Here is a 72,089-nt window from a genome sequence, read left to right as displayed (position 1 = left end):
ATATTCAAATCTTCACACTAGCTTTAAACATACAGAATAATGTATTATACTGTATATGAGGAGGTGCTAGCATGGCCATATAATAAAGCTACTGTATGTGCCTATGCAGCAACACTGGTTCATTTTTTTCCCCTTTATTTAGGTTGCATCTAAAGCATGAAATGTGTAAAAAAATATTACAAAAAACATTTTTGATAGCCTGATAGATCTGCCTCATTTATTCAAGTCAACCTGACACTTCAGTTAGTTGTTCAGGTATTCTGATGTCTCCCCGTGAGATAATATTTTGTCTCGGCCCTAGGGTTACTAACGGCAGCACTAATGACTGCAATCATTCCAAACAATGAGATATCTTTCCAACAGTGAAACTGTCATTCATTTTATGAACACATCAAACACATTCAAGCCTGGCTAGTGGTCCTAGCAAACAGCATCAACAAGCTCAGTCCTCTTTGAGGAGTCAATAAATTGCATTTGCTGAAGTGATTTATTCCTTTCTTTGGTTTTAAAAGGCTCTGGAAATAGATACAAAAACAGGAGTTAATCAGAAACAGGTGGTACTATCACAAATTAGATCCATTGTATGTTTTGACCTAGTTTGTGTGACAAACTTGCCCACCTTTTATTTTGTACTCTTATTTTATATGTTTAGATCATAAAATTAAGTGTGATAGCACTGAGGCTAATACAACCATACTTTACTGCACCTGACCCTAAACAGCAGGGAGAGTTTCTTCCCAGCAAAAGAGTAAATTAAGTGATTTCAATGTTCCTCTTCTTTGGTTTAATGTGCTCTAATTTGTAAAATAACACACTGTCATCTTTAAATTAAACAAAATAAACCTCATGCTGTTGGCATCTTTTTGTGAATGGTACCCTGTGTCTTTGATAGTTGATAAATTATGGCACTGTAAAAAAAAAAAATAGATTACACACAATAATAGAGCCTGGTTTGTCATGGGTCTGAGTTGCTACTGCTGTCTTGCAAGGTTGATTTGCACCTATACTGCACGATCACATATTTTTAACCTGAACTCCACATCTGTTTAAAAACCTTATGGTACATTTGAAAGGCATTTAAAAAAAAACGTCATGTCAATAGTGCAATGTTTCAATTTCATCAATTCCATATATCATAAACACAAAAGATCCTGTATGTAAAAGTTTGTGATCATTTGAGTCAATCTAGGCCTAAGTGATAATGTCAAACTTTAAACGTACATACAATTTAATTTTGTGCTACATTATTTTGAGTACATATCATGCTTTCTTGTTTTTTAAAGTGCACATCACATTTTTCCAACTTAAGTGAACTCAGGTAAATATGAGGATAAAAGAAAAAATTTCAAAGACTCGTGCCTTTGTGAAGTGCAAAATCCTGGAGTGTGCTATTTATATTTACTCTCCCAGTCAACAGCTGACTTGAAATAAAAGTATATTTACACTATGTTTTGATTTGTTGTAAAGTTATACAGTGGTGCACAGTTCCACTGGACAAAGATGCTTGATCTGATTTTGATTTATTTTGATTACAAGCTAAGGGGGCGTGGTTATCACCCACTTTAAAGCCTACACACTGCTGAAATTTTACTATTGTGCCTATTGTGCCTATTGTCTTTCAACTTTTTTTCTGAAAAACTGCATTCAGCAAGACTCGCTGACATGCAACACGATTAATGGCCCTGTGATAACAACTGTGATATCCACAAAAATAGCAGCTCAAAGTAGAAGGAATAACATTTGACATCTTGGGATGTCAGCTAAATTTTAGTGGAGCATTTGATTGCCAAAAGAAGTGCAACTGCCCGAGTAGTACCACTGTAGGTTTAGTATTAAGGTTTCTTTTTATTGGCTAGTTTTAATTCAATGTATTATATATTTAGTTTTTATTAGATCATTAGACCATTTCATTTGTTGTCGAGGCTACAAAGTTGAACTACATTATTAGACCTGCAGAATCATACTCTCATCTTTCATACTCTCGCTTGTTGCTTTTTTTCTTCAATTCATTAAATAAGCCCTTAACATATGTTCTTTTTCCTATTTTGGTTAATAATTATATGTTTTAAAAGTAAATGTCAGCATAAAATATTAAAAAGTGAGTGTAAAATCAAACATTATCAAGCAAGTTGATTGCGTACATTCAATGGAACCTAAAGGAAGCAATTTAAAAGTCAGTTACGCTGGTGTTTGGCGGTGTTCTGGAAGAATTTACACCAGTGAGCTAATTCCTGTGACGCAACAAACCTGCTAAGGTTACCACCAATGCACATTTCATATGCTGCTACATGTTTCATAACATCTCTACAACCGTTTGTTGGACAAGTCTCTCTGCCTCAAATCACAAGTTGGATAAGAAGCTGCTTAGTGAAGACGCAGTGCTCCCTCAAAACAGACTTTTTGGATAAAGGGTTCTGTGTAGCAAACGCTTTCTTCAAGTCTACGCGAGACCAACTGGGGGCACTCGCTGAGGCCAGGTCTAAGGAGAGAGAGTGAGAGAGAACAGATGATATAAGGTCCCTCTTCCTAATAATTTCAGGAATTTCATTATTTCCTCAGAAAATATGTGTCCAGAGTTTTTGGACCTGCGTGAAGCGGGGAGGGGAAGGGTCAGAGAGGTTTGATGCTGAATGATGAAGTCAGCAATGAATAAGAGCAGGAGTTTTATTGTAGGGTCAGAACCTAACTAAACTGAGTTCAATTATTCTAATGCTCGAAGCAAAAGCAGACAGTCTTAGAATACATACGTGTGTGCATGTTTTTGATTTCAGACTCTGGTAAAGATTTGGTAGAGGTTTAGGTAAGCTGCCAGTGTAGGAAGCCGGTACCCAAAGATCTCATTGTGAGGTTGTTTGTCGTCAGAGCAGTTTGGGTCTCTGTCTTGCTATCTGTCCATCCATCCTTACACAGACCTCCTCGCCAATAATCCTTTACCCCGCCCCCAGTGTTCTTTCTCACTCTTTCTCCATCCCATAGCCCCTGTCCCCCTGTCTTGCCTCCCATCAAACATTTTTTTCAGCCAAGATGAGCCTCTTGGGAAAGACAGGATTTTCCATGCATTTAACCACACCACTTTTCAGACATGTCCCGAGAAAAAAAAAACTTTTAAAGACGTACAAGAGAGGGAAGAGAAGAAGAGAATGAGGGAGAGAGAGGGAGAGAGAGAGAGAGAGAGAGAGAGAGAGAGAGAGAGAGAGAGGTCAGGTGAGTGCAGAAAATCAAGCTTCACTAAATTCAAGCGTCACCACAGGGCATTTGTTGTAGGGAGATCCAGGGGTTCGCCGGGCTGCCGTGTTAATGCTTTTATATCTGATACATATTAAATGGGGATTATGACCTCATCCATTTACACCCATATATAATACATATAAGCCCATAAATTTGCCTTGTATACAGTACATATGTCTTGGGGCAGCATAGTGTGAAAACTGGGGTGAGCTGGCATGGCAATGACGGTCTCACGGCCAAGAACACTTTTAAAATTGGAGGGGGCCCTCAGCTCCTCTGTCATCGAGTCGGTCAACACCACAGCCCCTAAACCCATCATTCATCTCTGCCTTTATTACTATACTTGCACTCTCGTCTTTAACCTTCCAACTTACTCCGCTGAATATTTTTTCCCTTCCAAGGAAGACACATGCATAGAAACTGTGTCAACGCTCAGATTCCAGAGATCCTCCCATTACTGCTCGTTGCTGAGAGAAGAGTTTGAAAAAGCAGGATTTGGAGACATATACAATGGACAATATGACCCAGTTCCTATCTGAAGTAGGGGCTCTTAATAGGCAGTGCCTTCATTGACTTTTGAAGCGCAATGACTCCACCAAGGCACTATCAACTACATTTCCTTTTTTTATAAACCACCTAGAGTATCTGGCTACATATTACCTCATCATAGTCAGATGCAACTACCCTGCCGGCCTGGTCACCCAAGTAAAGACCCTCCTTACTCCACTTTCCCCTCAGTCCCCAAAGAAAGACGTCAATCAGCCCCAAAGCGAGCACAGGTGAAACCTAGGCAACAGGTGCTTTTAAGTGTGCTATGGCTTAAAGGGGAAGTGCAAACTCCTGGTATTTACACCCAAGCACTCCATTATGTTTTATGGGATGGGGGCTTAAGGTTTAGACGACCAACTGTAAAACACCCAAGTCAACGGCCTAGGAGATTAGCTTCCCACTCTCAGCTAGAATACAGCAGGGAGAGAGAAAGAAGGAAAGAGAAAGTGTGGTCCATCCATTAACCTGCCACAGTGAGAGGTATTGATTCAGGAGGGGGAAAGAGGCCAAGGGAAAACAGATGACCTATTAGCCTCTGATAAAGCCAGTCCAGAACTTCATTTCCCAAAAACATATGGTTCTAATATCCACCTTGCAAAGTTTGTGTATCCATCTTGCTTTAGTTTTGGAGGTGTTTCCAAAAAACATTTTAATTTCAGTTGCTCGCAAAAAACTTAGGAATCTGATGAGTGCTGATATAATGGGATTGATCTTCTGCCCAGTTGCCTGTATATTACATTGATCTTTCTTTGACAGTCAAACCCACACATCAGCTTCTCAAACAACCAGGGCCATTTGTTTTTTGCATTTCTGTATACATAATGTAAATTCACAGTGTATAAATTTACAGCCCCAATTTCAGATGTCCCTAGCTCCACACATAAGAATGTTCAGCCTTAAAATAAATGCTGTCAGATAACATCAAATAGCATCAAAACCATAAGAAGTGTCAAAACCAAGGGCTGTGAAAACAATGCAAAATATTTCCCTCAACCAAATGTGGAGGGAGGGAGAGGGGAGGTTATTATCAATGGTATTTTCAGAGGAGAGACTGTTGCAGGACCACAGAGCTGCCTGTGTCCTGTGTTAGCCAGATTTTTGAAAATACTACATGTAAGTGGTAACAGGCGCAAACCCTGCAGGAATAAAATCAGGACCTCACAACCACTGTTCCCCTGCATACGCAGTACATTGTTAATCCAGAATTCCATAATTAAGAAGGAATGTCAAACTGTTTGTAGTGCAGCTCTCTACAAGTCTCTCCAGACATACCATAATCAAGGCAAAATAAGCAACCACTTGGGGAGATAATATCTATTTCTTTAGACTGATAATTCTCTTGTCCTTGTTCTGTCTCTCTTTCTCTCTCTTGCAGCTATCCTTCCTTTCACAAGCCCATCTTTCAAACGCCCCCAGGGAGGTTTGAACATTGCAGTGGCAAGCGTTTTGCCAATGGCTGATGTCTAAATGAAGTAGTTTGCCTGCCACTTGATGAATGAGCTTCTAATGATGACTAAGCTGGAAAGGATGTGATGGGAATTGAGGGATGGAAGCAACGACAAACCCACCTGCTTTTCCCCTCTGATGTTGTTAATTAGATGTCATTATTTAGCTATTTTGCGGTCATTTCAAAACAACAGGATAGTGCCAGACAATGCTTCCAGCTTAACTGTGATTGAAAACAGCCCGGTTTCTTTGATTCATGCTATCAGAAAGACCCAAACAATCCCACACATAAGGTCTGGTAGTTGTTCTCCCTTTCGCTTGTTCCCACATGACAGTGGCAAAAAATCCTGACAAACATCTGAATTTCAGTCATTTTTGTCTCTTTTTCTGGCGTAACCATAAAGACCCCCTGCATTGTCCACAAAAATGTCTCAGTCTACTGTGTTGAGTTTCAGTGTACCAAGAAACAAACAATCCTGCTATTGGAGGTCTGGCACAAACCTTATTACAGCAAATTCCAGAGATTTATTCTGTCCTTGCCAGCTTTTACTCATCATCTACAAGCCACAATGACATTACCACAAAAACAAAAAAATTGCATTTATGAAGGCCTCTGTATTATCCTAAAGTAGCCGCATGAAACCACATAATCTCTTGCTTGACGTACAGTACACCTAGGAGAGTCTGTAAAACTGTTATTCACGTGCAAGTGAAGTCAACTTTCTTCACTGTTTTTCCTGGAAACATTCTTTCAGGCACCCACGTTTAGGGACCCATACCTTTCTCCCCAGGAAACATGTCTTTCAGTGGTTTCCTGGAGAGAGTGGTATGTCTTTAAAATGATTTCCATTGCTACAAGCAAAAAAACATACTGGACTCTCTTTCTGACCTCTAATTGCCCTTCCACTCTGTTTTGAATGTCACTCTTTCCAAACCAACTCCTTTCTCCAATCAACCCAGCTTAATTAGGACCGTTGGGTATAAGAGACAGAGTAGAAAAAGGTGGGGAGAGTTGTTGAAAAATGTATACAAAAATGAGTGGTCTGGCCTGCGCATTTACTACTTGGAAAGTAATCTGGTTGTGTTTGTTTTGCCCTGCTTAAGTGTGGATCACTGATTGAACCAGGCCAAGGCTAGATTGGACTAGCTGCTCCCAGAGGATTTCCCAGGCCACACATGCTGGGAGTTATGTTACACTCAGCCGCAGTCAAAATTGTCAGGAAACAGTAGGACTAGACATTAAAAACCTCTCTTCAGGGACACATGTATGGAAAGATTTGTTGTTTGATTTACTCTAGTCATGGGAGGCCATGGTGTGGAGTTGGTTTCCCAAAATTATTCAATCATATCAACCAAAAAATTTTATAAAATTAAGCAAGGAATGCTGTGGTTGGATACAGCTTTTTAGGGAATTTAAGTATTTTGTTTATTAAACAACTAGCAAGGATTACCAGTGCTACAAACATGGTAACATGCAAAATGTGAAGAGAGTGATCTTACTTGTGTGGAGACGAGCGGTTGAAGCATGTTTTGGTCACATCCGTCACATTGGGGTTGCAGCAGTCACCAAGGTCATAGAAGAAGTTCTCCCAGTTACATTCAGGGTCACATACCCCATTCCCCTGCTTGTGCTCAGGGCAACGGCTCCGATGCCCAGACATGCAGTCACCTGCATCGAACCCTGTCAGTGGATGGTTGCATTCTGGGTCACATGCATCATCGCCAACTTTGCTGATATCACAGTTAGCTAGAATCAAACGGCTTCGAAGGGAAGAATTGGACACGTTGTGAATGCTTAGCTCCCAGGTGATGTTGTAGGGACTAAAGGCATCATTTAGCTGCTGGTGCTGCAGGCTGATCTGGTGGTCTGATACAGTTGGCCTCATCCGTGCATCGTCCCAAACATTTATAACACGATATCGTACTTTCTTGGGCCGACGGAAGGTCCAAAGATTGTTGTAGTTTTTGATGACCTCAACATTGTCACAGACAGTTTGACCACAAGTTGGTGGGTCCAGCGTTGTGTCTAATAATCCCTCAGAAATAACAACTCCACCACCACCCAGAAACCCTAATCGTCCACCTACCCCCTGCTCAGGCTGAGGAAAGCTACCATCTTTTACAGTCAGCCACTTCCGACCTGGGTGCTCGAATGTTTCACGTATGACCAGCTGAGGTAGATCTTGGGGGTCCTCATGGCCCTGCATATCCCTGACAATCTGCCTCTGCCCTCTGGCCTGCCTCCATAAACCCACTCTCTCCACTGCCCCCCTGTAATTATGATTCAGTGCATTCCCCCCAATCATCAGCACTTTGCACTTTTTGGTCAAATGGCTGAAGACATCGCCCGATTGCTCCCGACTGACGCCGACTTGGGCGCCATTGACAAAGAGCTTCATGTACACGCCATCATATGTGACGGCCACATGTGCCCATTGGTTGGGTACATAGCGAGCATTGGAGTGGATGGAGGTCACTTTGTGGGCACGGTCAGTTTTAAGGGAGAAGAAGAAGCGGGGGTCACGATTCCCGTGTTCACTAACCGCCTGGATGCCAAGCAGCCAGCCTCGATCACTGGAGGCGTAGAAACATTTGTCGTACAGACCTGGAGAGAGAATGAAAAAAGTCTATTAATAAGTGCATGCCTTTTTTTCCAGATGTGAATGTGGGTGTGAACTTAAGAGAAAATCAGCAGCAATAATGAAAAGCATTGTTCATCGGTCACCTGTAAGAGAGCTGACACTTTATTGACTTTCAATTCACATCTTCTCTTTTCAATAATATTTTGCAACATCCACAAGCCACGTGCATATGATCCTTAATGCTAATTTATTTCAGTATTTGTTGGTCAATATGCCACATCTATATGAACACTCTATAGATCGTTCTGAAATATACTGAAAAGTGTTATTTCCAAAGAGACTAAAAATGTAGTTTGGGAGCAAATGTATAAATATGATATACATTTTTTATATAAATGCATGTTCCCCTGGAAATTGGGTTGAAGTGCATGTTTAGCTAAGGGAGACCCCATGGAAATGTCTCTGTATAGGCTTCGCATGAACACTGAGTGCATTTAAAGTCATTCGTGTGAATGTCCTTTACCAGTGGGGTAGCCAGAAAAGGCTAGTTTTCCGCTATGGCCTTGTTTTTGTAGAGGCACCAAAACACCTTTTTCCTGTTTCACTTGGACCGTATATGTCAGATTCAGCATGGTAATGTGTTTTCACTTCTTAGGGGATCTGTGAATGTTAACTGTTTGTTTGTTTAGGGCTTGTTGAGGTACGTGTAACACACACACAAGTTCATGTCTGTGCATGTGTGTTTTTTTAATGCATGTTCGTGACTATGTGTTTATATCTATACGGTCCAGTCAAAGTGTGCAAAGATTCCAAAGCACCTTGTAGTGCCTCACAAGGTCCAACTCAGCATGTGAAAGTGTGTTAGCAGGTGATTCTGCGGAGAGAGCAAGACTCCATTCTTGTCACAAGAATACACTCCTGGGAATTGCTAACATCAGGGTAGCACTTCTAACTGGTAATTATATCATAAGAGACAATTAATATGTGACCTGCACACCTAGCCCATATAGGTATTGAGTAATTTGGCAAAATGGTGATTGCACGGACTCCTTGCTAACTTTGACCTGTTTCTAATTAGATGCACACTCCAGTATGCATTCATTAACTTGGTATTTCAATGGACAAATGTTCAAAGAGCAAGGGTTGGGTTCAGCGTCAAGGTCAGTCCTTTGGACCTTTGATGACGTTTTCAGGCTTTCCCCTACACTGGAAGGAAAAAGCCTTCCATCTGTCAGCTAGTGGACTCAAGGCTAAAAGGTGTGCTAAAATGCTTGTAGGGCTTCTAGTGTAAACAGCTGTCATAATTCTGCCATGCTCAATTAATCTAACACACTACACTTTTCCAGACCATGCACTGCGACTCCTCTGGCTCACACAAACACACCTACACACACATATGCATATACTTATACGGACATGCATATATATACAGTACATGCTCATGAAATAAATAGACACACTCCCAGACACACAGGCAAATTGAAAATCACACATTTGTGTATTCTCAGAAACACACACATGAAGGGATTTGCATGTGCACACGCAATGTCAAAAAGCTTTTTCTGTCAGGTTCAAAGGCAACCTTCCTCGCATTTGCCATTTGTCTTTTTCCAGGAAAAACACACTCAGGAAAAAAGAAAAAGTAAAAAAGCACACATACACACTCAAAGGAAAATGTCACAAGGACTTGATAAAAAGCAGGGAGGAAGGGAACAATGAGGACTCCGTTTACTTTTGAGCTGTTCAGGCTCTGAAAGGTGAAAGAAAGGCACTTTTCATGGTCATATGAAAGTGATCGCCAAAGCAATTTCCCCAAAGAGACAATGGAAAATTCCATTAATATTTTAAAAACAAACTCAATGAACATAACAAGGATATTGATTATAAAAATGTCATCACACCACTTGAAAACACTTTTTTAAACATTTGACTTGGCTGTCAAGTTTCCCTCTGAATGAATTCAACTCAATGCTGGGTTTAATGAGTCATTAACAATCTACCAATAGTAAAACATGTTTTTGAACGTCAGATAGCATAAATTAACACCACTTTTTCTGCACTGTTACTTATACTTTGATACTGTCCTCACACAAAACCTTCCCATTAAATTACATTAACATTAATCAAACTGTAATCTTTCCAAACACTCATTATTTCACAGTAAGGCACAGTGCATGACCATGATAATGATTCACACTAATAAGACTGTGAAGATGTTTCTAGTTGAAGTAATGATTGCGGAGTATAAGCGTTGCACTCAGGGCTCAACCCCTCTTCAAACTCTAACTTGCTAGGTTATTAGTTATGATCTCAAAGTTATTCATCTTCCTTAGTCTACCAGTTAGATTTGAGTATGAAAAAACAGGAAGAGGATACAATTTTCAAGTTTCCATGAAATACAGACCAAGTAAAATTTGTTTTTGAACATGTATCATCACACTGTGACTGCACCAAAACATGTCTGTTATTGCAGCGATTATCTGCTAACGTCTGCTTATATAATTGCCCCCAGCAGGTCATGGAAGAGAGCCTCCATTCCTTGTGTGATTTATTTTCCTCTTCCTTTGATGCGGGACAACCCAACGTGACCCGGATACAAGGGCTAATAGGGCACAACAAAGTTTGCATAACATTTGGACACAGAACTTGATGTTCTGATTGTGTAATTGTGTGGTTGTGTGTGTGTGGGTTGTGTGTGTGTGTGTGTGTGTGTGTGTGTGTGTGTGTGTGTGTGTGTGTGTGTGTGTGTGTATGTGTGTGTGTGTGTGTGTGTAATTCAAAGGGCACAAGATAATCCACACCTGTATTTGATGATGGCTTGATCCCTTATCTGTGGAGTATAAAGTAACAGCTAATTGATCCCTGAACTCTATCTCTTCGAGCAATTGTTATAAGAAAATTGGTTAACTCCACTTACATATTTTTTTACACATTGTTTTTTAACATGTACATATACTGTTAAATACAAGCACTGTATGTACTGTATGTACATACAGTACATGTGTCATATCCACCTACCTCATGGATATAAAGCAACCTGTTACATTATTCATTTCATATTTATTCAGCACCATTGCCCTACTGTTTACTAATGTCATTGTTGTTATTATATATAAAGGAAAAGTGAAATCTGGAAGAAAGCAAGAATGAAAAGAGAGAGAGAGAGAGAGAGAGAGAGAGAGAGAGAGAGAGAGAGAGAGAGAGAGAGAGAGAGAGAGAGAGAGAGAGACATGGTCAAAACAACACAGTAAAAAAAACAGCTGCTGCAAACAACACTGTGCTGGGATCAAAACAAGTGGATGGAGCATTTTTAGAGGCACTGGGATTTTTGAGGCCTGAATTGGATTTAAAAGATTAGGCTTTATTGAATTTGTTTGATCATCATATTTGTTCTCTTTAAGGCCCCTCTCACTGATGGGAGCATGATGGGAGCAAATCTTTAAAAAAAAAATGAACATACATGAATGGTAATCCCTACTAGGGAGAAGCCAGTACAAGATGGGGGCGGGGCACAACACTAACACCTGTACAACATAATTTGATCTAATGCCACATCTGTAAAGCCTATATTGTTCATTTTCTGTTATGATTTTGTCTCAGAGGTGTTTATTCAACTATCATTGTGGGGGCTGTTGTTAGTGTTGTTGTTGTACTGGGTTGCATAATACTGTACAGATGTTGCTGTTATTGTGTCCATCCTCTGTAAATCTAGGAGTCACTCAGGTCATAACAGACCCTCTAACTCCCCTCTTCCCCAGTTTGAGACTCTGACAAACGATTGGTTTTGCAGAGCATGTCCCTGCCAACTGGCTAGCACTACCTAAAAGTGTACTGGACTGTATATCCACACACACACACACACACACACACACACACACACACACACACACACACACACACACACACACACACACACACACACACACACACACACACACACACACGTGAGTATTTATGTGTCTGTGTGTGTACAGGAGGAGAGTTGTTTTGAAAGAGCCAGACAGATAGAAAATAAAAAAGAGCATGTATATGAAGTCATATGGTTTAGTTGATTCCTCAAGCGTGCAGACTGGTATAGACTGAGGAGGACTGAGTTCAATTCAGTTCAGTTCAAAGGCAGCCATCTGCACAAGTACTATAGCAGACAATGAGTTGTGAATGCAACGCTCCCTATCGGCAAAGAAAAGCAACAACAAAAACTGTCTTATACTGTAATGCACAAAAACGCTATTGGTCAAAACAGATGATGCAGAACAGTTTTAACACCTTTTTGGTGCTCCTTTACGCATGGCTGCAGGAGAAAAGGAGTGCGCACAAATGACAATTATAAAGTGTCGAGCCTTCCTCTGACAATAAGGATCTACACATGTGCGTGTGTGTGTGTGTGTCCTCTGCGCAGTCAGTGGATATAGATGTATCATCACTATCACATTTTGCCTTACATTAGAGATTCGTCGACGCATGATTTTGCACAATAGTCTGCGTATTGGAGACACTGTAGCCTACATAACACAACCGGTGACCATGAAAGCTCACCGCCACAGCACAAACACACGTAGGACATTTCGATCATGAGGGGAAACCCTGGATCTCTCCTGTCCCGTAACTCCGGTAGCCAATCCAAAGGTGTCGATTTTGGGGGACACTAAAGCTTGCGGTTTACGGCTTGAGCTGCGCGCTTAAAGCGCCTACACATACAGCAGATCTCTCCCGCTTTGTGCCTGACGTGACGTGCTCGCTCACAAAGTTTTGGACATTACATCATAGTTTTAAAATAGCCAAGTCGGTTCAGAGATATTACATTTTACGCACAGTGACATCAGCTGCCGGTCAAATGATGCAGTAGCCTATATCTGCTGCCAGTGCACCTCACTTTTATCACTAAACCCACATAAATCATCATTCTGAAGTAGTACAAATTATAGAAAAAAATCATTTGGAAAATAAAATCATATTGCAGCGATTGTCTCTCTGTAAGCCGGCAAACTTAAATGTAATCAAAATCTTCAGTGACCCTGTGCTTGCACTACCTACAATATCCGCTGTACTTTTCAGAACATTACATCATTGTCTAGTCTGATAGATGAACTCATTTTCAACTCGCTGAAACTGCATGTTGCTTTGTTTCAGACTACATGACACTGGGATAAAATACTTCACATGTTCATGTTTAGTCAACATTTTTAAATGTAAGTTTTGGAGTTACACTTATAAATGGAGTTGGGTTGACAATAGGATGGAGGATGTGTAGACAGTGCTACCTGCAATCACTGTGGGTGATCGTTGACCTCCCTCCGGTTTGATCCACATCTCCAGAGTGAAATTTCCTCTGGGTATCTCCACGCCAGGCTTCAGTCGTAGCTGATCTCCCCTGCCGGTAAAATAGACAGCTTTCCCCCGGTCTGGAGAGTTTTCCTCCGCCTGAGAGGAGCGCCGACGCTGGCGAATCACCCGTCGCTCTAAGCCGGGCAAAGAGCGTTTGCCCCGGGGCAGACGTGTGGCACAAGCCCCTGGGATGGTGGCTTTCGCCTCACTAATGCGCACCAACTCCCTCTTGGATCTCCCCTTTCTCCGGACTGTCCCGCACTCTGATCCGAAACACAAGATGAGAATCACCAGGCAAGACACCCAGGGAGATGTCCAAAGTTTCATTTTTCGGGAGAGGAAATAGCAACAAAAATATTTAAAAGAAGAGAAAAAAATGAAATAAACAACGGAATAACTACAAAAAAATGTTATGTCCACAATGTTCTCCTTTTTGGAAATCCTTTCGAGTTTTTCCTTCTCTCTTTTTACAGCGGTAGAATGTCAAACCGTAGAAACTGTCTAAATAAACCCATAAAGCTATGCTGTTTTCCCCTCTTTATAATGCTAAGCCACGACCCCCTCTCTTAAGCAAAACTACTCTGGAGACATTCAGGGGACACAGGAATATTTGATTCATGTATGTGTTCCACGGTGCCTTTTCAGTTGGTCCCATTTAGCCAAAGGGATGACTAATAAGTAATCAATCAAGAGGGGGGTCCGGCCGATGCCCCCCTCATCCCCTTTGGACGGTAGGAGTTACTCGCAGAAATCCACAGTTGTCCGCCAAGCTCTTGTCACACCTTTTTGTTGTTTCCTTATCCTACCCGTAAAACAGCATAAGAAATGCCACATATTAAATTCCAAATAAAAGTGACAACAAACCGACGTCTCATATTTATTACAGGAAACAACAGGTAAATTGTGATAAAAAAAATGGATCAAAACTTCCCCTTGCCTGTATGCCTGTACAAAAGTTGCAATGCACTATAATATCTGGTAAGGCGAAGGAGAGAAAGAGGGACAGAGAGCTGCAGAAGTAAGCATCGCGGTCCTCATTGATTGCCTGAAGCAGATACACTTGGAGCAGTCGGAGCTCGCCGTCCGCTTTAAAGGCAGTTTCTCTCTAAGTCTTTTTAAGAACAACTCATGTTTCAAATGTTCCGGCGCTGTTTTTTTTCTTCTAGTGTGGGAAGTCACACAGGTAGGCAACTCTCACTGACGGCAATTCTCTCTATGGCACATAGTGATTGGGTGGCGTTTACGGAGTTTGAAAGGCGTATATGTATCCCTCTAGCGGTTACAATTTAAACAATCCAACACTTCCACCAAGTCCACAACACAGGGTCATAACCAAGCAGTCTGAGAACATTAAATAATTACTCCAATCCTTGTTGGTCTTTGTTGAAATACCCCTCTGAAAGCCAGTTGATTTCATTTTGAAAGTCATAGATTTTGGCAATGACATTCCTCAAGATATAGCCTACATGAAAGCCTAGTTGAACGGATGACTACTCCTCTATGTAAATGTTTAAAATGTACTGTAGAATATTATGAAGAAATTATTCACTATATTATTTGGGGATCAAAGCTTTTATTTTGTAATGTTAAGACATAATAGTTGTAATCGATAAGGATGAATATCCAAAGCTTAGAAATTATAAAGTTTTATCCAATAAAAAATACAACTTTTAGGCTACTCACAGGCTCTTTGGAAAGTTATCCATTTAAACTTTGGCAAGGTATGACGTATTGTATAAATGTATACCTAACTGTCGTGTCAAAGTCATGTTTCCCATTAATGTCTTCAAAAAAAAAGTAAGCAGTAGGTCAAAGAAGTAATGGTAGAACGTGGACAAAGTCATAGCAGTTCTTATCCTTTCTTTACTTTTTCCTTTCTTCTTATAGGGTTTAAAAACCAGAGTTTGAGGTGTTTAGCCACAAAATGGCAATAAGTGCACTTATATTTTCTACCTGTGCATGTTTTGTTTTGGCCAACTCGTTTTTTTTTTTTTTCATTCATTTATTCCGTCTCTAACTCCAGTCTAAATTTATCCCAATTCACTATTGCCACACAAGGATTTTTGTCAAAGGGATTTGAAAAAGAAAAATGTAAGGGATTTGTAAGTTTCAGGTTGACTCACACATCCTAATGTTTACTGACCCGTCACTTTAGATGGATGGAACTTTCAAAACCACACTCTCGACTAAAGTTTGTAAGCCTTTGAGACCAGTGACAAAGCCTTCGTAGATCTCAGCTGCTGAGTGAAATGAAAACAATCCTTTGGTCAATGTTACTGTAACTCTGAGGATATTTTGACACAGAGAGGAGAGTGACTTTACCTTTTAATGGCTTTCCATAGAGACAGTCAGCTGGAATGTTGGAGTTTCCTCTCTGTTCTCCCACGGTTGTTTGTTGTGAATGTGTGTTTAGACAGCCAAAACTTGCCAGCTACCATAAAAGGAAGAGAGAACAAACATTAAATATTTGCCTTCTTTTTCATATGGTGTTGCGACTTTGGGCCACATATTTCCTTTTGTGTCTTGAACAGGGGAAATCACATATTGAGAGGTGTTGATCTAGGAAGTCGCTGGGAGCAGAGTTTCACATTGACCACAAATCTAAATCTTGTCAAAGGAGACAGTGGATAACAGTGTGTGTGTGTGTCAAAACCTTCACATGACATGTTAACACACATTCTCCTGTTAGATGTGGTTGTGTGGCAACACTTCCATCTCTTTGAAAGAGTTTTTGTTTGGGTCCTTGTCTCAAAAACTAATGTTTACCATGAGGTTGCTTGCTTTTGATGCACACTTTGTAGTAAGATGCATGCTTCTTTTCCTATATTGTTTCAGTCAGCAAAATAGCACTGGTCACAGACTTTCCATAAAACATACCTGATAACAGAATTTAACACTGAAGGGAATGGAAATTTGAGCTCACTAAGGTACCAAAGTATCGTGACAGAATGTGAAAGACTTCTCCAGTCCTGTTATTACATTCTTTGCTTCTTCACCTTAGATCAGACTATCACTCTCTGTCTCTCTCTCTCTCTATAAAGGAACATGAGGGCTGAAGATAGAAAAGATGACCTAATGCCTTAAGAGTCAGCATCCGTTCAGGTTGGTACACTATGTACAGTTTGAAGGGAGGGGAAACAACCATGAATCATGCTCACATAAAGGTCATTTGCCGTGCCTCCATTATGCAAGGAGATTGAGTTGAATTGTTTTAGTACAGTCTTGCACCCCCCACCTAACCCCTGAGGGTATAAACCAATCAACAATCACTAAATGTGCCTCCTTGGCTCTACCATTTGCCAGCGTCACAATATCTATTTTCAAAAACAGGCTGATTCCCAGTTGTTTCTGGATTTGATGGTCCAGGAAGACAACATCCCATCTTAACCTAATGACCCATGACGGTTCATGTCACAGAACCACTATGCAATTATTTAAATCCCACTGCACATCTGAGTCGGACCATAAAGCAGAATACACTGCATGGTGTTAAGATCAGTCAGAGGTCAACAGTGAATTAAACACCACAGGACAAATTTGACATCAGGAAAAATCAGGGAAAAAAACACATGCAGCAGTGACTAGTACATCTTGAACAAGATAGTTATAATATAATAATGCCTTTTTAACCCAATTGAAAATGCAATAGATTCCCAATTACTTGAGTCACATTATCTGACCTTTTTGTCATGCAATGTCTAAACACAGGCATCTATCTTTGATGGAAAATAAAAGCCATTTGGTATGGACTGATATTTACCCATGTTTATTATAAATGTATTTATGCAGAGTTGTAGGAGTAAGTGATACTGTTAGAGTATCAGTATCTGAATGCATGAAAACTAGTTTTGGCTTTTTTCACTCTTTTTACTCACTGACCCAAGGAGATTACATCTGTGTTTCTAAAAGTAACAGTTAGGTCAGATGGGTAAAACTTGAGCATGTTCTGTGGACATAGAGCTCACTAAATTGATATTGGATAGAGCAAAAATATGTGCATTTTGTTTTCATCAATGATACAGACACTGTATTAACTTTGTCAAATTGTGTCTAGATTACAAGCATCCTTAAACTTTATCTCTAGCTCCACGGTGATGCAGCCATTGCTGTCCTACCACTTCTGTTCAGAGACAAGTGGTTGCAGTATTGTAGAATAATCCCACAACATGACCAGAGTGACTGTGGAGCAGTGCGAGTTAAATAGGAAAAAAAAACATTGTCCTATAATCCATTAATGCACCCAGCTTAATCTGTGACTTTTCTAAAGTGCAAACCTAAATGCTTTTGACTCGTTTTTGTGTGTGTATGATCTGGAGAGTAAAATGATATAATGTAAACAATGTTAACACATTGAAGAATAATACAGATGAGGTTTTAAGTAAACTTAAGGGAATTCTGAATGAGAAATGTCAAAGGAAAATAAAAGCAAAGCTGTAGTGACAATAGCATTTCATAATAGTGGCCAGGACCTTTAAAGGCGGTGGCTCTTTCTAAATATAATGCCTTTACAGAATACCCATTAAAGCCCTTAAGAGTATAATCCTGCACTGCCTAAAAACGCAGGCAGTTTCTGGTAAAAAAGAAAGCACTTCCCAATAAGAGATGTGCTGACTGAGACGGAGGTGTTGTTTGTTACTTTTAAACAGAATATAGCAAAGATTACAGAAAATGTATACATTTGTGTAAATCAGGTTTAATCTTTCCTAATGCTTATGACAGCTGTCATTTATATGCGCTTAGCATGGAAGGGCAGCCAGTTCAGCTGGACAGTGGCATAATATATATATATATATTTATATGAACACTGAAAGTAAAGACTGCTTTTGTGTTACGGTGATAATTGAGTATTGGCAAAATGGTATACGTGAAATACTATTTGTCACAGAAAGTATGGTACTGTAGAGTCTGGTATGAGGCATGAAATCAATGCGCTGTCACACTTTGTTGATGGACACTGAAATGTCAATTATTCCATCTTATTCCACATGAATTAGTGAAGTCTACTGTTTAATTTACATTAATTCATCACAGCAAATTGAATCATCTTATCTTATCTTATCGTCATTCTGGATCGGTAAACGGAGAAGTTAAATCAAGCACATAGTTGTGTATTTGTAATTTAATCATCTCTCCTAAATGCATTTGTATCACTACGCTGATATATTACATTCTAATCTTATTTTTTCTATGTCATCCCTATCCCACCCAATGACTTTCCAGTCTGCCTCTTTATTCTCCCTTATCCAACTGGCTTGGCTACTGATGTCCTAGCTGGTCAGGCTAAATTTTGTTGCTCTGTGATTGTTTATTTTGTGTTTTAGTATAGCTGATCAATCAACATGGGTGTCCATTAGCGTGTCTTGCTTTTGCTGTTGTCAGAATACTGGGCTAGTATGAAGTCAATAAAAGCAGAGTCGGAGGTGGCAGAAAGTTGGTATCTTACTACTACAGTGTTTTCAAAAAAATGAAATTCCCCATCTAAACTACAATGCAGGACTGGCATTTTTAAATTGATCTGCTTTGAAAGGCCAAAACACAAAAAGTGCTTTTGTCAAACCTATCCACATGTACATTTTAAAACAGCTACCTCATAAACCTTTTCTACCTTTCTAACTTTCACACGTATCTCTTCATTATCACTATCAAATATGGGCATAAAATGCAATAAAAAAAAATATATATATATATATATATATATAAATAAAATAGTTTAAAGGATTACTGAGTTTGAATTCCAAATTAAATACTTCAGGAAATACAGAACCATGCTGAACATCACATCATTGTCTACATATGCAATTGTGCATGAGGAGTGTGTTCCTCATCATCTTCACATCCTGGATTTTAGCCGCTGTTGTGAGCTGTGTGGTAAACAATAACCCATTATGGGTCCCCAATGGCAACCAAGGCTTGCCCTTGGTTTAACTCTGCTGCTTGTGGGGAAGAATTATATGTGCAGGGGTGCAGAGTACGGCACAGTCAGCACACCACCGTTTGCCACCACTACTGCCCCTCCGTCTAGACGTTAGAGCACGTCCATATGGAGATGGTTAAAAAGCTCATTAGCCGGCCTACTTGAAATACAGTTGCAGTGACGCTTGTCCATAAAAACACAAAGTAGAGTGGTTTCTGCAGTGGTATTAACCAGGTTGAGGCATCAAACCCCCAGGACTGACAACAATTTGGCGCAGGCCTCCAGTTCACCAAAGGATGGCTGAAACTGCATGCTTTCCAAGAAAGGATTAAGGAAAGAAATTATTTCTTGGAAGATTTCTGGAGATTTAAGCTTGAGGTAGTCTGATCCATCTGGGTGAGGAAGAGTGGAAAAATGTCTGGTAAGGTGAATGGGATATGGCCCTTTGAAAGAAAAATGGCAAAAACATTTAGGGTAACCAATAGATTGCTGTAGGGCAAGGAGATATTTGAGGAAGAGAATGCAAAGAGTAAATGCATGCCATTGCCAGTTTGTCACTAGTAAATTTTCAGCATTACATTCACACATTGAACTCAAACCTTCCTTTCTTTACTTGCAAGATGTTCCTCACAGCTTCAGGTTCACACAATTCTTATGTACAGTATATCAGTAAAACTTTTGGAGGGCTGTGGATTAGAACCTGATACCATGGGAAAATTGTAATTGCAATTGTTTTTACGGCCTGCAAAACTCTGATAAACCCACTGTACGCCAAGTAAGTAAGTAAGTAAAATGTATTTATATAGCTTTTCACAGATAAGAAATCACAAAGTGCTTTACATAAAACATACAATATGAAACATATTAAAACAAAGTACATTTAAAATCACAAGGTAATAAACCTCCCACCACAATGTTAGTGACTAGCATGTAAACTTAGTAGAGCATTAAGCAACTAAAGAGGCAAACTTTTGCCCTCAGGAGTTGGTGGAGACCAAAACAGAGCTAAAAAGGAGAATGAATATTGAACTTATTGTACGTTCTTCAGGTATACCCAATCGGACTCCAATTGAATGCTAATGTTGCTCTATGCGTAAATAAGCTAAAGTTGTGTTTACAACTTGTTGCATTGTCCCAATATAGGCAAAAAACCAAACCAAATGTATTTAACACAGTCTTGCTAAACCAAAAAGGCAGCAATTTTTGTTGTTTTAATAAAATATATTAATAATAATTTTTTTCTTTTTGAACAGAAAAAATAATGGCTTAAACAAAAACCTAGAGTTAATGGTCACAAGTTTTCATATCCAAAATAAATATGACTGCATGAGGCTGCACGAAGGCTGTTAGGGGATGAATCAAATTTGACAGCAGTGACCACAGACTAGCAGTAACACTGTTAAGCAGTACGGAGAGAAAACATCAAACATTGAAAGATATAGATAACAGCTGTAGACTGGTTTAACTGGTTTCAAAGTGGAGATAAGGCTGTTGTAGAGCTTGCCTCAGCACAATTTGTTTCATCTAAACAAAACCTCTGCAGTGTGGAGGTCAGGGTGTCTCCACATCGTACACCATTTTATAAATGTAGTTACAAACTACAGGGAATCATTACAGTGAGAGACCACTGGATGTCCTAGTGTTTTGCTGTGTTTTGCTGCACCCATGAAGGATATCAGTCTGCAATCGTAAGTACAAAAACTAAATACTAAATATAAATATTTACTATATGCTACTGAGCTATATGACTAAAACTAAACCAACGGCTGTCATAAGCTGGACAAGCCCTACACAAGTACAACAAAATCAACATTCTCTCAACCATCCTTTGTGAGCACTTTTCAAAGCTTCACACCTATTAAAGCTTATATTGCTCAATATTGTTGAGGTTTTCTTGTTTCATTGGCATGGCATGTTTACAATCATTTGAACAAACAATAAAAGAAAAACTATGTTCCAAAAGCATCAGATTCACAAAGTGACACCAGCGTCACGGCCCTGTACTGTTAATGTACAAGTGTTTATCTGTACAACTGCATTTAAATGGTTTGCACATTTATTTGTAAGCAGAAACGGATATGGCCACACAGAGTAGGTGGGAGCCTGCATTTGGGTCCATAGTGTGTGTACACACAAATGTAGCCTACTTTACGGTTATTAGCGTGAAATCAGACTGAAATAAGTGAATTTTCTGTGTATAGAGCTTAAAAACTAAGGTACAAATGTTTCACAGCATTCAAAGATGTGTAGTTGTTAGGAGACTATAAGCAAGAGAAAAATGGCAGGAATGTCTAGAATGTGCTTGGTAAACAACATTAACAAAATGCAGTGGACTTTGTAAAGAGCATATATGCTCTTTGGGTCTGTCGTAAATAAGTGCTTTGTGGAACGCAAAAACAAGGTTGTGGTTTTTGTGGACACACTGCGTTGCGTAAGATGTAATGTATATTTTACTCCGGCTGGGAAAGGAAATATAATGCGTTTAGTGTGATGGTAAAGTCAGTAAGCAGAAAAACACATGCTGCAGCATAAGTAAGCAATGCATAATGCTACATTGAGATGAGCAAACAATGGGCACGTGCTGATTTGCAGTCAACAATGCAATACTGCACCTTAATGTGTCTGGGCCAAACAATGCAAAAGCCGATTATGCAAATTGGGGTTATCGAGGCCATTGCAATATAACAATGGCACCAAGTGGATTGAGCCGGTTTGTGTGTGTGTGTGTGTGTGTGTGTGTGTGTGTGTGTGTGTGTGTGTGTGTGTGTGTGTGTGTGTGTGTGTGTGTGTGTGTGTGTGTGTGTGTGTGTGTGTGTGTGTGTGTGTGCGCGCGCTTGGGTTTTCTTGTTTTTCCCACAGCTGCCCTTCCCAAAACCCCCTATAATTTGGTCTCTGTTCCGAGGCCTCATTATAGGGGCTCCTGTCAATCAGAAGGTCAAGGGTCACGGCAGAGGATCAGCTTGATCAATACCCCCCGGCCTGATCAATCAACTTGTCTTTTCGTTTCCACCAATAAGATACCAGCTTCCATCAAAACAAAGGAGTGAGAGGAAAAAGAATGCCAGAAAGAATTAGGAGGAGTAAGAAAAGGGAGAATGTAAACAAGCCTGCCTCACTGAACAGATCCCAGAAGCTTCTTTTTTTCCTCACTTTACAATGACATTGTCAAGGACTAGGACATTGATGAGTGGGTTGCATCATCATGATGCACCTGTAATTCCCTTGGGCCCCTCTGTGTTTGCACCAGATTTGAGACAACTTATGAGAGACTTAAATCTGTGGTATATTTTGGTCTTCTTTAGTGTTGGCAATCATTTAAAATAAGGTTAATATTTGTATGAGTGCACATTCATCTCAGGTCATTACTATGGGGAAAAAACTCTTTATAAAACATAAACAATTAAGCTTTATGATCACAAAAGCATACTTCCATTTAATTATAAATCACCTCATTTCATATATCCAAATAACAAGACACAGTCAGCCTCTCCTCATTTCCTTTTAGCAGCTGCAGAGTTAAGAAAATTGAAACTATCCATCAGCTTTGATTATCAAACAGGCTTAATAAATGGGTCATTTTTCAGTATCCTCTCAAATTAAAATTGCCTAGTGTGTATTTTCAATTGAGTGTCTGCTTCTCTGCCAAGGAGTTATTCTCCCTAAGGAATAATTCCAGCCACCAAGTAGTTACAAATCATGGAAATGAGATGATGGAATATAGAATAGAAAGGCACTCAATGCTAAATCATTAAAAATGTACTTGCTTTACCTCCGCTCCAGAGCAACGCCTCACACAACATTGGTTGGCAACGAGCCAAGCATAAAGAGCGAGCTGGCCTGGAATGTTCTGTGGTAAAAGATAACTCTTTTAAAACTAAAAGGGCAATATCCGAACAACACAGTCATGACATGTAGCAATAAAACAGATTTAAAAGTTTTGTAATACAATTTAAATGCTCTAAAATCAAGCAGAACTGTAGCCTATACTTAAGTGATGACACTTGGACTGCCAGAGGGAGGAAGTCACTCACAAAACTACTTTCTCCTCACTACTGTGTAACCTATTAGATCACATATCTGAAATAGCTCAGTTATAATTCACCAAAACAACAACTGTAAATTAATCTACCAACCCCATCCATCCTTCCCCAGCACCACAAAACATAAAAAACTAGATGGGCACTTGGAGAGCGCAGACCTCCGCAAAGGCATACCCTATTTCATAATGTTCATGCAGTGGTAAGTTTCCAGTCAGGAACTCATTTTTCTGATTATTTCGACACCACATTAATGCAGCACAAACGCCTTATCTCACAATGTTAATGACAGTGAAAAATTATTTTTGTTTCCGCCCTCTGATTTGGATCTGCTCCAATATTTAATGGGTTCTTTCTTGGCCCATGCTATACCCTTCCACCAAGTTTCATGAAAATCGGGCGAGCAGCTTTTCTGTAATCCTGCTAACAGATGGACAAACCAACAAAAAACGGACAAAACGAACCAAATGCATAACCTCCTTGGCCGACGCAAAAAAAAGAAGAAAAAAAAGGAGGAATTGAATTCACTTTTAAACAGAACACTGCTCTTCTTTTAATCTAAGTCTTAACAAGAGTAATAAGCGCATTATGTTGAAATATTCCATTAAAATGTTTTTATAGATTTGAGTGAGCAAATGCTACTTCTTGCAGTCTACAGTCCATGGACCAAAAGAGAGAAGTGATTTATGAAAGAAAAGTAAACCTACAAATATTGCAGAACCAGAACTGTGCAGATAAAAAAAAAATGCAAATGCTCTTTTGCATTACTGTATAACAATTACATGCAATGGGGGACCGATTGCTAAAACAGGGAGGAGTGAGAGGAACTGGATTTAAATTCACTATGTTACAAGTACATGGTATATGTTTTAGCTTAGTGAGCTGTCAACACAGCCCAAGGGACTGTGTCTAACAACTCATTTGCAGGAAAAGAAGTTTGAAAGGTGCAGCAGAAGGTGAACTAAGCAGCTGAAAACTGTGCAGACGCTACAGAGGAGGGACAAACAGGGGAGCAAAAAAAAAAAAGAAAATGGCAACAGAAGGAACAGATTGTATAATGAGCCAAGACAGAGGAGTTGGTTACAGTACTTTCAACTTGTAATAATAATTTCCCGGCAAAATAACTCAATTCTATTGGTATGTGTAATGTTACCTGTTGAGCCTTAGGTGCTCTTGGTGCAAATTCATTGTAGAATAGAGAAATTAAGTTGATGAAAAAAAATACTTAACAAAAGGCAGAGTCATGTCGGGAACCCAGCCAATGACCTAATAACCCTGGCAAGAATAATGCTTGTGAAGACCAGCATCAGCAATCCTGAATATGACAGTTTAACATAATAAGGGCAATGACGTCTTTACACAAAACAAATCTTTGGCACTATGCCCTAAATATATGGGCTTCATTGTTAGGGTCTAAAATTCTGGTTTAGATTTGTCCTCCTCTTGTCATTGTCTTCAGCTGTCTGAAATTGCATGGTGAGGCTGGATGTGCTCCCCAGATCATGATGACAATTAATAAATAATAACGGTGAGATCAGGGGGACATCACTGAAGGGCTATTTATAGCCACAAAGCAAATTTAACCTTGACCTTTTTTTTCACAGTGACGCCACTTGCCTTCCTCAAGCCAAGAGTCAAACATCACATTTTCACACTAGGGCGTCATCTCATAACTCTGACTTAGATATGAAATATTCAAATGCTGCTCTGCCTACTGTAATAGGCAGTGGAAATTCCCTTTCACAAGCTTTACAGACTGTGTGTACTTTTTTTCAGGGACAAAAGTTGCATGCACCTGTGACCTGGTACATGTGAGGAGTGCAAAAACACCTGGACACTCATCATGTGTGTTTGCATCATATTGTATCATATGTGGCTTAGGGCAGAACCCATAGACGTGCATGAGAAGCCACAAACTAAAATCTTTTGGGCCTATGTGGGGAAAAGGCCTGAATCTGAGGGAGTCTGTATGAGGTGCATGCATGTGTATATAAGTGTGTCTGCGCAGGTGTGCAGAGGGAGCAGAGCAGGCAGGCGAACAGACAGGCGCACCGGGTGCCTGTGAGGTCAGGGGCTAGGTGGAGTGTTAGCGGGAACGACACCTGACAGCAACTGGGTGGATGCGCCCTGGCAGTTCTGTACATTCATGTCACTACTGATAAAAGTCAGCACCTGCTGAGCAGGAGAAACTACACTGCCGGTGCCACCGGGTCCTCCATACAGGACGAGGAGAGGAGGATGAGGACACTTCCTTCCGCCTGTCCCTCCAATGCTCACTGAGTAGACAAGTCGGGACAGCTGTGATGGCCATAGGCTGGGAAAGGGGTGAGGGTGCCAACCTTGTCAATGCTAGAGGTGGGAGCAAAGCTACATGGCACTGCCTGATTTGGGCTTGGAAAACGAAACCTGGATCCCTCTCTTTCGATTGTGTAACAGCCAAGGGCAAAGGGAAGTGAACAGAACTTTTTGTGTTACAGTAGATGTAGCTGGACAGCTACATGCGTCTTACTGGGTAAAGCAGAACAATCAGCTTCATGGGCTGAAATAATGAGTCAGTGTGTAGGAGTTTAACATTAACACCGGCAGTAAATGGGTTTAGTAGAGTGCTGCATAGTAGCTCATTGATTAATGGCTATCAACTTGACTCTTTCAGGGGATTTCCTCAGGTTCTCTCGATTCCTCTCACTGTCCAAAAATATACAAATCCTCCAGAATTAAAGCAAAAATAGTTCTGGATTATTGGATGGTCTTCTGGCTGTCTTTGCAGGTCTCAAAACATCTTGGCCTTCCATGTTCTGAAGGAACATAATGACCTGGGGTACCTGGAGCTCAGCAGTACTTCAGTGTTTCCATTTATCAAATTTACACCTGAGAAATAAAACGCAATTGAAAATTGCTCTCAAATCTATATTATCTTCAGAGGCCTTAGTTGGTTCTGGATTGGATTATATCATACCGGTGATGCTTTCATTGTGTCCATTCTATAGCTGATAAAAAGCCAGATACTGCCACCTAGTGTTCACATACTGGTACAGAGGGAACCCCCTTTATATTCAGCTGCTACTGCATTTATCAAACTCCCAATGCAGTCAAAGCCTGATGGCATCCAGCAAAGAAAAAACTTGCATTTGCTGTGTATATGACTTGTGTAGATGTATGCTGATGGAAAACAGCCCCACACACTCCTCCTCACTTTCCTTGAGAAAGAGCTGATCTGCAACTTTTATGATCCTTAACCCAGAACAAAACGGAAGCAATTGTCCAACGGGCGTTTGTTTTCCCCTCATTTTGCTTTTCTAAATGACTGAAAATGAGGGCAAACACTTGGTGCCGTAAGTAAAAACAAACCTAGCATCTCACTGTAGTAATAGCTTGTGGAAAAACGTCACCTTCAGCAGTGTGGTGTGCAGGAAGGGAGGAGGTCTTAGAGTGTGTGTGTGTGTCTGTGTGTGTGTGTGTGTGTTGGGGCAGTGGAGAATGAGTGGGGGGAGGCAAATTTGGACGCATGTGCTGCAAATTAAGCTTTGGTAGGCAGCCCTTGTGTTGGGAGCAGCGGAGGAGACAAGAGTGTGGGTGTTTCTGCATGCCAGCAGACTGATGCACCTTGGGGGCTGACTGACCCGGGTGTAAAAGGAGGAAGAAAGACAGCAGGCTGACGAACACTTGCTCGCTCTTTCCCTCTTCCTGCCTCACTCCCTCGCTCTTTTGCCCTATCCGTGGCCCCTGGGGAACCCTTGCACGCACCTCTAAGCAGCCTCTGTATATTCACTCCCCATGTGTGAGTCTTCAATCGCTCTGCCCTTATATAAGGCCTCTTTCCCCTCTACATGTGTTTGAGGTCCTCCGTCTCTACCACTCAGCCACTGTGGAAATCTCTGCTTCATTTCTCTCTGGGTGGGAGTCCTCATTCATACTGAAAATAAGCAACTAGCCTCATTTTTTACAGGAAGATCGTAACATATCTTCTCAAGTTCTCTTGATTCATAAATACAGAAGTAGGCTTTCTAAACATTTTACTTCATTCCTTGACTGCAAAGGAAACTTCTTTCATCTGAAATGTTGGCAAAGTGAGTTAAAAGCTACACACTGCCACAGTGGTAACACTGGACTTCATGGCATTACAATACTTGACCATCCATCTCCTCTCAACACACACATACAGCTAGCATTCCTCTAATTGCATATACACCACAGTGTTGTTGACACAGATTTGGAGTTTATTCACACATCACATACTACAGTGGGTAATGTATTTAAGAAACATTGAACAGTGCTGCCACATATGACACAGGAAAAAAAAGAAAAAGACACTGAACCCTTTCTTCGCCATTATATAAAAATAGTGTTGCTACAAAAGTATAAATTAGGCTTACTAATAGGACAACTCAGATCTAAAGCTACACAGGAATCTGCTGCCAAAGTGCAATAAAAAAAGACCAAATAATTAGAATCAAACCTATTTTTTTTGCATTTTAGCAGAGTATAAAAGGAAGAAATGCCTGTAAAATAGGATGAAAGCAACACTAGTTTCTTAACCTGAATTGATAATACAGACTGTAATCCATAGTTAAAACAGAAAGGATCTCCATGTTTGCATTCTTACACCATTTACATTATCTGAATAAGTTAAAATCCTGAAACAAAATAAAACTTAGTTGATTTAAATTTTCTAATAACAGTATCTAAGTTGAGTTTTCTATTATATCAAAAACCTTTTAAATGCTACTGTAGAAAATAGAGGTATGTTATTGGTGTTCCCTACTGGATCTCTGAAATGAAGGCTCCCCCTTGTGGCATAAAAACAGCAGTTCTCTCACATTTACATAATACATCCTGTGAAAATGGATGATGTCAAGCCATAAACACCAACCCATGATCAGCATCGCCACTCCCACCTCCAACGGTTAAAATCCTGTTGCTTATCTGACTCCTGATGAGTGTCTTAAGGTAACGTCTAGTCATAAGTCAGTGTTTCTCATCAGATGGAAGTGAATCATGTTGGTTCTAACTTTATATATCAGTACTCTTATTAAAAGCATGCATATCTTAGATATAATTCCCATTTAATCAACAAAATGAATGTTATTTCTAAGTAAAATTAAGTTGACATCATTATGTCAACAATGGCATTTTGTCCCAGAGCATATCCTATTTAAAATACTTAAAAACTAAAAACTGTAAGAAAAATCCCTTCATCAGTTCATTTGAGGAGCACTGCTAAAACCAATGTACAGTATTTTAACTATATCTTAGACCAAAGCTACATTTTTGATTTCCAATCTATACATTTCAATATTACCTTCTGCGTACTGAGGTAAAACATTGGATTGGTAATTAAAAAAATTAAATTGAAAATATAATTTACAGCAATCTTTTTTTTTAACCAAAATATAAATGTGTGACATAAATCAGTTTGAAAACAGCAGTATATTATAACAATGAAGTAATGTTATGTCTTGGTTACACTGAATCAAGTCATACTCTCCCAAGCCTTACAGAAGGGGAAATAGATAAACTGTTAAAATGTGAATGACATCATACTTCCTTTCAAGAATCTTAATGCATGAAAACAATCAATCAATCAGTTAAGAAACCATTATAGAGTGACCTAACACCTGCTGAAAATGTCCTCTTTGCTGACCTCCAGCGGTTTTACTTCTCACCTGGCTGCAATGATGTACATGTGTACTCCCAAGACCCCACGCCATCACGGTTGGATGGGGTTATAGGAGCAACAGAACACGTTTCTGACCACATCCATCTACTACTAATGGTGAAACAGGCTACCTTCAACCAGAGAGGGCAGCAAAACAGTGCTTTTCAGCCTGGTGCTAAGTTACTCTTAAAGTGATGGTTCGGAGTAATTTCACCCTACGGTCCTTTGCACCATGATCTCGAGCCAAACACCCCCCCAGAAGCTTTTTTCACCTGGGTCGAACATTGGGAGAGTTAGCGTAGCGTAGCGTTATCAGCTGAATAGCTTAGCGCAGAGGCTAATGGATCCGAAGTGTCTCTTAACATTACCCCACTAATAATGCCCGAAATGATACCAAAGGTCTACAGTAGTACAAATAGGTTATGCGCTCATAAAACGATGGATTGTAAAGTTTGTAAGTACACCAGAAGTTTATGTAAATAACACTTGCCTGCTGGCTTCTGCCCTCTGCTGCTACTGCTGCTGTTACTACCGGGCAGTAAGAGTGCTTAGGGACATCTACAAATTACAACACCGAAAAGAGATGCAACAAAAATATTTATTAATTTAATGATTAAATAAGGTAATGTCTCCAAACTTACCTCAATTATTACTTGTCTCCTGCTAGTTATACTACAGCACTTACTTTAAAAAATAAGTTAAATTAAAAAATATTTTTGTTGCATCTCTTTTCGGTGTTGTAATTTGTAGATGTCCCTAAGCACTCGTCTTACAGCAGCAACAACAGCAGAGAGCAGAAGCCAGCAGGCAAGTGTTATTTACATAACCTTCTGGTGTACCTACAAACTTTACAATCCAACGCTTTTATGAGTGCATAACCTATATATACTGATAGTAGGCACCTGGCATCATTCGTCGTCATTATTAGTGGGGTAATGTTAAGAGACACCGATCCATAAGCTACTTCATGCTTTAACGCTACTCTCGCTAACTCTCCCAATATCAACCAGGTGAAAAAACTTCTGAAGAGGGTGTTTGGCCGGTTTCATGGTGCTTAAGGGACCAATTACCCGAACAATCACTTTAAAGAAGAGAAAAGCATTTATGAAACACTAAATCAAAGCTGTAAATGGAGGTAAGGAGGGCAACAATCTATCAAAACATTGTAGTTTGCAAGAGCCATTCACCTTTGATTGACAGACATAATTCAAGCATTTTCAACCTTTAATGCATTTGTAATAAAAAGTTGACAAATGTTCTTATATAACTTAAAAATGACACAACTGCATTCAGGTGGACTAAAAAGATTTGCATTTTAGGGAGACCTGTCTGTTCTTGGCTTTACACTTTGCAAACCATTCACTCAAATGCCCTATAATTCCCAATGTGCAGTGTACTGACTTCCTACTTCCTGTGGCCTAGAAACTAAAAGGTACAGTCACATTTAACAAAATTGCCCTGCACTCAGCCTCTAAAAAGGACATGTCACAATTCTAACCATGATTATAAATAAATGTTGATCAGAGCGATCACTAACTGTAAACCGTCTATGAGGGAGATGCAGCAGTTTTTAGTCTGGTGTTGCACAAAAGAAGGTGGCGCCACAGGGCTAGAATAGTGACTCCTCCATTTCCAAGTACAGTTCATCAGTGTTCCTACTGGCCGACCGTGCACATCTGTGAGGTAAACGTTGAACAAAAGTGAACTCTGACCCATGGAGTTCATACGGACACAGGAAATGGATGTTTGAATTTGTCAAATTCAATAGAAAATGAATGGGAGACTAAGTGAATATTCATTGTAGTGTAATGTGACTGTACCTTAAGTTGTACTGTGGCCTAAAGCTGGGAAAAATTGAGAAAAAAATATAGTTAATGTTTATTTTTACAGTTGATATTTTGAGTTATGACCATTTGTGTTTAATATTTAATTTAATGACTGAAAGAGTATGATGTAACTTTTAATTCATGTGGAGGAGCCAAATCAAATAACTGAACTACATCCTTTTGGATTAAAAGACGATATTTAAGCTGCACCACAAATATTAACATGAACAAAATCCAAATGGGAGTCTCATACCACAATATCAGTATTGATACATTTTCCTGCTCTGGTATGAACACAATGAAGAGCTGACCTACTGAGTATAGGTTTTCAGTATAGTTTAATACAATGGATACTTGTGCTTGGCTGTGTTATTGTTGAAATAATTCCTGACCTGTTTATACCCAAGAGGTGACTTGAACTTTGGAATAAAGCACTTGTCAAATACCAGTTGTCCATGATGTTTTAAAAAGTCCACATTTGACCACTAGAGGACACGGTTTCAAACATCATCAGCCAGAGGTCCCTTTGGGTCTACAGGAGTGAAAAACCAAACTACAAGCTTTAGAAAGCATGGTGAAAACAAGGCCATTTAACATCAATAAAAAGGCATGGTGTTGGTTCTGACTGTAGGGTTTAAGGTGGTTGCATGAAAGAAACTTTGACTAAACTTGACTAATTAGTACCAAAGGCAACAAACAAATTTACAGTATAACTGTCATTCATCCAAGTCATTACAGGAGGTATTAGCTTGTGTAAATGTATACTAGAATCCATAAAATAAATAAATAACTTAACTTTATTAGTATGCATTTGTTGACTTTAGTGAATGTACTGGCAGAATTTGCTTTATCCTTGAAGAAAGAAAAAAAAACCTCACCCTGATCCATTTTGTTTGTTGCAAATGGCACTAACTGCATTTGGGGTGGAACGTTTCACAAAAGTCACGGTTCAGTACATACCTCGGTATTGAGGTCAAAGTTTGATGGGTTTTCAGTAGAGTAAGGGGAAAAAGTGGTGGCGCCTGCTTGGGTGCACTCATTCCTGAGAAAATCCCGTTGATTTCACAAACAGAAAATAATTTACCATTAATGATGATTAACTGTAAGAGCGTCATGAGAACAGTCATTTTTAGTAGATAACAATTGAAACTATGCCCTTGAAGCTTATTGCTTCAAAATAGAAATATGTTTAAATTAGAATGATAAATATAAAAATAGAGTAAAGAATAAAAATAGCAATGATAATTTTAGTTGTGTATATATATATTATATATATATATATATATATATATATATATATATATATATACACACACAAATATAATAATAATAATAATAATAAACAACACCCATACACACAGTGGGCAACATCCACACAAGGATTTATGCAAGTATGCATTAAATCCTTGCCAACAAGCTTACCAAACTGATGGCTAATAATATTACTGCTGTTTATCTGAGGGAAATGCACAGGTAAAACACCTCCAATATAAAGAAGTGTATTGACATCTCTTTTCACAGAGCTGACTGATGAGACATTCCTTAAGTACCAGCACTGGAAACTATCATCAAGCCACACAAAATGGCCTCTAGATGTCATTATTGTGTATTTACTGACATACAAGCTGGGTTGTACCATCAGGTATTAAAAGATAATAAAATATTGGTTTATCCAAAATGGCATTTAATTCCCTGTTGGTAAAAGCTGACCGCAAACAAGTTCTAATAGGATTCTGTCCTCTCTGTGCACGGAAAAAAATTCAACAAAAGGTTTGACTTTATTCAAGTTAACTTCATGATATAGGCCCTTCTGTGCTAATCTAGCCTTTTGACCAGCATATCCAGCAGCATAAGGCCTCTTGAGTTAATTTTAGAAAGAAAACAAACCATTGGATGACTTTTCTTTTTGTAACAAAAAACAACAACCGGAAAGCATCATATCCCTATTAATGTTTTTATCAGCTGTGTTTTACCCTTTTGAATGAAAAATGCATACAATGATCCACAACTACATTTTTAGGCCACTGAAGCAACCTTCAAATTAGCTGCAATGATTTAGCTCCTGACCTGATGCTGAAATAAATATTTTCAGTGATACGCAATAGTAAATAATAAACCTAGTACACTTAATCGGCAGAGATGCAATGGCAGTGAAGATTCACCTCTTGATTTTTTTGTTGTACACCAATGAAAATGATCATTCCCCAAATACTGTAGCTATATGCAACATTACTTACTGTTGTGTGTTTTCAGAGGTCTGTGACAGTCGTTCCAAGCAGTGAACGCTGACTTTACCTGAAAATGTTGCCAGTCAGTGAGAATAACAGCATTGCAGCCTTTTACCAGTTTAGTCAGTAGGCTGGAGTAATTCAAGTCACTGGCCATGATAAGACTGATCCTGCTTACGTGTGCATCCCAAACCGAGGGTGGCGTACCAAACGAGACAATCTTTTGAGTTACCGTTCCACCCCTACATTTTGTCCACAGTACTTTACAAACAGTCCTTTCTTATATGGAGTTTGTAAAGTACTGTTTGTATGAAAGGACCATATAAATGTAATAAGTCATATTGTTTTATGGTGTTGCAACCTATACAATGTGAGTTTCCTGTAAATATCTTTCTCGATGAGTATTTAACACATTTAAGTTTACAGTTGTTCTAAACCTACAGTATATAAATAATAGTCTTCAGTCATTGGTTGGGGGTGAAGGTTTGGTTGATAAGGGTTGGTCAAGATTCTCTCCTAGCCCATGTTTGAGCGAAGGAAAATTAGTTTGTTCATCTCCTCAGTGGTTACCTGCTGCCTCCTCTTCATAGCCAGGCTCTGCTCGCACACAGTTGCACACTCATTGCGTATGCCCACAGCAGGCACAGCAAGGAGCCACATTGCCAAGCGAGCAAGCCTGGGAAACTTCTCATTCACTGCTGAGCTCCAGTACTGGAAGAGGTCAGGTGTGCCTTGGAGAAGAGGCTCAGCCAAGTATTGAAAAATCTCTTGTCTAACTTGGCTCTGACTCTCATCATTACCAGACACTGTGCAAGATGAGGAGGTCCCCCTTAAAGTGCCACCGTTGTTTCCCCCTCCCTCTACGCGGCTTATTTTAGGGGTTGGTGGGCCATCATTGTCCCGCTCTTCACCACCTGAACCTCCACCACCAGTCATACCTCCATCCCTGGATTCAGCAGCCATTTCGCATGCACGCGAGATTATATCTTCATGCTGGTATGCTGGCACTGAACGCAGCTTGAGCTGTGGGTCCAGGACCATGGCTACCTGGTGGGCTCGTTCAACCTAAAGACAGAAAACATTTCAATGACTGTCAGTCCTTCCTTAAACCAATAACTCATATGCATTCATCATATATCAAGGCTCTCTTTACTAGGGTTGGGTATTGAACCTCAATACGTTTTTGGAACCAATCATACAGACTGTCAAGTTGGCATCACATGTCTGGTCAGATCTGTAAACTCTAATTTTCAAATAGTTCTTGGTTTTTAATCTAAACTTTAACAGTTTGACTATTTTATTCAAGCAAAGTTCAATCAAAACTACCAGCAATATTTCAAGAACCTTATTCCTTACAAAATTTCAGAGGAATCTTATCACTTTTAGAGCAAAAATGTTCATTTAAGAAACTTCATCTAAGCAATAACAGTTCAGTACCTTGAAATTTTCCTTAAGTGCTTCAAGGAAGTAGTGGCAGAGTTTGCTAGCCGTGCCGGTTCCAGCCTCTCCAGCTTTGGAAGTGAAAAACTTCTCCAAGCGTAGGTAGACGGGCAGCACCTGCTGTAAGGTTGGTCTCCTCTGGCTGCTCAGCTCCAGAGCTGCCAGACGCAGAGGTGCCAGCAGACAAGCCAGCGTACCTAGCAGATGCTTGTTGAGACCTTGGAGGAGAGGAGCCGTGGTCTTACTGCGTCCATAAGCCTCACAAATCTGTTCAAAGTGGGCATGGACCTGCAGAAGAGCTTCAGCCATACGATCCCAGCAAGGAGGGTTGGGGCATTGTGAAGGGCTGCCCTGTGTACCTTCCTCAGTTGTGCTTGTGGATGTGTTGGTGCACTGTTCCTCACGAAGGGACAGCGTGGTGGAGGAGGCAATATCTCGGCACGTTGAGAGAAGCTCAGACAACTCATGAAGGCCTCGAGCCTGGAGGCTGCGCTTCCCAAGAACAGCCTGGACAACTGCCCCGAGTGAACACCCCGCGCATCGCAAGCATATCCTGCTCCGGCCACCACCACCAAGTGGCGATCCCGCAAATCCTGCTGCCCAGACTTTGGGCTCCGAGACATACACTGTGCGAATGTCTGACATCACAAACTCAGACAGCACATTCTGCACCCAGTGGTGAACCTGCTCGGGCCCTTCCCTCAGTTCAGCCTCCCTCACACCGAGCACATAGCGCTTCAGTCTCGACCCCTCCACCTGGTAGGCTGTTAGAACATAGCAAGCATCTGGGCCTGATGTCTGGGAGTGGCAGGTGACAGCGATACCAAGGGAAGCATTGGAGCCTAGAGCACATGTGACTTTGACTTTGACTTGGTTGTACATGCGGGGCAGCTGGCGCAGTGCCAAGGCACTCATGTTGCCAAAAGCATCACGGGTGGAGTAGGCACCATGACGAGCACCCGTATCCACTAGGGTCTGTGCCAACTTCAGGAAGTCCTTGCTGTTGAGCACGTTTAGCATGCTCAGATCTGAACACATTACCCGTAAGAGGCGCTCAGCCACCTGTTGTCGTTCCTTCTCAGGTAGTCCGTTATTCTCTGCCAGCATGGAGAGCAGATAAATGGACAGGAAGGCAGAGTAAACATAAGAAAGATAATAAGTGTTAATGTTTTTTTTATTTCAATATATTGGCAGAAAACATGGTATCTTAGATGGGAAAAGACAATACAGAATCATAGAGAATAATAAAAGACATAACCTGGCTTTGTTTTACAGACCAGATTCTCTTTAAACTGAGGGAAGATTTAGAGGCTATACTTGGCATTACTTGGGCATGCAACAAAGCTCCTCAGCAAAAATCGAAGCAGAGATGTTGCCGGTATATAGTATGCTTCTTAACCACCAGAGGCTACATAATTCCATTTCAACAATTTTCTAACAACATAGTTTCATAGCCCCGTATATAGAGTACAGTAACTAACAGTGTGAAATGAATGAAGTTGATTGCAGCACTTACGGCTGACTGTGTGGTTTCTCTGGGAGATACTTTGAGGCGGGATTTGTAGTTTAACTGAGGAATGGGCCGGAGCCTGAGAGCCTCTCCACAGCTGCTCTTGAGGACCGGAGGCTGAGGAGGTTTTGGGAGAGTCCCCTTTGGTGTGGTTCTCATTGTCCGCTGAGGAGATACAGACATGGAACATGGATTAGGCAGAGGCGACAATATTGTATGGTTTTAATGGAGAAAGTGTTTCCAATGGATAATAATGTAAAGAATAAAAGAATGACACAAAATTAAACAAACACAACATGTCAGCAAAAGAAAAGACAAAAACACATTACTTGGCCTCTCTGAGTCTGTCATTAACAAATTGTACCTTCAAAATCAGCTGACCAGGTTTACAAAAATAATTTCAATAGGTTTGTTTCCTCAGTCAATTCTCACATAAGATCAGCCACAAATCCTGCAGGGTACGTCTTTAAATGAAGTCAGTGTCAAAGCAAGAAATCAAAAAGCAAGGCCCTAAAAGCAATGTCAAACTAAAAATCATCATAAAAGTGAACGCTAGATAAGAAGTATTTTAAGACTGTCCAGATGATAACTCCATCATTTAATCTGCATACAAGGACAGGAAACATGATACATGCATAAGAAGGTAAACAAACTGCACTTTAGTCACTTGTCAAGTAAAAATAACATAACATTTGGTGGTTACAGCTTCCTATGCTTGTTTTTTTATACCATTTTAATTATTCTTTTTGCCTTTTGGCTGTGGTTGCTTGAAATTGGAATTGGTCTTTATTTCTGACATTGTATATGCTAAATGAATAATTAAAGATAATGCACTACTGTTTATGGTTACATTTACAGTACAATGCACCGAAGCTTTTGCAACAGAATCCAGCAGCCTCAGAACCAGATCTGCAACAACCCATATTACAACATTATATTCCCTGAAACTTTATATTAAATGTTGTGTTTTTAAGAATTTAATGCCTATACCTTTATAAGGATTATGTGTAATCATACAGACTTTCACATGCATTGCAGCCACTAAACCCACAACAGGGTGCCTGTTGCCTGAGCTTGACATGCATTTGTAGTCGTGGACTCACCAGCATGGGACTGCATATGCTCCAGCAGGTTGTTGTAGAACTGGAACTGGATGCCACAGGCACCACAAGTGTAGGGTTCTAAAAAATCACAAGGCCCAGAAGAGCATTGACTCTTTGTTGGAGAAGAAAATTAATACACTGTGCATCTTTACATCTATTAGCCTCTAATATCCCTGATAATATACTTTGGAAGTCAGTTCCACCAAGATGTTGCTGTTTTTGTGATTTCTGCAGCCCTAAGTGACTCAATTCGCAGTTGCATTTCTGAAAAAGTGTGATGATACTTTGAAAATAATTGCAGTAATGTTTAAAATGTGTATGTTGGGGCATCCTAGTGGGGTTTAAGGCACTGGTCATGTAATTACAATGTTCCGGTTTGAAAATGCTTTCTTACATGTCATTCTCCCTCCCCATCTCTCAATAATTCCCCTCATTTGCAGTCCTATCAAATAAAGGCAACATAAATAACACCATAGCATAATAAACAAATTCATGTTTACATGTTAAAATAAAAACACTTAAAAACAGCTTTTCCAACTATCTTTATCCAGTATGAGTCAGGCGATGCATGTCATTACAACACACAGCTCTATCTGAACACAATGCAGATGTACAATATGGCTAATGTTAACAATCCTGTCCAGACAGTCCCTCGTGATAATGAAGCTAAATGCGGACAATCTGTTGAATCACAATGGATTACAGAGAAACCATTTGCACCAAACAATGACAGATTAAGAAAAATTGAAGCATACCAGAAAAAAAAGGTGAAATGAGAAGGAGGCAACATGCATATTTTCTGCTTTGAGCAGAAGGTGGGGTTGGACTTACTCTGTGTTGTAGAGAAGGTGCTGGCCACCAGAGGGCTCGGAGTTCCTGTGGACAAGAGAACAGGGAGGGAGTTAAAACTACAGACACAGTGGGCCATCACTCTTTTCCCTTGTTTATTCAGTATGTAGCTTTAGTGTTTAATGTTATTCTTTTAAAAAGGCAAGCAAGATTTGCAATCAAAGAGCATTTACTCTAGATTTCTTTGATTGTTTGTGCTACCAAACCGTGTCTGTGAGACCTCCCTCATCAGTGAGTGATGGGGATGTAAACTGTATACAACCAATTTAAAAACTGCATTTATTACAGAGACGTATTGATTAATTCCAGCACCAGGGAAACAAAGAAAGACAAAATGGCACAGACTCATGACAAAAAAGAAGAATTTTGTAACAATGGCAGAAAATCGGTTCATATAAGAAACAGATTAAGAAAATGTGTTTTGGGTCTTTAACAACAGGTCTTTTTAGAGTTACTGCCATGATGTGGGGCAGTGTTAGGTTATGTTAGTGAGTGTTATTAGAGCCAAAGGTGATCCAACATGGTATTCAATATACGGTCTGAGTATGGTGTAGAATTATAATAATAGAGCTCTTGGACGGAGTTTTATATAGTAACAATTGATGCAAGGTAGGTCACACAAACCTCTTTACATCATCTACTGCCCCTCCATTTCAATTTTAAGCCCCAATCATCAGCAAAACTCTGTCTGCAGAAATACTGTTTCTATCTATACTGACACTCACATACACCTGCTTTGTAGCAGAACTGAAAATACATTTCACCATTCGAGCAGAAGTGATACATTTCCACACAAAGACACACGCACACATCCACATAAAATAAGTGACTCAGAGCTCACCGCTTGAATTCTGTGAACTGTTTGTGTCAACCAGACTAGACTGAATTGCACCTTCCAGTTTCCGCCTGAATGGACTGTCTGTAAGTGAAAACACAGTGACATGTCTATGCTAAATAATGTGAATAATATTCTTAATTTAAGCTAAAAACTCACATAACAGTTAAGTTGGAGCGAAGTCAATGACATGCAATTTATTAATCTCAGTTTTAATTTGCGGCAGGCAAATCAATCACGCTAACAGCCTTGACAAAGGATCCAAATTTTCATATTACATTTTAATATGGTTTTAATTTCTCCTATTCAGTCCATCTTTTTGACCCACTTCTAAGATGTGAGTGCGTGCCATTCTTTAAATAGTTCTTTAAGGCAGAGCGCTTCTTAGCAGAAATACAGTACCAATTGGGACTAAAATCAATCATTTATGACACCCAGGAAAGTTTTGGTGAAGAAATGGAGCAAGAAATTGCCTGCAATATTGACAATGGACTATATGTAATGTGGTCAAATAATAGTCTAAAATACAGATCGTTGTATTCGATTTTACTTTGGTAAAGTAAACAAAATGTACTTAATTGAGGTTTTCTTTTAGTTTGTGAATATTTCTGGAAACAAAGGCTTCAAAAGAATAACATTTGGTGAAAAATTAAGAATCTGTATGAACTGTAATAAATGTTTTAATGTTTTTGAACATCATTTTAGTGTGCTTATGTGCTCGAGGCAATACAACAACAAAAAAAGTCCTAACAAGAAAAGAAAAAACTTTCAATATACCATCACTTAAATTGTGCAATTAAACATTCACTAGGAGGTTAATAGTTTCCAGCAGGGTTGCCACAAATACAGTGGCAAGGTGACCCAGAACCTAGTAAATTTAAATCCTTTTTCCACTGGCTCGGTGTAACACACTTTAGCAATAGTGAGGCATGCTCTTACGAATTCCTACTACGCCTTCACAGCAGGACTGTGATATTATTGTGATGGTCCCTGGCCTAAAACCCAGCTATGCCAATATCACAGTAAACTGACTGGCTGCACTTCTGTGGTCGTGTGGGCGATAAGAGTCAAACTGACATTTTAAAAATAAATTATTCTACAGTACAGCCAATTGGAGTTTAGTTTCTGATAATGCTTACTCGGTTGTATCAATTTTATCAACACTGATCGCTGCTCAATTTTGACCTGACTCATTGCCAACAATATTACAATTAATCAGCCAATTATGAAGCATTCAAATTCTACCTTATCAATGACAGATATAATGTATAAATTATACTTTAAAAGTAAAGGTTAAAAAAAACAATACTGCTCTCAAGGTGCATGATACTGAGCTTTGATGATCAAATTTCAATTAGTTACCATCCGAAGAAGGCACAACTAAGAGAGTGCGTGTGCGTGTGTGTGTGTGTGTTTTGAGTTATGAGGCATGCAAACTTGTCCTTGCATTATACAATCAAATCAACAAAACTACTGATGAAAATGTAGGATAAAAAAATAAAAAAAATGCTTACTTTTAATCTTACCGGTTTGGCTGTGGCCAAATTTACTCATATCCATGCTACCACATTCCTGTACCCGTGATGTCTTCAAATCAAAAGAGCCTACATAGATCAACATAGATTCTCAGAGTAAATTGCAGTTCAATGCTCCAACCGGTGACATCCAATCTGACAATACTACATTGCCGTAACTAAACAGACTTACCCATAGGTGTGTGAAGAGCAACATGCTCCTGGTATGGGTTGAAATACTTGTACTGCTTCCCACAGAACTCACAAACATAGCTCCCAGTTTCTGCAGACAAGAAAACACACAATCAAACATTTGTTTTCATCAAAATCCATGTCAGTAATAAAATCTGTATCATATCAATTAAGGTCCAGTATGTTGGACGAATTGTGTTCCAATAAAATAAAAAATAAAAAAGGGGGGACTGAATCATTTTATGAATCGTGTCTTATTTCACTAGGGAGAAGCAAAAAAATGTTAAAGGTGTCACTAAGGTGTCCAAATAGAGTGGAGAAGATGAAGGAGCTGGTGATTCTGGTATGTTTTACCGACTGTAAATATACATTTAGCAATACCTTAATAATAGCGAACATAAAAACTCAGGGGTCTCCCTGCACAGTGTGTGGAGGTTTAGGCTACCCCCCCCCCAATCAGTAGGAGTCATTAGTGCAGTGAAAAGTGCAGGCTTCCCACCTGCGAACACCACCAATTGTGTTTGAAGGGACACCCGCTGCCATTGGTTGAACCCGCGGTCTCCGCGGAGGTGGGCGAGTGCTTTTTCCCCTGCGGAGGAGGACTTTTGGACTCATGTTCTGAAACCTTTCCAGTGTGAAGTTAGCTCAAATGCTTAGTGTTCTTTTTCTAACTTGGATCATCACCATGACTTAAGTTTGTTCATTAAACGATGTCCAGTACCCTGAACTGGACACGATGGACTTCAAGCTGTCAAATATATGCCATGTTAAGAAAAATCAAACGAATGATGCAAATGTTAGATGTTGGATTTACCCCTTTAAAATAATCATTGAAATATAACCACCAATAAAATCAAATCGTTTTGAAACAAGGGGTTACAGTGACAAATTATCCAAATCTAATGTATTTCATCTGGAAGGTATAAGGGTCAATGACGTGACGCCCATTTTTTTGGGTCTATAAGGTTAAATTAAATTTAAAAAACAAACAAATTATGTCAATACATACTTTTTTAGAGGCCATATTTTAAAGAGTTTGGTTTTAATTAATTTTAAGAGAATGATTGGCAATTAATGGCAAAAATGTCTAAGTGGTGTAACCGTCAAAACTTTGTACCAACATTTTTAGCTTGCTTAAAAAGGTCAAATTTCTTAATAAAAGATCCCATAAACTACTTGGGCATTAACCTAAATTAAAGGTTATTATACATATTTACAATATATTTTAAAATAATGCTTATATTTATATTAATAACTTATCCTGTCAGTCATGCTAGCTTCCTGAAATGTCAAGTGGTGTAAGGGTATAACCATAGACAGTATATAAGAATGGACCAACAGATCCCGTTGCTCTGGACGGATACCAGTGAAGGCTATTAAAAGCACTTTTCCGGTGATCTCTAGCTTTACTGCGCAGCCTCCAACTGAGAGAGACAACGTAAATGAGACGTGAGCAATGTGTCTGAAAGTTGTAAGTGTTCTGGTAGCTGTGCCAAGAGAAATCTCAATCATTCCCAATCTTACAGAGAAGGAGAGCGTAGGTATATGTAAGGATATAAAATGGGCACAGGTTAATTATTGCTAACTAAAATTGTAGTTAACATTAGTAATTAAACCTAGACAACTTATGTAAGTCGAAACTGCCTGCGAGCTTCTCCTGTACTATACGGTAATTCCTCTACTATGTGACACAATCGTTAGCCTATTTTTACAAAAACGTCTCCTACGTAGCCATAACGTGAGGTACAAGGTAATGGAGCCTTTTATACATTGTCGTGTTTCTTCAGAAATAAATAATGGACAAATCGAGTCTGTAAACGCTTCAGATGTAAAGTTATTCGCTGTCAGGTGACGTCAAAATGAATGCTAGTCAGTGGAATGCTAACGGGAGGTGATCTCTTTGTAGCATCAAAATGGCGCCATAGGAGGTTTGAGTTCTGAAGCGAAGCTTACCCCCTTGGGTGTAACCACCATTTAAGGTGCCATTTTGTTAAAGCGCCCATATTATGCTCATTTTCAGGTTCATAACTGTATTTTAAGATTGTACCAGAATAGGTTTACATGGTTTAATTTTCAAAAAACACCATATTTTTGTTGTACTGCACAGCTCTCTCTCACTGCTGCAGATGCTCTTTTCACCTGGTTTCTGTTTTAGCTACAGAGTGAGACCTCTTTTCTTCTTCTTCTTCTGTACTATCTTTGATTGCACTCACACATGCTCAGTAGCTCAGATGTAGAGCATGTCAGCTAGCTAACTCTAGAGACAGTAAAAGAAAGCCTGTTTCTCCAACTTTGGTCAGTTACAAGGCAGGATTAGCAGGGAGACTTCTAAATGAGGGCACACATGTAAGTAGTTCTTTTGTAGATTATGGTGAACTTGTGTGTGTTGTAGCAGTGCTTTGCTATTGAGAACGACGTAGCATGCTAGTGTTAGCATTAGCGTTATCATGCTAATGCTAACGGTTAGCATGCTAACGAGCTAACGGTTGTGGTTAGCCAGCTCGTCACAGTGACGTCACAGTCCGAGCCGATTTTGAACAGCTCACTAGGAGACTGAAAGCAGGACACATTCAGAAACTGTATCTCACTCAAAACAGCATGGATGGATTTTTTTCAAAGTTTGTATGTGTGGAAGCACCAGAGACACAAAAGAACACCCCAAATCCCAGAAAAAGTGATTTTTTCATAATATGGGCACTTTAAAATCAGCAAGAAGACCACATGACAGGAAGTTACATCAGAGAAAATGACCCATGATCAGCATAACTGCTGCATAACAAGGTTAATAACACATTTTTAGGTAAAGTTCAGTTCTTTGGTTCACATGTCAAATGGTATGACCCAAGTAAAACATTGAAAAACATTCTTTTGAATAAAAATTAGTATTTAGTGTAAAAATTATGTTTGATTATTTACACCAAGGCCATATGCTGATATATGTGTCCATTATAATGACAATTTTGATTTTACATTGAAATGTCAAATGGTGTAAACGGTTACACCATTTGACTCTTATTACAAGCCTCTCAATTTTTGGCAAATCTTTTCAAATATAACTAGTTCAGTTACTGGTCCAAGAGGTTATATGAACTTAATTACTATTTAGAACGATTTGTATGTGTTCATTGTTTGTATTTTTTAAAAGAGGTAATTTATCCAACACTTTATTATTAAGATCGGTTATTTAGCTAGTATAGACTAAATCATTATAGTGCAAGGCTTAGTTTTTAAAAAAGGTTTTAGACTTAAATTAAAATTTCTATATCATTACTTTGCAATGTTACAATAATTTCTTAACAATTTAATAAAATAGAATGAGGCAGTTGAACTGTGACCCCTAATGTGGTACAAGAACAGCAGCTTTAAAATACCTAAAACATTCAAGGATTATTTAATTTTAATTAAGTATAAAATGTTACTTAAATATTAAAAATGCTGTTTAAAGTTTATCAAATTGAATTCAGATAAATGCACCAGAATAAGTTAAAGAGCTCATATTATGCTCATTTTCAGGTTAATAATTAGGCAGAATAGTTTTACATGGTTTAATTTTTTTTTAAAACACCATATCTTTGTTGTACTGCACTTTGCCGCAGCTCCTCTTTTCACCCTGTGTGTTGAGCTCTCTGTTTTAGCTACAGAGTGAGACATCTCACTTCTGTTCCATCTTTGTCGGGAGTCGCACATGCTCAGTAGCTAGGTAAGGACTACTAGCCAGTCAGAAGCAGAGTATGAGGGCGTGCCCTGACAGTAACTAGGTAAGGACTACTAGCCAGTCAAAAGCAGAGTATGAGGGCGTGCCATGACAGTAGCTAGGTAAGGACTACTAGCCAGTCAGAAGCAGAGTATGAGGGAGTGCCATGCTAGCAGCTAGGCGAGCATTATAACGTGTGTTACAAAGTGACGCACATTTGTCTCTGAAGTAAAGGCTGGACTACAACAGAGCTGTTTGGAGCAGTTTGTAGACTTTGGGCTTTTTTACTTTGTAAACCTATGACATCCCAAAAAGCATAATATGAGCCCTTTACCTGTAAACATGTTAAAGGGAATGCACAATCCTAAACAGACTTAGGGCTTTGACTCCGAACTTTGTTATTCGAATATCATTAAAATATTAAAAAAAATAATGATATTCGAACAAATATTAGCCAGCCCTCAATATTCGAACCTGTTATGGGCATTATTTTTTGTAAATGCATTTCAGTTCAGATTCCGAGGCTTTTTCACGCATTTCAAAATGTAACTACATGTCGCAGTGACACACGTCTCTCGGCCGTGGGTCGGTAGCGGTGCATTCCCCCCTAATTCTCAAAGAAAGCAGGCTTGCCCAGGGCCAGGCCAGCTCAGCGGCGTCTTTCTCCCGTCGCGTTATGCTGTCTCTCCTACCTACACTGGTGCCGCACCCTGTCCCTTCTCCCCTTTCTACCTGCCTGCTCAGTGCTGCTGCACATGAGGAGAGAGCACAGAGGGGAGGGCGGGACTGCTCCTCAGTCACACAACAGAAGAGAAAGGACTGTTTCGGCGGCCACAGGAGAGAAATACATTGCGTGCTTGCTGGACAATACTGGCGACTCTTTTTTTATTTTACAGAAAGTCGCTGTCTTTTCTACAGAAAGTCGCCAGATTTGTCGCTAGTCGCTTTTGTGAAAAAAAGTTGCTAAGTTGGCAACACCGCCCACACACACTGGCTCGACGAAAGCACACCGTTTGTGTTTAATTCAGGGTCTGACTTAATTATATTTTTTTTAAAGTGAAGGCATTTAATGGTCAAAATATTATTAATAAATATTTGAATATTAATATCAATATACAAACGAACTTCGAATATGATTTTTGGGCAAAAGTCAAAGCCCTAATGCTACTCCCTCTCTCTTTTACCGATCAGTCTACCTCTTTCTCACACACAAACACTCTGTTCACACATACACACACAATTTGTTAAGAGGTTAGTTGTTTAATTTAATCTAATGAGTTTTAAATATATTTAAATATTTGTCATTGAAATTAAATTAAACGCCAAGTTCAATAAACTACTTTGAGTTTAGTGTCACTTACAAGCATCACGTCAGGTGGTGTAACTGGTTTGTGTCAAATGGGGTAACCAGTATTTTTCTTGAAAATATGATAATGTGCAGGTAAATTAATGTTTGATAAAATGTAATACTCTACTCCACTGTAGAATTTTTTTTTTTTTAAGACTTTTTACACAATTTGTCCAAGATTATTTAGAAAACAAATGTTTCCAGCACGTCTACCACTTGATATTGCAATAAATTTAGAAGTAATCCTAATCAAATCTATTTTTGGGTGAAATTTGGAAATAGGAGTTATATTTGTAAGAGTGCATTCACAAACAATGTAGTGGATGAAATATTAAATATTAATCATTCCTTTGTGGTTACACCACTTGACATATTAGGTCCATTTGGGCCTAACTTTGTAAAAAAAAAAAATTGTGAAAATCTTATTTCAAATTAAATAAAATGTACAATAACAAAATATACATTTTAACGAGTAGGATGCCTTTAAAAAAGCTTTTTCAAAGTTTTTTTATTTTTTCATCTGGCCAACCCTTATTCATCATTGACCCATAAATCAAATGTAAGTTGTAAGTTTCTGTATGTATATTACATTTTGTCAACCAATCACGTTGTGTTGCTTACTTATTATGAGGATCATAATACAACAACTGGAGGCTGTATAGACAGTAAACTTTACTTCTGTCAACCTTGACAAAGGCAGCGTTTACCAGAGACTCTTTCTGTTCTTACCTATCACAATAAAAGCCCTAGACATATGCTACACTATATATACATATCTATGGCTACACCGCGTAACTGTTTACCAGAGGAAATTAAATTCACTCAGAGTATTTCGCTAAAAGGAAACTCAATAATACAGCATACAGTAGCTTAGTGTTAGCTAAGTCTCTGGCGCTAACCACCGTTAACCATGGACGTCGTTATGTCTATTTTAGGGGGGCTGAAACTACCCCAAAATGTTCCTAAGCCCCCCAAAATAATAAGAAAAACTAACTAAGATTTTAAAAACAATTTCAAACTTAAGTTATGATGACACTATAAACCAGGAAAGTGGAATCGAGGGTGGTGGAGGCAAACTTTGCCAGTAGCAGCGGTGTGAGGCAGCATTGGCGTAGCAGGAAGCAGTGAGGAATAGGGAGACATTTAAATGGACTGCTTGATGTGAAAAATGGCTGCGATTGGTTGTGACTGGTGGGAATGATAATTAAATTAATGGGCATAGGACATCCGTGTCATGCAAGAACTAACGCGATGCTTAATTACATTGAATGAATCTTCCTTCACCATTCATCTGTGTGTGTCGGTGTGGAGTGGGTGTGTTTTATTTCTAAGTTACGAACTGTCAGCTGGTCGAAATGGCAAAGTTTTAGACCGTTTTAACGAGAGCCCACGAGCACAGTAACGTTATGTGGTCGAGTGAGCTAGAGATTGACTAAAGAGAGGGAGCCGCTAAAAGCAAAGCAGTGAATTAGAGAAATAAAACGTTTTCATTGATTCGTCACTAGAAATGCAACAGCATCTTATTATCAACCGTTATCCACATATCATATTTAGACACAACAAATTATATATCCAGCTACAAAAAGCCTGAAAGTCAGAAGTTAGACGTAAGTACAAAGAGTCGTTGCTATGGAAATGATCCACCGCCTCGTCTCGTCGCATTGGTGTGAACTGGCAGGTTTAAGAACGTTACAGACTGGTGCGTTGCAAGTAGTTGCAAGATTCAACTCGTCTCGTTGTGAATCTATGGTCTGGAACTGGGCTACAAGTACACCAACACACACAGATGAATGGTGAAGGAATTGTGATTCAATTTAGAGAGCGATACAAAGTGAAATTGTAAGTTGTTAATGACTGTTACTTGCCTTAACTTTAGCTACGTTTACTTGAGGTAAAAGAAAGGGGATATTTTAGTTGGCTATGGACACTAAAAAGAGAATATGTCTACTGCTTTTTACTTGTTAACATATTGGCTTCTTCACTGGTTGTTGATATAAGTGTAGTTCTAATACAGTAACAAAACATGTGTTAACACTCCTACGCTCCGATCGCTCTCTCTCATCTGCTCACACTGCATCCCCGTCACTTTCTCTATCCCTTCAGCAGCTTCCCAGAAGGACCTTAAACTGTCCCACCGACATGGTAGATATTTCACATTTTCCTGACGCTTATTCGTCACACCCCCAGTGTGTAAAGGCCTTAAGTTTAATAAAAAAAAAAAAAAAAGTCTTACTTGGTCCAATTTTCTGGTAGGGTTCAACTGGCTCCTCCTCTTTAAGGCCATCCACAGGCAACACTACCTGTTCATATGGATCTGAGAGAGGTGGGGGATGGAGATGAGGAAGAAATGGGCAATTTGTTTTTCAGGTGAGAGTGGCAAGGGCATCCCACTGTTTACCAACATATTTATACGTTCTCTACCTTCTTTCCTATGGCTTTACATGGAGTAATACTCTGGAGTTAAGTGCTTGTTAAGGACTATATTGAATCTTGTCAAATTACAGTTAATTCTGTAAGAGTGGACCTTGTTTACCTCCACTGAAGTGAGAACTAGAAATGCACTTCTTCACCTGACTATTATTAGAGTCAGGCCATTGGTCATTAAATAGTGTATTTTGTGTTTATTATGTAGCAAAAAGGCTACCCTTTTTTCTGATCTACTCTTTCTATTCAACTCATTTTTTGTTGCTGCTGCAGGCAGTAGAGACTCTGATGTGAGGGAACATTGTGAAATAGGAAGTTCACTTATAAATGGCTTTTCAGATCAAGTCTTGGAGTTTCAAAGAAAAAAATAAATTGTCATGCAAATTGTCCAAAAACTCCTGGTTACCATCAACTGCATGCAGGTCACGGTGCTCCTGGAAGCAGCTGTAGTATTTATATTTCTTGCCACAGATGTCACAGGAGTAACGGAAGCTATCTGCAGATTAACAGATAGAGAGAGACCAGCATTGTTTATAAAGACACTGGATATTACTGACACTGACGACCAGTATTTTATATATGACTGAATTCAAAACTGTAAATTGGGTAAGAAATAACCTAATAATAATAAAACATAGTACAACTTTGCACAGTTTACAGTACAGATAACTTATAATAAACAATTTCTATAGCACTTTTATCAACAAAGTTAAAAAGTGCTTTTCTTAACAGGAGAGGGGAGAAGGCCATATGTGATAAGGCTTAAGGAGCTATTGCAGGTACAGTGCATTCACTTTAACCAAGTGAGCCCCAAAACACAGCAGTTTAATACGTTCACCCCTAATTTGCAGGAAAGTATGTCATTGTGCCATAGAAAGAGGGGCAGAGTTCTGTTTATAGTAATTCGGCAATAGAATACACAGGACAAACTTTGATTGCATTGTGACAGACAAACAGAGGTAGGCTAAATTAGACTAGGGCCCTATTTACATGTACATGGTTATTTTGAAAACCGGAGACATTTCCCTTCGTTTATGCCATTCGTTTACACGCAAACGGAGAATTCGCCTCTGAAAACGAGTCTTTCTAAAAACTCCAGCCAGTGTGGAGATTTTTGAGATCTTCGTTTGCACGTTTGCATGTAAACTGAGACAAACGGAGGTTTAGAAAGCCGAGAGAGAGAAAGTGATTTGTTGCTGTTGTTGCTATTTTCGGGATTCTGATTGGCTAACGTGGGTTTGAGCTTCTCGTTACACTGCCACCTACAGGTTTGGCATGCTCTTGACGGCATTAACGGCATATATACACGGGTACATGTAAACGAACACTTTTTCTGAAAACTGACAGCTGTGCACAATGTTATTTTTTTTTTAAACGGAGAGGTTGAAATGTCCGTTTATGAAAATAGCCAGCCACGTGTAAACGCAGCATAGATAAACAAGACAAATAGGCAGATGAATCCCTGGGGAGAAAGTCATAGAAAAGGTAATAATGATTTGATTATTTTTATGAGTAACCTCTCCATATAAACAAAGCAAAACGAATTTCAATGGAAATTTGTTCAATTCTGCAGTATAAATTTGAGTGTATATAAATATATAGTAGAGTTCTTAAGAATTAAATAAATTGTCCATGCATTTTTATTTGGAATTTGTCAAATTGTACAAACTGCTAACACATGATTCAAACTGAATTTTGAATTTTTTTAACTGGTATACTACATTGAACTTTAGTTATGACACAAATCTTCAACATACATTTTTAATGTGCATGTATATTGCCATTTCTTGCCAACTCTGTCGAGGGATAGGATATAAGGGATGCAGATTACTTGTTCTGTTCTTGGTAATTTTGTTGCCGTGGGAAGTATTGTGCCAGGTGGCTGTTGACAATTAAGAACACCTGACATGCGCCTTGGCACACCAGAGTGAAATCTTGTCTAAAGCCAATCTGTTGCAAAAACAGCATGGCATAGAGCAACTGGAAGACCAAATCAATTTCTAACCTCCTTTCTCCAGTTGGTTCAGGTTTAGTCTTCTCTCCACAATATGCCACACTAATGCTGCCCCAGCAGAAGGCCCCTCACCTTACGCACCCATGTGAAAAATGTTTTATCATTTAGCAGCAGAGCAACAACTTCCAAACTTTCTTCAGTCTTTTCTGACTGTTAATTCAATCAGCTGCATTATTGGCAGAATTCATGAGGTGTTACTAATATGTATTTAAATACTGTACAATATATGTTTATTCTGCTCTGCCCTGATCATTTTAAGTCTGAAGAAAAAAGGGGGCACAGAAAAGCCAACTCCGTTGATTTAAAAACAACCAGTTTCTTCAATTAACAGCAAGAGGGTTTATGCAATTTGCGCTTAATTGGCAACAAGGACATACAGCTACACAAGTGATTATTGGGGTGCCTAACTAATTGCATTTATAACCCCTCAAGGCTCCAATACCATGTATATTATACATTTCCCTCACTAATTGTGTATTTTCTACAAATTGGTAGGTTCCTGGCATTTGTCAGTGTAATTAAAGCTCAAATAACATCATTGCTCCAAGCATAGGTGAGGACATTCATAAATAAAATTAAGATACGACAACCTTAACGGTCCTCCTATTTGGATGTATTAATAAATATATCATTGATATCTTCTTGCCCACAGCTTTTGATGGCTATGAAATATTTCTGAAAAAAAGCCTGGGAAAATCCAGCCATTATTCATATTAAAATGCATTTTTTATTTGAGAAACACTTAAACCATGACATATTTCACATGTTTAAATGCAAAAGTACAGTTTGCATTTTCATGTTTAAGTCTGCCAATTTCACAAAACTGAAAATGCAAACTCCATTTTATATTTGATGTCACAATCAGGGTTATATTTTGGAATACACAATGCAAAGACACCTGGCAGGTCGCTGAATTGGCCAATCAAGTATGAGAAAGTGATAACATTCTAGAATTGTAAACTCTTGTCTCATAGTATAAACCTCTGTTCAGTATTTTGGGGTCTGATGATTCAAATAGATTGATGATCCATTAATCAAACAAGACTTCCTGGATCGCATTTGATTGTCTAACTGGTACCTGAAGCACACCCCCACCAACGTTTTTTTATTAAACACAGGGCTGTTTTTGTTCTTAACGGCCACCAGGGGCGTAGGCAGTAATGGGCCAGGGCGGCACTGGCCCGCCCACTTTACTCACTGGCCCATCCAGCCAAGTTTGATCAAAATACGTTTTGTTATGAAAAATATTCAAATGTATGCAAAAAAAGAAATAATAACAGGAATAGCTAGTTGTGTGTGTTTAATGTGTATTTTCTTCTGATTAAAAAAAAAACTGTTTAAACCAAACAATCACACAATTAGATCAAACGCCTTCGGAACATGGTTGGTTGCAACAGGCAGACTCTCCGGGCTGCCTTCAGCAGCTAACGTTAGCTAGCTGGCTGTTTAGACAACGTAGCTAGCTACCACAGCTGTGTTAAGCAATGCACTGTTAAAAGTTACCGCAACAACAATGGCTTCTCTTTAAAGTGGTATGGACAGTTTTCTTAGATGGAATCCAGTGTAAATAAGGACGAGCTTTTCTGCAGTATGTGCAGACATTTCCCCAGCGGAGCTGACAGCCCATCAGCGTGAGAGGAGGCCCTCACACAGGTAATATTAAGTCAAACGTCTTTCACGCTTCTTGTGTTATTAATTAAGTAACCTAGCTAACCTAGTAACCTTCCTATTTTAGTAAGAAATGGTGAATACTGATGATGGCTTCTAGCTGAAACGCGTTTGTGTTTTGCCCACATTAAATAAGAAGATAACTTCTCTGAGTGACGTCGTTTTGAGTTTTCTGCGTGGACTTAATATCTTATAATCTTTCATAATTTAGCTAAACAATGCTTGGCTGGAAGTTTTCATTCTTTGATTTTCTTTTACTGCTGGTAGCCATTTGCTGCTCATGATCTGACCATAGTCCTGAAGCAACAATGCTGTTGCATTGTTACATGTGTGATTTCTGTCTGATGTAGGCTATTCTATGTCCTGCAGTATGTAAATGCCTTCTCTGCTGTGTGGGTTCATGTTTAGTTGCCACTTTGTGCAATAAAAGGGTTAATTTTATAACACTGCTGTGCAGAGCCAATGCTGCTGTTTCTGCCGGTGCAAATATATTTTAGCCTGAATATGTTACAATCTACAGGTTTTTGTCAAGGCTATATTGTTGTGTACAAACTTTTTAGACTGAGTTTTGTTGGTTGAGCATGTTGGAGACAGTACTGTTATTGCCGTTGTAATTCAGTATGTTGGAAGGTAAAATCGTTGCTGTTTTTTTCAGTTAGTCCTTTTTGCTACTTCGTCTTTTAGAAAATGGCCCACCCACTTTTGTACTGGCCCGCCCAAAATACTATTTCTGCCTACGCCCCTGACGCCCACTTTGTCAGAACTACGGAAGGTTTGTTCTAGCTGGGCTCCCAAAATACTCTTTTCAACTCCAAGAACTCCACAACACTAACAGCCTGTGTTGTCTCCTGCTTTTTTATTTTTTTTAAATTCTCCACACTACTTCAACAGAGGGATATTTTACAACCCATACTAACTGGAAAATCCAGGCTTATTATCAGTTGGCCTTGCTTAATGGTCCTCAGTTTGTTTTAAAAAGCAGACTTGCAATGATCCAGCGTAGGTTGCTATAGTAACCAATCATTAAGAAAAAGTCTGGTGTTAAACAGGCTTAAAGTCAAGGTTACAATAATTTTATATATTCGCAGTGCTGCCCTAAACCTGAGCTTTAAACATATTTTGATCACAGACATGTAGAACTAATTTTATTCTTCTGGAAAATATGTGTATTTATTTATCTATAATAAATCAATTGCTACTAAAATAAGTTATAATTTTCCTTTAGTTTGTTTTATCTTTACATGCTGCCGCAATTCTTTGGGGCCACTTGAAGCAAGTTATATTTAAAAATGCTCTTAGAAATTGGCATGCCAGTCAATATCAAGTATAAAGTCTAAATATGTGGCGTCAACCAAAAATACTTTACAGCATGTTCCATCCTCCTAAGAATTTAATCTATCAGGTTTTTTCCTCAAGCAGCATCTCTTGCCTACTAATTAACACTGTCACAGACCTTTTGGTTGCACTGGATTTGTATTCCTCATACAGTTAAAAAGAAAAGTGACTGTTGTTCTGTCTGCATCAAGATGATTGTTCTTTCTTCCTGCCATGTTGATAGTGCTGCCTTTAAGCGATATGCACATTCATGTAATGATTGCTGAGAGTGTGTGTAGCAAGCTTTATAAATAACTCTCAAGTACTACTCTGAGGTAGGAGTATTTTTAGTCCTAATCAAACTTTCACCGTGATTCATGGGAGTGACTTTAAGATGCCTGATAAATACAGGCCCTGGCAGCTGATATACAATGCAATTAAAAGAGCAACATCCCTATACCCGCCATTTATTTATGTAGTTTCAGGTTTCCCCTCACTTAAAAAAAGAGGAACTGATGTCAGAAAAAAAATCATTGTGATAATCAGAACATTGTGTCCACACATGACATGATTGTGCCAGAAATATGTTGATGTTTCCTTATAGGTACCTGGTATTAGGATGTCACCTATGGGAAGGCGGCTACAGTGAGGAGACAAGACTGATGGGAGAGAGGGAGGGGGACAATGAGGGTAAATAATATGGCTTTTAGCCTGCTAAGTCACATAGAGACAATAGGTATCTTTAGTTATAAGTTGCGTTTTAAGTGTGGATTGTTTTAAGTCAGATTTGTGAAAATCTAAAAGATATGTATCTAGTAAAACAACATTTCACGTCTGTTAAATGAGCCAGGTATGAAATAAACAGCTTGTGCTGGCATGCTTATAAACTTGAGTGTGTTCAGTAGATGAGCAAAAGTGTACTCACTGTTGGGTGTCTGGGGAAGACCATCTGCAACCATGCTATCTGATTCTATAGTGGAAAAAGAGGGGAAGACAGTCAGCCTTAGATAAATCTGTGAATAGCTTTTGACTGGTGCTAAAATAGCTATCTCACATTAATACAATAAAACAATTCCTAGCCAAAACAGGACATGCATGACTCATTTAGAGGAAGTGAATAATTTTAGGACCATACTATCAAGAGAGGAAAAACACAGCCGCCAGTCAGTTATTATTTTTCGACTTTTCATAAAGACAATACATAAGTGAAAAAAAAATATAATGTGTCGTACCTCTGTGTGCCCTGACGTGTGTCTGAAAGCAGTTATAATATTTGTATTTCTTCCCACATACCCCGCATACATAGGAACCTGCATGAAAATTCAAAACAGTGTCATAAAAACAAAGTGATAGCATCATCAGGAGTATATGAAAGCCTATTAGGGACATTGTAGGAAGAAAAAAAATCTATTATGGAGCTGGGGGAGCGGGGTATTATTCTGAGATTAAAGTCGTAAATTTAGAAGAAAAAACTCTTGATTTTCTCTGAGATTAAAGTGGTAAATTTATTAAAAGAAAATTCAGAAAAAAAGGTTGTTTTTTTTTTCCAAGGAACCACACTGCTTCAGGATAACCACAGATGCCGAGGCTTACTGACTATTATGCACGCAGTTAATGACCCACCCAATCAAATAATATATTGCAATTTGGATTTAGCAATAAGGAATACGTGATTTTAGCCCCAAATCATCATATTATCATAAGCATTTGGATTTTGAAAATACATTGCTGTGAATTGTGCTCCAACCGAGTTTGGGCTGTTTTGGGTAGTTTTTGCTATAATAGCTTACATGTAAATACAAACACTCATGTTCTCTGCTGCCATTGTTACTGTAAGGTCTCTCCTTTACATTGGTGACTCTCTTAACAGCCATCTGAAGGCAGCAGGTATGTGATCCATCTACATTTCTAAATGGAGCGAGGATATCACTGTCAAGCCAATTACACACGCCAGGTCCGCTGGTTAGCCTACATTTTGTGCAACTAGCATCAAACTGTAAAACAACCACAGACCTTCATAATACCTGAAGGTGGGTGGACAAAAACTCTCGTTGTCCCTCCTCCTGACCCAGTGTCTCCGGAACAACAACAACACAATCAACAGATAAAGATATCGCTGGTTACATCTATTATGGGATGTGTGTTACAGCAGGACACAATACAACAGATCATCACTGCAAGGATAATAATACACGGCAAGCTGCAGCGTCTTTGGTGGGATGATGTTGATCCAACCTTGCAAAGTGAAGCAATGTGGCAACAAAAAAAAAAAAAAATTATTTCTCCCCGTTTTATTCTCGTAAGTTTGTGACTTAACAATCTCAGAGAATAGTTTGTTTCCTCGCAAATTAATTTTTTTTCCCTACAATGGCCCTAATACGCTGTCGTAAGAGTACGTACACACATAGCATTCTTCATTGTCATAAAATGTAAGATCTTAGCTCCAAGTAAACAAAATGTTTACTGAATCTTAAAATTCTGAGAACTTTTCTCTGCTTTTGCCTAAAAGGGAAGAATGACTACAAATCTGATTAGTTGCTTGAAATAGGGGTGACCCTGAATAGTCGAATAGTCGATGCTTCGAGCTTGATTCGACTGCCTGTCTCATAGTCGAATCTTCGCAGCGTCGTAAAGCCGAGTCCAGACGAAAGATTCGCGGCTGATTCACACCAATGCGACAAAACAAGACGGTGCATCATCTTCATAGCCACAACTCTTTGTACTTCCGTTCCAACTTTCAGGCTTTATTTGTAGCTGGATATCATTTGTTACGTCTAAATATGAATGTGGACAACGTTAGTGATAATGAGATACTTGCTACAATGGCTTTTCTAGTGGAGCTGAAATGGCGAAAACATTTTATTTATATATGAATTACTGCTTTGTTATAAGGACGCTCGCGCTCTTCAGTCGCTCAACCATACACTGTTGTGGGCGGGCGCTCTTTAAGCCTCCGGGGCGGTTCTGATTTCTGCAACTTTCCCTGTAACGTTCTAAAAGGGTTTCGTCTGGTCGTAAATCTTTGGTCTGACTCTGAACTGGGCTTTATGAAACAAGGTACCTGCCATTTGGGGTATATGGGGGTGCTCAGTGTCAGGTTTACATAGAACTACCCGTTTTCCTGTTTTCTCCCAATAAGTTAAGATACAGCCTACATGCCTATTATGATATAAATATTAACATATTGCTGTAAATGAAAATGTGAACTCTGTGGCTGGTTAGCTCAGTTGGTATTGCATGCGTACATAGAGTCCAACCTGTGACGGTATCCTGCATGTCTTTCCCATTTCTCTCCCCTTTCACATTCTCAAGTGAGTGAATAAATCCAACCGCCCCCTGACAAATTTAAGTTTCACTTTCCATAATCCGTAACGGACGGTCGTCGCCCACACGCCCCCCCACCCACATGATTCAATGATAGGCAAGACTTAACAATTCTGATTCTACTATGAAAATTATTAGTCGGGACACCCCTAGATTGAAATATGAATGTCAGAAGCAAAGATTGGCATCAGGGCCAATCAAGGCATGTTTTATATTTTTGGGAGGTATTTCCAATATTCTGTCCTCCTATACTATAAATGAAGCTACACTAAATATTAGAAACATTATAACTTCCATTAAAATGTAGGATTATTGCAGGCCTGTTGTATTAAACTGCAGTAATTTTAGCTAGGTGTACATTCAGTACATTTGTGTATTTGTGCAAATGATTTTACCAAGGAATTGTGGTAAAGTGGGTGTTATAAGAATAATAAGAATAATAACAACAACAACAACAATCACCACCATCATGTGAGAGCTTCAAGTTTGCAAATGAGATTCCAATCCAATACTAAATATGACAAATTGAGGTGAATGGAATGTCAATTGTGCTCACAGGATTGGAAAATTACATTTTAAAAATGCAACTGTAACAACACGCTGTCAGTAGTTTTCATAGGGGCCATTTCTTCTGTAGAAAGTAGTTCCAATAAAAACAGCTTACAGCGAAGTCTGTAGATTATCCTGAGTAACCAGGGCATTGTTTATGAAAAGCTGCTGCTACTGGGTTTTTCTTTTAAAATGTCATTTTTAAATGCTGTGCCGTTTCTTCGTGTTGTTTTGTCAGTCAGGAAGCAGGGTCAGGGTCAAGAGACACCAGACAAGATTGCAGTCAGGAAATGCATGTATATATCCATATACTGTATATTCACACACCTATGCATGAGTCTGTGCTCTTCGTTGGAGGAGGAGTACCAAGGGCAAACATACCCTCGGTCTGAGCTCTACGGGATGCACCTCCACTGGCTCCTCCATCATTTCCTCCAATGACAACACAGATCTCAGCAGGATTGGCATCACCCACTTTCCCATTACTCGTCTCTGAGGTCCCAGGCTCTTTCTTTACTGTGACAGGTGGTGGAGTTGTGTTCTTAGTCTTTGGGACTAAGGTTGGTGAGGGACCATCTGTGGCCGCACTCCCACCATCCGCCTTCTCCTTCCCAGGAATGGGTGCCTCTTGTGCACTCATGACTCCACCTCCTCTGAGCCTGTGCTTCTGTACCAGGGAAATAAACAGAGAGACAGACAAAGACTTTACTCAACTGTCCTGTAACAATATACAGCCTTGATTCGGGCATGACTTATAGCCAGATTTATAGCATCAATGCACAATATTAGCACTGCAAGGTTAAACAGATGTGTTGTACTGTAGATAGCAGCTTTGATTTGAACCTACCGAAGTACCTAAGAGCAAGCTGCACATAACAAGCAGTAGCCTGTATCTGACAACTATTGAGTGTAAATAAAAAAAACGGTCAGACAGATGTGTGAGATCAAAATGCACAGGAGCCACTACCAACACTATCTGTGACAGAAAAAAAAAGACAGAATTTTCTTGTTAGAACAGAGTGGCTTAACTGTTCATAAGTGCCCTTTAATGGCATGAATTCCTCTTTTGTGGCACCCAAATGCTCTAATTTCAAAAATATCCAAATTACACAACTTGACACTTCAGCACAAGGCTATAAAAGGCTTGTCAAGAGAATGTGCTCAAAATGTAACCATGCAAAACAGAGTTATGCCAGGATGACTGATATTATGGAAAGAGGGGAAATTGGTCTTCTAATAATAGCGCACCAAAACAGCAACAGCAAACCTTTTCATAGCCCAATATAGCTTTCTTTGGATATGACACACAACCAAGAAGCATCAGCAAACATGCCCATGAATTGGATAATGTTGACACAAAACATTTAGGCTAAGGTTTTAAGTTCAAATTGCTTACCTTAATCAGTAGAAAGTACTGTCAGCTCAATCATACAGTGATTGTGCAACACTTACAGTAGCAGGCCTGAAGGCCAACTTGTACAAGTTGAATGTTTGGTTGATTTCCAAATACCTTCTACAACTTTTAGAAAGGACTTTACATTTTAAGTATAATTGTAAATTCTTCTTCTAATTATTTAATTAGAATTCAGTCAATTTTTGTATCTTGTTGGTAAGGGGATTACCAAAGCCAGGATTCATTGTCTCAGCCCAAATGCAATGGTAAACCATCCATTTAACGGCACACATCGCCATTTAGGCTTTTAATTTGAGTATTTCCATTTTAGCATTTTTCAGTTTTATTCAAGAGAGACTTTCCAATTCAATTTTTCAATACCATTTCCAGTGCTCAGTCTATTATTTATTTATTTTGTTTTTTTTGTGTACTTCCCATTTTATACCTGAAATGGCATTTCAGGTTTTGTAATTTCTCTTCCATTAGTCTTGTCACAGTGTCTGATTTCACCAGTGGCATAAGGTGTACAGCAACTGTGTACACTGCGTAATTGTATCCACACTGTCCATGGACTGAAAGTGTGAACAGAAATGAGCCAACAAGGTTATCTTTGGGACCTTGTTATGCAATTTTAACACCGTTGAAGAAAAAACAATACCATTGTTGAAAAGACAAAATGTCTTCCAACTACTACACTTTACTACAGACATAAACCGGACAGCTGCTCAATAACCCCAACTAGAGCTGGGCAATATATCGATACTATATCGATATTGTGATATGACACTAGATATCGTCTTAGATTTTAGATATCATAATATCGTAATATGGCATAAGTGTTGTCTTTTCCTGGTTTTAAAGGCTGGATTACAGTAAAGTTATGTCATTTTCTGAACTTACCAGACTGTTGTAACTGTTCTATTATTTGCCTTTACCCACTTAGTCATTATATCCACTTTACTGATGATTATTAATCAAAAATCTCATTGTGTAAATATTTTGTGAAAGCACCAATAGTCAACCCTACAATATCGTGGCGGGATCGATAGAGGTATTTGGTCAAAAATATTGTGATATTTGATTATCTCCATATTGCCCAGCCCTAACCCCAACTTATTCATAAGCAAGGTTCAGTTTCATACAGTTTTAACCAGAGGCTCATAACTACAATTTTAAACCACAGATCTTTAAACTTAAATACATGACTGCATTGCATTAGAAGGGTAAAGTTAAGCTAAGGCATAAAAAAAAAAAAATGTTTGGTTCTGGTTGGTTGTCAGTTGAGGTCATGGGTCTATAGGGAATTTATTTATTTTTTTCCCAGTGGCAGCAAGGGATAGGTAGGATTTTTTTTTTTACTTTACATTAGCACATAGCCGACCTGTTACTACATGTACAGGCTTAGTAAATTATAAACATGAGTCATTCACGTGCATATTAAGTAGCCACATGTATCTGTTTTGGTCTTATAACACATCCATAGGTTTACCAGCGGAGAGGATGGTTTGTTTAGACAGCAGCTAAGTCTACAAGAGTGTGTCCAAAATTCAAGATTTGTTGCAAACTAAGATAAACAGTTACACTACAAACTGACATCTTTCATTTTAGCTTGTTTGTAAAAAAGTCGCTATTTGCAGAGTAGAGGTGTTTGCACACCGCGGTGGACAGCGCAGATATCGGTTCCTACAGGTTTATGCCTGTAGAACAGGTAGGTGGGTATACTGATAAGTATTGACTTTTTAAATCATGGAGGGTTTATTTTAGGCTACTTACAGTAACAAGTGTAGCGTTAGTTCATCTGCGCCAGCGGCAGTAAATAATGTATAATCTGTATCGTTTCCAATCAGTTACATGTGCTGCGTCAAGTAACTCACACACATCGGCTCTGCTGTGTGTGTGTGTGTGTGTGTGTGTGTGTGTGTGTGTGTGTGTGTGTGTGTGTGTGTGTGTGTGTGTGTGATTATATATATGTATATATATATATATATATATATATATATATATATATATATATATATATATATATATATATATATATCGCTGTTCAGAATACCTACTATCTTCCATAATGCAACGTTTGTAGTGTTGTGAAGTTGTCATTAGCTTCACTGCTTTTAGCCACCGTCATTGAGCCACAGGGACTTGCTGTAACGTTAGAGCACTCTAAAGGGTGTTTACCTTTCATTTGATCGTGTTTGCTTGCTTCGCTGCCATCCTCTTGAACGACATTAAACACAACATATAGTTCATGAGTGGTTTCATCTGCCCTGTTTAACGTGTTGAAGCTCTCCGGCGGCGCAGTAGCGCTGTAGCTGGCCAGTGAGGGCTGCTTGAAGGCGCCGTCCACACGCTGCTGCTGTAAAACTGGACACAGCAACCTTAAACGATGCTGCGGTGACATCGGGTCCTCTTCCAGCATTGCTGGAGGACAACAGGCATCTTGTATTGCAAGAGTGCTATACAAAAATGTAATTATAGTTCGCCTCAAACTTCTTATTTGTGTATTTATTTAATTCGTATAATTTCTTCCCCAAGCTCATAAAATAAATTTGGGTCCCAAACAATTATTTTTGTTAGGCCTTGCTTCTCTGTGTCAAAGGCTTTGTTTAGTGTAGCCTTTGGGAGTCACTTTAAAGGTTGGGAATACCAATTTCTTACAGTGTTTTGGTGAGAACTAAACACACCTGTGTGAAACATGTGACATTCAATCATGGTCTTTTTTTTAACAGTCTGAAGCACTGACTGATTAAATCCCAAATACAGTCACTTTTAAATTCCTTGCCTGAAGTTTTGAGGAATTCCTCTGCACATTGTGGGTCAGGAACCTGTAGCCTGCCATTGTTCTGCCTACTGTGGTATTGGTGCAAAGGCCACATTTACACTTTGCCACATGGATAATTGCAATAAAAAAGGGTTAATTGCACTCAGCTGAAAAGAAACTTTATGGCTTTATTTATGTTTGCGCTGTAATATCATTAGCACAATATCTTTTGTGAATCGGACCATAAGACGGGGCAGATAGTGGGTGCAAGCGATGCGCATATGTTTTTTTTTTTTGGGGCAGTTTAAAGCAAAAATGCCAAACAAAAATAAATGTATTTTCTGTCAGACAACTGGAGACATTTTGATGACATCACTTTGGATTTTTTCTCTGTTCGTTGGAGTTTTATAGACAAATGAGTAATTGAGAAAATGATCGGCAGATTAATCTATAATTAAAATAACCATTAGTTGCAGCCATAATTATATGCAAGTACGGTATAACAAAGAAAACAAAACCAATTTAAAATTTGAATTATGAAAAATAAAAAGGTCAAATATATATGCTGCCTATTTACGGACCAATGCAACAGCCAATCACATACGATTATTTATTCATAATGTCTTGTTTTATTTATTCAATATTTAACACTCTGGCCTCTGGCTCTCCATACTGAAGCAGCAGATAGCACCAGTTCATGTCTTACTCCTGTGTACCAGAACAGTTTGGGCAATGGATTCATTCATTTTGATCTAAAGCTAGAAATCAGAGAAACGCCTTGAAATTGTCACTTGTTGTCATAAATGCAGTTGTCACACTAAAATGAAAAGTGAATTTTGAATGCAGGCACTCGGACAGAAATATTTTGGGTCAGCAAAGTTAGCGGCCCATTTATTGTCTACGCAGCAGTGCCAAATTTTACATCCCAGTGACATTATAAACTGAATGGTCAGCTCTCCATTTTGTAGCTTAAGGACAGTAATGACTGGAATGAGTGGTACAAGTTCAATTAAATTTTATTTATAGTATCAAATCATAACAAGAGTTATCTCAAGACACTTTACAGATAGAGTAGGTCCAGACCACACTCTATAATATACAAAGACCCAACAATTCCAGTAATATCCCCAAGAGCAAGCATTTAGTGCGACAGTGAACTCTTCTAACGGTTGGCATTCCCCTGCTGCAGAGGGAGCAAACATTTTCTAATGTTTTGGATCAATTATGGAGTTAAGGTAAGAAAAATACACAAAAATGACTCGTTTCTGGTGGGTTGACACATACTATAACAAAAGCTAAGTTTTGCTGGTGATAGTCAGTAAAATAATATCTTTAGAAAATGCTCCTTACAAGGCATGTTGCAGTGTGCAGTATTGCGAGTGGTATACGGTCCACAGTCCCTCCAGGATTTCGCTGCCTTTTTTTGAGATTGAAATGCCTGATTTTGCGGGAGCTTTTCTAAAAGATTGCGATAAAAGTTGCAATGTCTTTTGTATTTTTGTTGCAATGAAGTTGTGAGAGACAGTGAAAGTTGAGATTTTTTGTTGTATAGTTCTTTAAAAATAAAAAGGAAACTTGTTTCGGGGGAAATAAAATTACTCCTAGTAATAAAATTATTATTATTCCTAGTAACCTTACCAAAAAGGCTGAGGATGCTGCAATTGATGGTATAATATGAAAATGATGTATTTAAGACAAAAAAATTTTTTACACATCTGTCTGTCTGTCTGGCTTGTTGATCTTTATATTGTTAGTTAATTTCCTATCCCGGCCTGGGCTGGGACACACATTTATACGGTTTGATAAAGTAACTTTTACTTTTACATTTATAAGACTTTTACTTATAATTGCGCTTCCAATAACGAGCGTAGCTGTCCTCAATTTAGGTCATGTTGTACATCTCATCTCCGGTTTTTCCTGCATCCACTGCGTGTGTTTGTGTGTGTGCACGCGTCAGTCACGGGGGGAACTGAGTGGCCAGCAGCCCCACCAGAGAGCCGACAGACAAATTTTTTTTTTATAATAAAAATAAAAAAAAAACAACTCCTTTTTTTTTTTTTTTTTTTTTTTTTTTTTTTTTTTTTTTTTTTTTTTTTTTTTTTTTCTCTCCTTCTCCCCCCCAAACCCCCCCCCCCCTTTTTCTTCTCTTTCTTCTTTTCTCCCTTTCCCCTACATTTATTACTTTTTTTTTTTTTTATTTTTTTTTAATTTTTTTTTTTTTTTTTTTTTTTCTTTTTTTTCTCTTTCTTTTTTTCTTCTTTTCTTCTTTTTTTTTTTTTTTTTTCTTTTTTTTTTTCTTTTTTTTTTTATTTTTCCCCCACCACCCCCATTCCCTCCACACCAACCCATCATTTTTTTTTTTATTATTTTTTTTTTTTTTTTTTTTTTTTTTTTTTTTTTTTTTTTTTTTTTTTTTTTTTTTTTTTTTTTTTTTTTTTTTTCTTTTTTTTTTTCCTTCTTTCCCCCCTCTCCCCTTCCCTTTTTTCCCCTTTTTTTCACTTCTTTTTTCTTTTTTTAAAATTTAAATTAAAAAAAATAAAAAAACCCCCACACCCCCTTATTTTACCTTCTTATTTTTTTTTTTTTTTTAATTTTTTTTTTTTTTTTTTTTTTTTTTTTTTTTTTTTTTTTTTTTTTTTTTTTTTTTTTTTTTTTTTTTTTTTTTTTTTTTTTTTATTTATATTATTTATTATATTTATTTTAATTTATTTAATTTATTTATTTAATTTATTTTTTTTTTTTTTTTTTTTTTTTTTTTTTTATTTTTTTTTATTTTTTTTTTTTTTAATTTTAATTATTTTATTGATTGAAACTGCAGCAGCTTTTAGCGACTTTAGAGTGAAAAATCGTTACAGCGTACATTGATGTTAAAATGTATACAGGTTGGAAGGATGGTCTGAAATGTTTTGCACGGTCTTTCACTGTACGTTTTGTTGGTAAATGTGAGATGTTCGAGTCACACACATCTCATCTTCATATCCGAAACTAGGAAATGAATTTCCTAGTACGTACGTGTGTTACGTCAATCCATTCTCACTCCCGCTTGGTCATTGGCTCTCAGAGTCACATACTGATACAAAGTCTGACACGTGGGACTGCTGTGATTGGTCGAAGTCGTGGGTAACTCCGGTTATTGGTCAAATTTGCGGAAAAGTTGTCGTGATTGGTCAAAATTGCGAGTCGCATCAAATTCATGGTGACTGGCAGAATTTGCGTGACTTGGTGTGATTTCGACATCGCAAAATCCTGGAGGGACTGACAATACTACATCAGTGTATTTCCACACATCCATAATGTCACGGAACTTTCTGTAAAAATCGAATTAATTCTGTGAGGCTTACCACAGACATGCAGCACCATTTGAGTATGAAAACAAAAATGATATCCACAAAAATAAATAGCACCTGCCAATGAAATGTTTACATTTTCCTGACTCATGGAGAAAGAAGTGATGTTATTGCAGATAGATTATGCGAGTTAATTTGTTTGCCAAAATAAACTTCTCCAGTACTGTATGACAGACGTTTGGGTTCAGCCTTGAGCTGCAAGCAAGTTTGCTGAAGGTATACTGGAAAATTTAAATTTAGTGACTATAGTTTTCCATTTTAACTAGAACTACAGAGTCTAGACTGAAAACAGAAACTACTACTATGTGGTCAGTCTTTTTGGTTTTTTTTAAGCAATTTTAAAAGTAACGTTTTTTATAATCTTCGTCATGCTGGAAACACTGCGTGAAAAGTGAGTTTCTTTGCAAGTTTCACCGTACAAGAAAGATACAAGAAATACAGTAAAGCCAGGCTTCTCTGTCTCAGAGTTTTTTTAAACATAGCCTAAGGGGAATCAATTTCAAAGTCGACAACACCGGTTTCTGGCATTGTACCGGCAGAACTTACACTGGTATGATAATGTTCTACCGTGACAGGTCTAATCCCCCATGCCTAAAAAAAAAGCAATGTGTCATCATTGTTCTTTTATTAATGATAGGGTAAAGGCCTTCGGTCAGCAAATATAGTGACTCAACTTGGATGGTTAACAATCAATTGTATTTCATTACCAGTGGTGAAAAGTAACTTATTAGATTTTAGAACTGTACTTCAGTAAAAATTGACGGTACTTGTACTGTTTAGTTACACATATCCAATTTATGTTTCTTTATACTTCTACTCCACTCCATTTCAGACAGAACTATTGTACATATTCTATTAGTTAATTTACAGATTAAGATTTTACATAAAACACACATGATAGGCCTATATAAATACAACACACTGTTAAAGATTATACCAGTGGTTCCTAACCATTCAGCCTTGGACCCCTTACAAAGAAAAAACTGTCAGGTTGGGGCCCTTTGTCACGTATAAGGGACAACATTATCCCTCTGAACTTTTCACATGGTTTCATTCAGTCCCAAGAGGTGAAATTTGCCATTATTTCAGTAAAAAGCAAAATTAGTGAAAATGAAAACAGATTTGTGTAGCAGAAATTGTTTTTCTTATTTTCTCTCTAATAAATCATCTCACAGCCCAGATTTATTATGAGGGAGACCATAAAAGGGGCCTGAGCCCTAGGTTGCAAACCACTGGACTACACTATGTAACTGTGTATAAAGTAGTTAAAATTAGCTACACACAGTAGAGCTGTCAATCTTCCTCTATAATACCATTCAAATTCCATTAGATATTTTTTTTTTATATTCAAATAATATTCAAATATTTAATGCTCAATTGCAGCCTGTGAAATAATATGTACTACACTACTCTGGCTTATGCATTGTCAATGCCACTATATAGTATAAGCATGTGGTTGTAGTTACATGTTCTGTCCACTAGAGGATCTTCTAACATCAGCCTGGCCTTGAGGGAACCTGCACGCAACTTTGTTTAGCCTACATTCATTTTCCACAACAAGCACACAGCGACAAACACAAATCAACAGAGAACTCTGTAATGAAACATTATCCAACGGCATTGTTGGCATTGTTGTAAACAGTGCTCGGTTAGCACAATGACATCATGTTAGAAAGTACAGCCAAAATGATTTGTCATAACTAGGTAAGTAACAAACGATGCTAAATGCATTAATAACCAAGTCAAACCGTGCTGTCACTACTATTTTAGTGATTTATAAGCAACCTGTTTTTTGCAGATTGTCACGTTACTGAGAATACAGATATTAGAAGGTAATATATGAAGTCGTAGCTAACTCTGACAGAGGGCAGCTAACATTACCTTTAGCTGTCTCCATGAAGCTCCCAGCTACACTAACGTTGCTATACCTTGCGACGCAGTTAGAAAACAAGCTAACTAATGTTAACATAAGCACTTTGGATCGGGGGATGTCACGTTAAAACTATTTCCCGTCCTTTGTTACGATTTCCAGCCGCACCCTGTCACTCCCCCTTGTACTAAGTTAACTCGGTACGTAACGTTTGGTCCGTAATGTTGTACTAATGTACAGTACGTAACGTTAGCTTAGACCTCACAATGCCTTGTGTTTCTCACTCCCGCTAAGTTATTGTTCATAACATGTGACATGAGTGACACATGCGGGTATGACACGGTTAATTTTTTTACTATTCGAATTATATTCAAATTTCAGTATTTGTTCCAACAGCCCTAAGACAAAAGGGGCCCTTTTTCTACAGAACAAGCACTTTTACTTCTGATACTTTTACTTTAACTAATAATATGCATGTACTTTTACTTAATACTTTAGTGTGTGACTTTTTTTATAACCACCATTAGCACCATTTGATCATAACATGCTAACAAAGGTCCTCCGTGCTAACAAAGCACTACCACAGGATTCAGTTGGTGGACATGAAAATGAATAACGTATAAATCAATTGACTTTTGCCATCAATAGACTCATGCATATCTGAAATGGATCAATCCCTTAGTCATCCAATGTAATAATCCATGTGCAACATTTTAAATACATACCTTGAATATATGAAAATGTCTTAATTAAAGTAAAAATTGTTGTAGTCTATACTTTTACACAGTTTCATTTCATTTAATGAGTTAATGGGTGAGAGAAGGGTAGGGGACAAGGAAACAGGAAAAGGTTTAGGAAGAGAAGTAAGTCTAAAGTGGGAAGATAAAGATAGGAAATCAATTTTCCTAGACGGCCTTATTTGAAATCTCTTTTATTTACACAATTACTTTATCTTATTATTTATTTTGATTTTTTTTTTTATTTGCTTATTTGATACTGTTCCAATCACAAAATACAATTCTCTCTCTTTTATATCATCTGTTTATATATATATATATATATATATATAGATAGATAGATAGATAGATAGATAGATAGATAGATAGATAGATAGATAGATAGATAGATAGATAGATAGATAGATAGATAGATAGATAGATAGATAGATAGATAGATAGAGATCTGTGAATGAACATGAATATATTTTAATAATTCTTTCATATAAATGGAAATGAGCATTGACAACAATATACTGTATGATTATCTGATAGTTTTCTTTGGCTCAATAGAAATATTTGAAATAAAGTCAAAATTCAAAACTAGCCATCTGGCTTTCTGTTCTTCCACAGTTGAGGCTTCTGATATGCTGTGACCTGAAGCACCATGTAGAACAAAAATCTAAAGCAGATGCACATTTGCCTGATGTTCCTTTACAAATTAAGCACAGCCTAAACCAACTAAAACAAAAGGAAAAGAAATATAGTTAAATTAAATCACCCAATGTTATTTGCATATCAAAGATCTATACTATCATTTTAATAGGCACTGAAGTAAGAAGGGGTTGGTAGCATTGGGATTTATGTCAATCTATTAAACCAGTTTGCTCGTTGTGATTTGGCCCAGCTGTGTTTTAAAATGACAATGCATGCATATTAACAACAATATATTATAACAATGTACTTTAGGTATCTAGGGTTACGGAATAAGGAGGTTAGACATACAAGGAAAACATCTCTAGGACATACCGCTTCAGAATTCAGCGCTTAGACGAGGTACTTAAAATAATTGGCCTATATTTGGGCAGTACTGTATCTGCCTCTGCACAATAATGAAGTAAATCAACCACTGCGCTTGGTTAAAGCAAAAGTCTTGTGCTTCTAACTTAGAGATTTTCTTACTTTGAATTGTACCTTGCAATGCCAAAAAAAAAAAAAAAAAATCACTGTGCTCTGCATGTTAAGTAGACTGGAATAGAGATTCCAAATATAAAATACAAATTTGTTTAAGGCTCATGAAAATGTTTCCACTCTGGAGGGATTAAAAATAGGAATCAGCTAAAATGGGGGATGGTGGGGGTCACTTCAATCACTGCACGTTTGTATTATCTAAAGCCGAGTCAGTGACTAGGAGCAAGGGTTGACGCTAAATGCTTTGCTTTCCCTGTTTCTTTAATCAAATGCACATTTCTCTGTCCTCTGTAATAAATGTCTTCCAAGATGGTGTATGACCAATGATTTCAAAAAGCAATAATGCAGAGAAATGGATAACCCCCCCCCCCCCTTACGCATGCACACACGGGATGCTCTGGAAAAAGAAACTGTGTCGTCTAGTAAAATTCCATCAGCATACACTCAAAAAACCCATAAAAACCTTTTCAATCTATATGTTAATGCAACGAATTAAAATTTAATAACAAGAGATATTGAAAAGCAGACTTGAATTATACAAAAATAAATCCTAAAAGATCAGGCTCCTAAAATTAGAAATTCAGGGCGGCATCCGGTCTGCTGCTAAACCCTTGTAGGCTGGCAGATTAAATTTTTGATGAAAATCAAAATTGCACCGCACACTGATGCAGGCACAGCTAACCTGGCACTATTGTGATTTATGGATTCATTAAACCTGCGGGAGTTTCACCCCTCCCCTTTTCACTCAAAGAAATGAGATTTGCTTTGCTGGAAATTTGTATTTTCAGAAAAGCTACTCAGGCTCTGCTCTACCTTCAGAAAATGGTCAAAGGAAAAAAGAAGCTTCTGTGTACATAACCACAGCACGTAAACAGGCCTAATTTTCAATGCTGCAGAAATTGAACGTCCTTATACATTATTCATGAAACCAATAAGGTTCATTTTTACAAAAGGAAGAGGCAGGAAAAATATGTGCAGAATGCACAGAATTTTTTTTAATGCAGCAGCAGCCCCAACCCCTGAAAAGCCATCCCCTAGAGACTAATTTAACTGAAGCCATTTTCAGACATTTTCAACATGCCACTAAGAAAATAACTGAACGCCAAGATGTTCACTATGTTTGAAAAGGATGCATGTTTGTTCAGACACATCTAAGCACAAATCAGGAATCTGTAATTGGACATTAACAAAAAAGAACTGGCATGACATCAAAGGCAGAAACTGTTTGCGTAACACCGCTTACCCTTTAAACGGAAAACAAAACCGCTGTACTAAGTTAATGACAATTAGATCAGCAACTATGTTTCAAAAACTGAAGCCCACCGGCTGTGATATGATCTCTCACCATCTAGTGTTGATCAGTGCCTAGAGGGACAAGTTTCACCTTTCCATCCAAACTATTCGCTCTAAATATTCTCAGTGAATCAAAGCTTTTGTTCTTTTAAGTACAGACAGACCAGCATTCCTGTTACCTTACTTAAAACGAGAACACTCCCAGAATGCAGTTCCCATTAACCACATCTGGGTTTAAGGTGTTTTTCATTGCAGCATTATTCCTGAGAGCTGTATAACTTGTTATCACTCCTTTAGGTATTCTGCATATGAACATTCCCATCACTCACAGAAGGATCCATCCCTATTAAACCCATGCCACTGGTTGCCTCTCTCCACTTCTGTACTTTAACTGAAACTCCTGCATTTTGATTAGACTTTCCAAGCAAAGGTCAGAATTTACACCCAGATTTTACATACCAACCATACAATTTCCACCAGCTCTTTCAAAATTATACAGATTTGAAGGTCAGCATTAAAATTACCCACAGCAAAATGGCCTCCGCAGTTTCCCTTACATTAAAATAAAAGCCAGCCATGCAAGATGGGAAACCGTTTGGCGTCTGCAGGATTAATATAAACAGTAGAACCACTGGTTGTGATTGTTTTTCCTGCCCTCAAATTATGCTGACATGGGCTTTCTTTTCCAATGCTGTTCAGTTGACTTTGGATAGTTATTTTCCACTTACACATTTCCAATCTCTAGAAATAAAAGTCCAAATTGTTCCATGTTTACTAAGTAGTTAATTATATATGTATACCCACCATAGCACAAAAATACACATTCATGCATACAAAAAACTGAAAAAGCACAGTTAATGTGTATGTTAGACTGAAAAGATTCAGCGTGGATTTAGCTGATTTTAGTTTTTTCTATTATCTCACAGACTGACAAACTGTTGAACTGACTGTGAATGCTTGACGTTAATTAAACCTTACGCAAAATAATTCAACTCCAGTAATGTATCATGAATAAAATCATTAACCTGCACCTTGCTTTAAATGAAGTATTTAAAAAGGTAATTTCACATCGATTAGCATACATAGCAAATTATGCTTTGAATTTTAATTTGTGGCAATCATTTACAGATGACGTTTATTAATTCCAAGCAGCATTATGACGTGTGTTTCCATTCGAACAAACTAACATTCAATCGAATAAACAAGTCTCAAAAAGTCTCATTACAATTTTTTTAATTTCTCGAAATGACTGCCTACAGGTGGCGCCAATCACACCCAGATTTAAAATCATCCGTCTTCCTAAAAATAAAATTCGAAATGTATTTTGACATGACCGCACTTTGGTCTTTTTTCTTGTCGGTCTTTAATGAATACCAAGTCGTCAAATACAGCCAAATGTAGCGTTAGTGTTGTGTGAGTTCAGAGGAGAAAGTCCGAAGCTCTGCTCAAATTTGCAGGAAAATTCACAAAACATGGCTGCAGGAGGTTTTTGTGTTTCAGATTGTTCCTCCCCTCATCGTCCTTCATGTTGCCACTATCGCCTGGTCCCCTTGCTCCATCGGGATATACCACAGTGTTTTAACATACGTGGTGTATTTGTGAACAAACAAGGCGCATAGACGACTAGTCAGCAGTTACACGGAAACTTAATTACGAAAATGCAGTCAAAAAACATCAACAGCTTAGGACTATTTCGGGTGGCTTCAAAGCCTGCACCTGGTTCAGCTGACATTAGTGCGAAAAGCCTGCTAGGTATCGTTCGTTAAGTAGACGGGACTGAAACTTGTTAGTGAAATTTCTCAAATTTAGGATTTCTAAATCAGAAAAAAAGAAAACACAGCGGTCTAGCTGACATACCTCCAAAAACGATGCAGCTCATGCGAAACAGGCTCCCGCTCCAGAAATCTTCCCTCCCCGACCAGAGATGACTGCACAACTGCTTCCTCAAAAAAATTGTGAATTAGTTATGAGAATTTCCAAATGGTACAAATTTCCACTAGCGCGTTTTTTTTCCTCCGCGACACGCTACGTTACATTTTAGAAAAGAGTAATGGCGTAACGTTAATGAATCATGAATTTCCCGAGGTTTACTTCAGTGGGTGCAAGATTCCGAAATTGAAGCGCCGGCCTGTATATCCTACATGAAAAAAAAAAGAAAGAAAAAGGAAAAAAGTCTGGAAAGAAGACAGAAAAAATGGTTGGCCAACTATGAAGTCACACAGGGAAAAAAGAGACTGGAAATTACGCAGAGGAAAAAAAATCTCATGTGAAGTGAGAATAATAATAGCAGGCTCTTACTGCAGCTACACCATACACTACTGAGACAGGTGGCTATTTTGATCAGATAGCTTCTGATTAGGTCAATGATTAGCTAAGCATATTTAGCTGATGGACAACTTATGTGTTAAACTACCATAACCTCTTGACTTGGTCACATACTGTCATAGTTGTTTTCAAAATGTTTTCCTTGTTGCTAATGAAATAAATGAAAAGGACAATAGCAACCCTCCGTGAACCGTTTGTTCCAAAACTGTTTACGTTGCTTAGGTCCGCAATTAAACCCAAAAAACTCTTACCAGACGTTTAGTCAAAAAGAGTGACAACGAATCCACTCATGTTAGTGCAGTTAACTGCAGAAGTCTCCACATAGTTTGTTTTAATTCCTGTCAAGAGCAAGGTTTTGGTTGGCCAACACATTTTCATTTCAAAACCCTACTCTGAGAATTAGCATTTTTTTCTTCTTCTTTTGAAATTGTTTAGTTTTTGTTTCTAGAGAAAGTTCTTTTTTGCCAAGATGTTTAAAGAAACAGCTTTGGCTTGTGAACAGATAATATTTAGCATTTTTAATAAATTAATTGTGCAGGTATAGGCTGTAAATTTGGGTTGAATTATTTAGACTAGACAATAATATTAACATGCAAACTAATAATAACAACAACAACAATAATG

General features: G+C 38.5%; 2 protein-coding genes and 1 long non-coding RNA gene across 13 annotated transcripts in view; all 3 read right to left on the bottom strand.

Moving 5' to 3' along the window:
- Positions 1 to 14,282, bottom strand: part of pappaa (pregnancy-associated plasma protein A, pappalysin 1a) — a 105,440-nt gene extending 91,158 nt beyond the window's left edge. For both annotated transcript variants that reach the window (XM_039780440.1, XM_039780441.1), the window contains exons 1-2: positions 13,067 to 14,282; positions 6,724 to 7,828 (exon numbers count right to left, since the gene is read on the bottom strand). In XM_039780440.1, coding sequence (XP_039636374.1) covers positions 6,724 to 7,828; positions 13,067 to 13,457 — 1,496 coding nt within the window. In that variant the 5' untranslated portion in view covers positions 13,458 to 14,282. The remainder of the gene's footprint in view (positions 1 to 6,723; positions 7,829 to 13,066) is intronic.
- Positions 14,283 to 29,943: 15,661 nt separating this feature from the next.
- Positions 29,944 to 31,807, bottom strand: LOC120545557. Its single transcript, XR_005636710.1, has 2 exons — positions 30,956 to 31,807; positions 29,944 to 30,581 (listed from the first exon to the last, which is right to left on the bottom strand). It is a non-coding gene; the product is annotated as an uncharacterized LOC120545557 (long non-coding RNA).
- A 54-nt stretch (positions 31,808 to 31,861) lies between these two features.
- znf618 (zinc finger protein 618) lies at positions 31,862 to 71,273 on the bottom strand. 10 transcript variants are annotated; one of them, XM_039779996.1, is made up of 15 exons: positions 70,998 to 71,273; positions 56,897 to 57,236; positions 53,929 to 54,006; positions 53,622 to 53,666; positions 53,305 to 53,355; positions 48,107 to 48,196; positions 47,510 to 47,590; positions 40,236 to 40,325; positions 40,043 to 40,132; positions 38,535 to 38,612; positions 37,676 to 37,720; positions 36,845 to 36,922; positions 35,748 to 35,906; positions 34,229 to 35,328; positions 31,862 to 33,856 (listed from the first exon to the last, which is right to left on the bottom strand). In XM_039779996.1, the coding sequence occupies exons 2-15, from the start codon at positions 57,207 to 57,209 to the stop codon at positions 33,308 to 33,310; spliced, it is 2,847 nt and encodes a 948-aa protein (XP_039635930.1). In that variant the 5' UTR covers positions 57,210 to 57,236; positions 70,998 to 71,273; the 3' UTR covers positions 31,862 to 33,307. The 10 variants fall into 10 exon arrangements, with proteins under 10 accessions (XP_039635930.1, XP_039635931.1, XP_039635933.1 ...); XM_039779997.1 differs by having other exon boundaries at positions 40,055 to 40,132; XM_039779999.1 differs by having other exon boundaries at positions 56,951 to 57,236.
- Between the last annotated feature and the right edge of the window lie 816 nt (positions 71,274 to 72,089).

Source organism: Perca fluviatilis, chromosome 17 (assembly GCF_010015445.1).
Source record: "Perca fluviatilis chromosome 17, GENO_Pfluv_1.0, whole genome shotgun sequence".
Lineage (NCBI taxonomy): Eukaryota > Metazoa > Chordata > Actinopteri > Perciformes > Percidae > Perca > Perca fluviatilis.
The sequence above is the reverse complement of the archived record's forward strand: the minus strand, read 5'-3'. Positions and strand labels throughout refer to the sequence as shown.

Bases quoted from the DNA above. Each gene is read 5' to 3' on its own strand.
- znf618 (XM_039779996.1), bottom strand. From the start codon at position 57,209: ATGAGTGCACAAGAGGCACCCATTCCTGGGAAGGAGAAGGCGGATGGT. The intron at 54,007-56,896 runs GTGTGTGAATAT...ATTTTCATGCAG, and splicing joins GAGCACAGACTCATGCATAG to GTTCCTATGTATGCGGGGTA. The intron at 35,329-35,747 runs GTAAGTGCTGCA...CCATGCTGGCAG, and splicing joins GAGAAACCACACAGTCAGCC to AGAATAACGGACTACCTGAG.